At 38.7% G+C, this 72,089-nt stretch overlaps 2 protein-coding genes across 3 annotated transcripts; both read left to right on the top strand.

The window, feature by feature from the left end:
* The first annotated feature begins 22,899 nt into the window (after positions 1 to 22,899).
* LOC117410781 (calpain-8-like) lies at positions 22,900 to 48,218 on the top strand. Its single transcript, XM_034017602.3, has 12 exons — positions 22,900 to 23,088; positions 29,475 to 29,708; positions 36,055 to 36,124; positions 37,411 to 37,529; positions 38,508 to 38,641; positions 41,527 to 41,707; positions 42,717 to 42,791; positions 42,898 to 42,983; positions 43,489 to 43,563; positions 44,448 to 44,605; positions 46,828 to 46,991; positions 48,162 to 48,218. Exons 2-12 carry the CDS (start codon positions 29,487 to 29,489, stop codon positions 48,216 to 48,218), a joined length of 1,341 nt encoding a protein of 446 aa, XP_033873493.3. The 5' UTR covers positions 22,900 to 23,088; positions 29,475 to 29,486.
* LOC131737271 (calpain small subunit 1-like) lies at positions 47,108 to 63,773 on the top strand. 2 transcript variants are annotated; one of them, XM_059025333.1, is made up of 11 exons: positions 47,118 to 48,173; positions 48,366 to 48,565; positions 49,621 to 49,657; positions 50,084 to 50,140; positions 52,304 to 52,358; positions 53,747 to 53,811; positions 54,928 to 54,996; positions 55,236 to 55,314; positions 58,873 to 58,989; positions 60,132 to 60,187; positions 60,308 to 63,773. In XM_059025333.1, the coding sequence occupies exons 2-11, from the start codon at positions 48,540 to 48,542 to the stop codon at positions 60,332 to 60,334; spliced, it is 588 nt and encodes a 195-aa protein (XP_058881316.1). In that variant the 5' UTR covers positions 47,118 to 48,173; positions 48,366 to 48,539; the 3' UTR covers positions 60,335 to 63,773. The 2 variants fall into 2 exon arrangements, with proteins under 2 accessions (XP_058881317.1, XP_058881316.1); XM_059025334.1 differs by lacking the exon at positions 58,873 to 58,989 and having other exon boundaries at positions 47,108 to 48,173.
* The last annotated feature ends 8,316 nt before the right edge of the window (positions 63,774 to 72,089 follow it).

Genomic DNA, 72,089 nt, shown 5'->3' with positions numbered 1-72,089 from the left:
CTCAACTCTTTTTTAGAATAGAAATGTTATCACATGAGACAATGAAAAATATTATTTATTATGCCATTACTGAAGTTTTTAGTAGGAATGCAAGTAACTCAAGACTCTTCAGTCATACAAGTTCTGCAAAGGGTGCATGTTAAATTCCTAAAATTACAGTTCCGACTTGAGTGTTCAACATGTTTTTAATGCTTTTCCCTTGGAAGAATGAATAATGTCATAAAACAGGGGGATAATGTTGGTTGTAAAGCAACAGTGCATTTCCTTGGATTTGCAGTATATTCTGGCAAATACAGTATATTTTTAAAACCTGTCCATAAACTTTACTTTGTAAATATGGACACAAAATGCAAGTATTCTGCAAAACATAATTTTTCCTCACCTGGCAGGGTTGGATACACATCCTGTTGGCAGCTCCACACTTCAGAAAACATGTCACATGGGAAATGTTCCCAGCCTCGCCTTGAAGTCAAATAAAGTACTTATCTTTCAAAACAGTAATCAAATAAAATTAATAAACAGGGGAGTGGAGACTGCAATAAATCAGTGACATTCATCCCCATCCACATGCACATACACGTTCATCCTTAAGTGACTTTTATCCATGTTGTAATACAAACTCTATGAGGTCAGGTCAGAATTACAGAAAACACTAGCTGATCCTGCAGAGCAAGGGTTTTCAACCGGGGGTACTTCTAAGGGTCATAGGGGCTGCACAGGATGGGTCAGAAATGCAAAAATAAAAATTAAAGTAAATGATAAAAATGATCTGTGCATAAATATTTCATTTTTGTTTAGCAGAATTTACAGTGCAGACTGTTTTAGATTATTTATAATAATTTTGCCGAATACAAAGTGAATGTTTCAGAAGAGATTCCCAAATACTGTTTTTTGATTCTGTGCATCCAGTGGCAAGGAGAGAATTAATCTGAACTGTAAATCTCCTTCCCGACCAGAGAAGGCGCTGCGTAAGGGGAATAATACACTCTTCACAAGTGTGCTGAACTTCAATCCTGGAGCGAACCGGAAGTCAGCCATCTTGGTGAGGAGCATAAATTATATATTAAAAAATGAATTTATTAAATCAGATTGTAGTCTGCTTTTTATTGCAACTATGGTTCAATTCAGTAGAGCAAACATTGTAAAGGGGTGCTTGAGCTGAAACCTCCTGACAGAAGGGGTACATTAAAAAAAGGTTGAAAACTACTGCTGGGGTATAATAAAGCATGTTATGTAGATTACTTATATGTAAAACCAGTTATATAGGGTGGCCCTGAAGTGCAAAACACAAGGAATTAAAAAGTTAGTGATATACAAAAAGTTAGCTGCTTACAAACAAATTGCAAAGCGAAAATAACTTAGTAGTGGTAGTGGAGGGAAACTGATCACAGATCTGCGATTGGAGGAACATTCACTCAATTACTGTAATCCTGGACAGGGAAGTGCATTGTCTTTGCACAGTTCTATGTTTTTTTGGGAGGAATAATATATTCAACACGTTATTTATCCATGTATCACTGATTGGTAGTATTATTTATTATTGACGACATGACTAACCTGCAATTCAGTGCTAAATCTCAAGATGTCCATGTAGCCACTCCAGCTAAACTGATAAAAACAATAATTAAGTAACACCGTGTAACAATTATTATTTTTTTTTTTGGTTCTTGGGTAGTAAGTGTTATTTCCTAATTGCTTATGCCTCAAAAGTATAGAAAATGGCTATTATTCCACACAAACTTTGCTTTTGTGACCAGGACAGTGATATTTTGAAATTTACCTATTTTCCAGAACATTCCAGATAGATTCAGTGCTGAGTAAACTTGGAGTAACTTCTAGAACTTTCCAGTAATATAAATAGTAGTATAAATACAGGGGCCTTAAGCCCACCAGTTCAGTTTAGTTCCAGCTGCCTAAGTGGATACATATCTTCATTTTTCTGAGATGGCATCAAGGTCATAGGAGACTTCAAAATGGTGGCATTCCTGATGGGTCTCCAAGGCGGTTTTACCAAGTTTCCCTGCTGTCTTTGCCTTTGGGACAGCAGGGACACCAAGGCGCACTACCACAGGCGGGACTGGCCACAGCGGACCGAGTTCTCTGTGGGGAGGAACAACGTCAAGTGGGAGCCACTGGTGGACCCCCGGAAGGTGCTGATGCCACCACTGCACATCAAATTGGGCCTTATGAAACAATTTGTCAGAGCTCTAGATAAGGAGTCGGCAGCCTTCAAGTACCTTCAAGACTTCTTCCCTAAGCTGTCTGAGGCAAAGGTCAAAGCCGGTGTCTTCGTCGGACCACAGATAAAGAAGATCCTGGAGTGCAATGAATTCCCCAAGAAGCTCACTAGTAAGGAGAAAGCGGCTTGCAACAGCTTTGTCGCAGTGGTTTGGGGCTTCCTGGGCAATTACAAGGTCGAAAACTATGTGGAGCTGGTTGAGACTCTGGTGAAGAACTACGGCACAATGGGCTGTAGGATGTCCCTCAAAGTCCATATCCTTGATGCTCATCTTGAAAAATTCAAGGAGAACATGGGAGCGTACTCGGAGGAGCAAGGCGAGCGCTTCCACCAGGATATACTGGACTTTGAACGCCGCTACCAAGGACAGTATAACGAGAACATGATGGGGGACTACATTTGGGGGCTGATTCGTGAAAGTGATTTACAGTATAATCGTAAATCTCGAAAAATTACTCACTTCTAAATCTTTTGTAGTCATTTTTGTATTACTTTAGTATAAATACATGTTAATTTGGATTCATATGTTGTTTTTTTCTGACTTTATGTGAACGAAAAGACACAAATTCGCCCGTTTTCTCATTGGAAATAGGTAAATTTCAAAATATCACTGTCCTGGTCACAAAAGCAAAGTTTGTGGGGAATAATAGCCATTTTCTATACTTTTGAGGCATAAGCAATTAGGAAATAACACTTGATGTTTTAGAACAAATAGATGCACCAACAAACTCAAAAAGCTTTTATTTAAGAGATCACACGCAGCAATATCCACCTGGTGTGCTGCACACTGATGGGTCTAACTTTTTTTTAAAGCCGTAACAATAGAATGAATGAAAAGTATAATAAAGTTGCAAAATTAATAAATACATACCGATCACTGGCATAAGGATTGCACAGCACAGAAGGCAGAATAAACAAACAGTGTGTTGTTAAAACTGTCCATGATGTTTTTGAAAAATTGACGAGTTACTACAGCCGTGATCAAGGCAGAATAAAACCATGTTTTATTTAATCAGCTCACAAGTTTCTGAAGGCAGTAAGGATTTTAGACCTGGTACAACATGTTTGTAGTTTGGATAAATAACCCCTCCCATTAGATTTGATGATTACTGTAAATGAGAAATGGAGGGATATCAACTATATGCAAAAGAAAACAGTAGTGGAATTTCTTTGACCACATTTTGGAGAAATGCAGAAGAACTATTTCCCAATTTAGCAAGAAAGTTTAAAATATATTTGTCAGTTGTTATCGATTATGTGGATGCTGAAAGAAGTGTTTCTTCATATGGACACATTTTCACAGAGCAACATCAGTCCATTAAAGAAGACCGATGTATTTTTCAGGTATGCTGTAAAAAGTGGTACTCAGCGCACTTCGCTTGCTCGCGCATGCCTAAACGACTTCCGATAAGGAAGCAGGGAAGTGCCCATTCAAAATGATACATTATGCTGTTTGCTGTCTTTTACGTCGTTTTTAATTGAATTTTACATATTTTCCAGTCTTTTACATCATTGTTAATATAATTTATCATATTTTTCCACAATTAAGAAAATAGCATGCAAATATTTATCATATTCAATACACTGGGTCTTGTGCAACTTTGCAGTGGCTTCTCATTTTGTCTTGTTCGTTCTGATTTTTTTTTTTCTTTTTAGAGAAATTAATTGTCTGTTTCCAGACAATTAATAATGTATAATTAATGGTAAATGTACCTCTGTTTGACTATAGGAAAAAAAACATCAGATCACAATTGATTGCACCTGTACCAAAATCTGACAGCTTACCACTTTCAATGTGACAATGTATTGCTTTCTGACATTACACAGGTCAAGTTTTGGTATGTGTACCACATTCTGACGATGTACCACTTTCTAACACTACACCGGGTTAACCAACTGATGATACTTAAGTTTAATAGCAACATAATAATGCACAAAACTGAGAAATTATTCTTTTTTGTCGTTCATGCAAACTTTAGTGGCTTCTTATGAACCTTTTTTCTTTACATTATATTCAAACAACAAAACAAAGAAAAAATAAATAAACACAGCTTAACATATGTTACAGAACCTATCAAATGCCCAGATTCCAATAAATGGAAATAATGTCTATACTGTTCATGGATCGGAAAAGGGAAATACATTTTAAAAAACGATATCTTCTCTTCTGTTGACAAAATATATATTTGTGCCCGGTGAGATCCAAATATCAAGAACATTTTTTTTTTTTTTTTTTTTTTTTTAAGTGTACAGGTAAATTGAAACCTATAAATAATGTATTTACTCATACATTAGCAAAGACATGGAGCTCCAGGTTTGTGTCTGTGGCTGGAGCAGGGACAACGGTCAGGGGTTTGAAGATTCATCAAGGGAGAATGAAATGCTTGGGGGAGAAGGGACAAGGGCCTTGCATTGATCAATACTTTTTACAAAGTCAGACAAGTCAGTCGAATGAAATCCAGCGAACCACTGTTCACAGGATACCAGCACCCCTGTCATAGATGAGAGGAGGGCTTGTATAAACAGTGATGAACCTAATGATCCTTGTGAACCCGGTCAGATGAACCAGCATAAGAGAGAAAATAACCTCAATGGGCACAAGCCTGGAGTTAAATGGCCAAGAGCTTCTGAGAAAACAGCATGGGACACAGTAAACACAGATCTCTGTTTTACATTGGAAAGGTTATGTGGAGCAGTCAAAAAAGAATCTGGATACATTTGGGGATACCATCTACACATATAGAAGCGAGTTGTAAAAAGGAGAAAGTACAAACTATTCCTGTAAAGTCTAGACGGCAGCAGGAGATTGAGCACTTAGAGAAAGGAGGCAGCTGAGAAAGCAATGGAGGAGAGCAGAACAAAGTCAGATGAGGCACTCAATGTATTACAAAGGGTCATAAAAGATAAGCTTGTAACGTTAGGCAGAGCTGAGCGCCTATGGAAATGCTGCAAAAAGAAGGAGCGTGCGAGAACTAACTTTTATAAAGACCCATTCAGATTTGAAAATAAGTTATTCACTAGGAAGAAAAATGGCACACTAAAAGCAACTAAGTCTGAGCTGGAGAGCTATCTCGAGGAAACTCACACAGATTAAAAAAGACAGGAGCCTATCTCGATTCCTTCAGGCATCCCAGCTATCAATCTACCAGTATACCAAATGGAGAACTGTGCACCTAAGTGGAAAGAAGTAGAGCAAGCTGTGAAAAAGGCAAGGGCGTCATTATCTCCTGGGCCTAATGGAGTTCCATACAGAGTGTACAAGAGTTCCCCTGGTGTTCTACGAATCCTGTGGAAACTGATGAAAGTAGTATGGGAAAAACAGGTTGTATCAAGAGCATGGTGCCGAGCAGGTGGGGTCTTTATACCCAAAGAAAAAGATTCTACGAGTATTGGTAGATAAGGTAGGCAAGGTTAAGCCGTTTGTAATCACCGGATATCTATATGATAGGTTTTCTTCGTACATTAAATTAGTAATAAAAATTGAAAGAAATATGATATTTTGTATATTGGTTATGACACATCAGAAGCCATTAGCATTGGTTGTGTGATTTATTTTTATGTGCAATTATATTTGTGTTAAATCATTATAATAACACTTTTTAATATCACATATTATCTATTATTTAATATTAGGTGTTAACTTTAATTCCCAGTTGAGAAAGACATGGTTAACCAGAGTTTGTAATCGCCGGATATTAGGGCATCAAAATGGGTAGTAGGAGGAGAGCGCTTGGCTTCTGGAATGCGACTACCACCAATTCGAGCATACATGGATGACATGACAACCATGACTACAACAGTAGCCTGCACTAATCGATTATTGGGCAAATTAACCAATAACATTGAATGGGCACGAATGCAATTCAAGCCCACTAAATCAAGGAGCATCTCTATAATTAAAGGCAAAGTAGTAGATAAAACATTCTTCATTAATGGTGAGGCAATACCAACAGTGTCTGAGAAGCCAGTGAAGAGTCTTGGGAGATGGTACGACGGGGATCTAAAGGACACAGTTCGTGTGGGAGAAGTTAGACAACAAGCAGTGGAAGGGTTGAAGAGCATAGACAGCTGCGCTCTACCAGGTAAACTAAAACTCTGGTGCTTTCAGTTTGGTCTACTGCCGAGGTTGCTGTGGCCACTGACTGTGTACGAGGTTTCTTTGACAACAGTAGAGAAGCTGGAAGCTTTAATCAGTTCATACATCAGGAAATGGTTGGGAGTTCCACGCTGCCTCAGCAGAGTGGGACTTTATGGTAAAGGAATACTGCAGCTACCAGTCTCTGCTCTAACCGAGGAGTTTAAGTGCGCCAAGGTCAGACTGGAAATGACATTAGTAGAGTCACGCGATAAATGCGTAAGGGAGGCAGCACCTGTGTTGAAAACTGGAAGAAAGTGGGCGGCAAAGAAAGCTGTGGAAGATGCAAAGGCTGCCCTTCGAATTGGTGATATCATGGGGCAAGTTCAGCATGGAAGAGGGGGTCTTGGTTTCAGTTCAACTCCTCCTACATGGCACAAGGCGGCCCCAGCTCAAAGAAGGAAGCTGGTAGTCAACGAGGTGCAAAAGCAGGAGGAGAGGATGAGGTGTATAAAGGCCATTTCCCAGGCCAAACAGGGAGAATGGATGAGATGGGAGAATGTGGAACAACGCAAGATTGGCTGGCAAGACCTATGGTCAATGGAACAGAGCAGGATCAGTTTCCTCATCAGGTCAACATATGATGTTCTCCCATCACCACAGAACCTAAAACTATGGGTAGGAGAGGATCCCTCATGTCCTTTGTGTTCATCACCTGCAACATTAAGGCACATTTTGACAGGATGTAAGGTGGCTCTTAGCCAAGGACGGTTTACTTGGCGCCATGACCAGGTGCTGCGATGTTTGGCCTTAGCATTGGAAGACAAGCGTAACATGACCAATAAGTTGCCACCTGTTCCATCAAAACATTACACACAAAAGACAACATTCCTCCGCCCAGGAGAGCAACCACCAAGAAAAGGTGTTAAAACCAATCCTCGCCCAGGACAACTGGAAGCTGCTAGAGACTGGAATATGCTGGCAGATGTTGGTCAACGGCTTATTTTTCCACCTGAGATTGCCACCACTAACCTTCGACCAGATATTGTCTTGTGGTCTGGATCAGCACGCCTTGTTCACCTGGTAGAGTTAACAGTGCCATGGGAGGACGCTGTAGATGAGGCGTATGAGAGGAAGAAACTGCGGTATGCTCAACTAGCCACTGAAGCGGAACAGCGAGGATGGAGAGTTCGGGTTTACCCAGTGGAAGTGGGTTGTCGAGGATTTGTGGCACATTCTACAACCCGGTTTCTCAGAGACGTCGGATTCAGTGGCCAAGAGTTGCGTCGCACAGTGAAGAACTTATCTGAAGCAGCAGAGAGGAGCAGCAACTGGCTGTGGTTGAGACGGAAAGATTCTGGCTGGGGACAGGTAAGTAAGCTGGGCTGAGTTGAGTGGGGGACGGAGGGGGGTGATGCTGGGACGCCAGAATCACCGTCGAGCCCTCTTGAGGTGTCGTGGGCTAGTCGACGAAACACTGAGGATGGAAGGTGCCCACTTGAAAACCCCAGAGATGTACCCTACTTAGCTCAATCCAGACGGTTGTCATGCTGATGCGCTGGGGAGGCCGCACTTTGGTTGATCCCCGGAGCCAGCATCGCAGCCGTTGTGTGTGCTGATGCGCCAGGGAGGCAAAATAAGCTGATCCCTGGAGCCAGCATTACACTTCAGCCATTAACACCAGACAGAAGGATATCTACATCATCATATGGAAGGAAACGTAAATGGATGGAGACGCATATGGATCACATTAGTTTACTGTAAAGCTACGTCTTAGTTGGTGCTTATCTTGGCGAGAGCCGAGTTCAAATCAGCATGAAGTTTTAACATCTACTCTCGTGTAATGGAAATCATTATATGTTCTTTTGTACAAATATTAGCGAAAAAGACATATCAGAAGCCATTAAGCATTAAGATTTATTTTAGTGTGCAATTAGATTATTACAGCTGTCAGTCACAACCCCCCCCCCCCCCCCCCCGATAATGTATACTGCCCAAGCCCACCCCCAAAAAATCTAAAACAATTTTTTTTTAAATAAAATTGAACAGGGTCTTCCCCTCCGCCCCTGTGCAATGTATTGTTTTGTTATTTATGGTTCATTGTTTTGTAAATATGACGACGTAGCCGCGTTATTTTTGTATTGTTTAATAGCGTGGAAGGGAAGCGCCATCCACAGTAATTAAAAACTTCGTGCAAAAGGTGACCATCTCCCGAGTTTAATTAGTTGTGTAATTGTTGCTAATCGGGAGATGGTCACCTGAATAAAAGCCTGCAGCTCTCTGCACTCAGGGTGGGTGTTCAGAGGAGGAACCAGAGCGAGAGCGGAGAAGAGAGAGACATTTAAAACAGCAGATAAATACAGGATCAGTGAAGGCTACTGCCCAGCCTGACCTGTATTGTTTAGTGTTTTGTGTTAGTGATTTGTTTTTTTTTAAATATTTATTTTCGCTCTGTGAGCAAATAGTCTTTTTATTTAAATATTTATTTTATTTTTGTTGTCTGAAAATAAACGGTGCATGCCACATTCCTTTTGAAACTGCAGTACTACCTGGTGTCAGTGTTTTGGTTCCTGCTTCTGGCCTGACGTCACCCCACGCCATCCCTGCCACAAAAATATACAAAAAAAAGAAAACCAGACCGCATCACAAGCATCGATCTCTAAGTACTGAACCTCTAATTTATCATGCATAACACAGGTGTGTGTATGTATGTATATTATATACACATCCATAAATATGAAATCTGCGTGTGTTTCTTTGTATGATCGTATGACTTTTTTTGTAAATGGGCAAAAGACAAGGCGCTACCATTTTCATGTCCTTACAAAAAAAGTGATACTCAGTGAAATGTTGAAGAACGTATTGATCTGTTCCATAAAACTACCCAGTATAAACTAACTTGTCTTCATTTTTTTTAGTAATGATTATTCCTTCTTTGAATTTTTTCACTCAAATCAGTCAAAGTGTCCTATGGTGTGACTGTCCCCAAAGGCGTGTAGTAATAAAAATAATAATAACAATATTTTTATATAGCACCTTACATAGTGGACCACCATCACAAAGCACTTTACAGAGGTAGGCTGTGAACTGCATTATATGCAGAGTCACTTACAATAGGTTTAACATCTCATCCGCAGGATGGAGCACAAGGAGGTTAAGTGGCTTACTCACTTAGTCAGTCAGTGGTAGAGGTAGGAGTTGAACCAGTGACCTTGTGGTTACAAGCCCTGGACTTTAACCACTGGACCACACTTCCTCCTGCATTGTGGGCTCAATAAGTTAATCTTTAATGCTTCAAAAATGCTAGATAAAGTTCCTATACTAATTCTACATGGATATCCTGTGCTACTATCAGATAGTGTTCCAAAATTCATATTTCCAAAAGTATTTATTTAATAGAATGTTGTCACCAAAATCAACATCCAATGGTGTGACGACTACTTTGCTATGAAATTCAGGCATTTCGGGAGACCACTACACTTCATATTTGACATCAGGAAGTCAGCAAACCTTAGGAGGACCCCCTGCATGTGCACCAAGGTACGTTAGTCTCTTACAAATATAATTTAAATCACTGTCTATGCCTCCCTGTAGGACATGTACATTTTTTGTGTCCTTTGGTGTGACACGTAGAAAAGGAATTTATTAAAAAAAATAATAATTAATGGCTTATCTTACATTGAAAATAAATGAATATCAATAGGTTCAAGGGCATGAGATAATGTATAGGTGGCTTCATAAATGCCTGTTTAGAATCAGAAATAGAAAAAGTGCTATGGTGTGACGAAAATGTCCTATGGTGTGACTGGTATTTGAGCGTCACACCATAGAACTGTGGAAGGGTGGTGGGCAATTCACTGACTCAGAGGAGACAGAACTTTATTTGTAATGCCTCTCAGGTGCACTGATTTATTTTTACCCACAGAGGGTGCTGTTGTCTGTGGCCTGAATACTGACAACAGTAAACAGGAACACAGGGTTACCAATACCGGTATACAGTCCAGTGCACATACAAGTGCTCAAAATAATAATGAAAACAAAAGGCGAAAGAAAAAGGGAAAATAAAACACAGTAATAAAACTACAAAATAAAGGTGCTGCACTCGGCAGCGTTACCCCGATCGTCGCTATCCACACAGCCCGGGTGTCCGTCCTATGCTCACCCGTTCCCTCGACCTGCTCGTACTGTTCGGGGTTCTGCCCAAGTTTTTCCCTGCTCCTAAAAATTCCTTTTCTTTTTTATTTTTAATTAATTAGTTGTTGTGCTCATTCTTCTCCTGCCATGCTCGGTCCGGCAGCAGAGCTTCCGCCAGCTGGCTCGTTTCGTCTTAGAGGGGCAGGCTGAGGGAATGTTATCTTATAGGGTCAGCAAAGGCCCGCCTCTCAGCCACTCAGAGAGAGGGAAAGCCAACACACCCTCTTCCCCACCTCTCCGTGTCATTGCCATGACTGACAGGCAGATCTACGAGGCTGCTGCCCACTTCCTGCAGTACCACACATGCACCAGACAGTCAGCACAGATCTCCCCTGTTACAGACACTAACGTTTTACCTATGGGTTTGTTGGCCTCCTAAGAGGTACTATGCCCTTGTATAATCTCTAAAGGCAGTAACACATGGTTTACCAAGAATTCCTGTAGGATTTTAAGTAATAAATGTGTCATATTTTCAAATATAGCTTATGCTTTGCTGGAAAATGTTTTATGAATAGAACATACACCAACATCTGTGAACCTTTATTTATTCTATTTGCTTCCGGGTGGCCACTAGCAAAGAGAGAACAGCAATGTACTGAGCAAGGATCAATAATGATCCTGCTAAGAGAGCCCTTACTGGCAAAAAGACGAATGAGGTAATTATGGAAGATTTATCATAGACATAGCCAGAGCCAAATAAGTATTCTGATTTTTTAAATGGTATTTATGTATCATAGGCCTAATTGTTATTAACCATAATTCATTATAATTAATTAGGCTTCCAAGCCAAAATGGCTGGGAAAGCCTATTGTTATCTATTCATTTTTCTCCCCAAAACTTCAAACTGCTCCTGCTCGAACGTCGTTTAACCAATCAACGTCAAACTTGACATTTATTATCCCAGGTAGAATACAATTCAGATACTAAAAAAATTGCGCTCCCTCATCAACCAAGATGGCAACTTGATGCATCTTTTTGAAAAACCTTTCAAAGTCTTCTTGGGAACTGGTGAAGCGATTGATCTGAAACTTGGCATATGTCATCAACAACCAAACCCGGTTTAAGTTTGCAAAGCAGAAGTTGCTGCGATAGATTTTAATATCAAGATGGCCATTACCAAATTTGCCAAAACGCGCCCCAAACATCAAACTGCTTCTGTTCAAAAACCATGTAGCCAACTAACTGCAAACTTGTTATTAATGTCAATTGTGATTGGGATATTTATTTATTGTGATTATGGACCACACAATCATTACTTACACTGGGGAGGGATTGAATTATGGGTACAAAAATGACAAAAATGAGACCCCCCCCCCCTAGCCATACCAAAAATGAAAGCAGATTTTGTATCCATATAATTTATAATGATAAGTTTTAGGAGGGTGCTAGTAAAATAGAAATGATTAATGACCATCCACTCAGTATCAAAATTAATGTCTTATTTCCTCAGCTACCAGGCAAAGAAGGCTAGGGGAGAAGTAGAGATATTCTCCATCAAGGACCTCTCTGTAGCGAGACAGAAACAGATGACAGTTGGATTAAAACGAAAAGAAATATCAGGCAGAATGAGAAAGAGTTGAGTGCTGTTGTCGATTTATCTCCCCCTTCACTGGATGAAATAGTGATAGTACCCCTAGCGGCAGATCCTCCAGTGCCAGGTCCACCAGCAGACCCAGCCAGTGTATTCTGAGTCTAATCAGGTCTCACTGCTCAGTTCTAGTTCAGCACAGGCCCAAGGATTACAGCCAGTGGCATCATCCACACCACAATGACCGCTGTAGAATAAGAACTCTGAGTTAATGCAGAATATGAGGGCAATGACAAACAAAAATCAGAAACTCAGGGATGACATTAAATAATAAAAGAAAAGAGCTGAGAAGTACAAAAAAAGATGGCTTCACATTAAGAAAAGTGAGAAGGAAAACACAAATAGGAAGAGTGTCAGCCAAAATTTGAAACCAAGGTCAGCAAAGAATAATTCGAAACACAGTAGAATAATTGTAAAATAATTTCTATCAAGAGACGAAAACAGTCGTCTTTTACCTGGCAAAAAGGATGTAATCAGGAAGGGTAAACACAGTCATCAGAGGAGAGTTCTGTCAAAGTCTGTAATTGATTTGCATGATTTGAGTTCTGCAGAGAGTTCCATAAGCCATTGTCCATGTTTTACCAACAGTTTTTCAGGCTCCGTCCCTTTTATATCACTGAACCCAAAAACAGCGACCATAACACTTGTACATGTTCACACCATGAAAATGTTGGTCTACTCATGCAGAGATTGTATCAGAAAGGTGTCCTAAACACAACTACTTCCACACTATTATCAATACTCACCTATAACTGACAACAAGTGTATGTACAGAATGTGTGAACATTGTTGTTACAATGAGGTAGACCTAGGGCACTATGATCCAGAAGAAAAGGTCACCTGGTATCAGTGGGTGAAAGAAGATGTCATTGTTGGTGAGAATACTTACAAAAACCGGATAAAAAGGTACAGGAAGGAAGCATGTACAGGAAGGAAGCTTAATGGCATGCTTGATGATCTGGCACAGCACCAGTTCAACTGGACCCACCAGGTAAAATAATTCAGGATTCTCAAGGGAAATCTGAGAAATAATGAATTAGCTCTCCATGTAGATTTTTCTGAAAATGATGCTTGTAAGCTGAATTCAGAAATACAGGCCTTCCACTTTGGGGGCAGTCGACAGCAAGCCACTATCCATATGGTAGTAGCTTACACGTCAGATGGATGTCAGTCTGTTGCAACAATCTCAAACTGCACCCGCCATGAAGAGAGAGCTGTGTGGGCTCACACTGAGCCTGTACTCAAAGACATGAGAGACAGCCATGGAAGAAACTTCGATGCTCTACATGAGATGAGTGATGGTCCACGCAATCAGTACAAAAATGAAGCTAATTGCCTCAGCACTCTTCCATCCTCATCTGGCTTTGTCGGTCACCTGGAACTTCTCTGAAAAATTGAACCGCAAATCCCAACCTGTGATGAAAAACTACCAGACACATTGATGAAAGTACCTGGCATAATTAAATCACATCAGGTCATCGTGACAAGTCCTGGAGTGATTTATCACAGAGACATAAGTTGCTTTTGTGAAAGACCTAACATTTGCCGTTGCCATAGTCCAAAAAAAGTACAGGTGAACAATTTGACAGAGGTGACCGAGTTGTCGGAAAGAGAGCAATCTGAAAGTATCAGCTCTACTGCAGTGTTAAGGATGAAGTCAATGTGGCATCAGAAAGCTCAAATTCAGAAGCTAGGAAGGTGGACATTGGAAGGTTTGTTTTAGTTAAATATGACTACGTCAGTCAAATTATGAAGAGCTCTGAAGATGAAATGGAAGTGAGCTGCATGAAGCAACTTGGTGTCAGCAATGCGTTTGCATGGCCACAGAAACTTGACTGCACTTGCTACTACTTGTCAGATGTTGTCAGTCACATCTCAGAGCCAGAACCTTCACCTTCATCATGCTTTGTGAAGCTGTCATGTGATGACTGGGAAACATTCAAAAATCAGCTAGCATGACCAATTGAGGGATAATTTTCAACCCTCTACCTGTAGCACATAAAACGTGTCTTTAACTTACACCTATTTCCTTACAGGAAGTTTCTGATTTTTGAATCAAAAATGAAAAAAAAATGTTTTGGGCAAGGTAAGAACAGTTATACATATAGATTTGATAGCTACAGTTTTTAGTTTCCCAAAAAAAAGATATTTTCTTCTTTTTCAAGATAATAAGATATTTTCAATCGCTGGTGCGAGTTTTTTTTTTTTTTTTTCTCAAGCATGGATTAAAAGGAACATTGCAGCTCTATTAAGAAGTTTCATCACCGTGGACCTGAACAGTAGAATTGGGTGAGATCAATCCTTTTTGGGTTTTGTTTTTTTCTTGTTTCTGCTGCTATTGGATTACAATTTTGAATGGCCATTTTTTGTTTTGTTTTGTTTTTTGGGACATTGTTCTTTTTTTCTTGTTTGAGTTTTATGGATTTTTGGATTAAGACTGTTTGTTTGTTTTTTGTTTTTGAACATTATTTTTTTTTTCTGTGCTATCCCTTGAGTGGATTATATTATTGGGTCTCTAACCTGTTATTGTTAGTTACTCTTATTGCTGGGTGAAGGGATATAAATCTCTAAAATCTGTATAAGTGATTGTTGTTCTTCTCTCGGTGGTGTTAATATCTAAAGGGTGCATATAATTGTTAAACTCTGCCAATTTAGTCAGTATACTCCTGGGTTGTGACATTATTGTCTTGAGTAGTATATCCCTATACAAATAGTATTTTCTGAGTTACTTTTATTTATATAGCTAACTCAGAAAAATATGAGTTACCTTTTTTTGTAGTGGATTTTGTTTATCTTTTGTCAGGAGTTGCCAGACTTATTAATTACTATTTACATAAGACCTGAGGGTTAATTGTATATTGTTTCGCTATTGGCTGGATAAGTAATAAATCTTATATTTTGCTTCTATCTGTTACTTGCCCTGGATTCCCTTTTTTTTTGTGCTGTGGCTGATTTCTGACTGAGTTGTTTTATCTTTTTTGTAAAGAGATATTTTTAACTTCTGTTAATTCTTTGGAACAAAATGTTTTAGCAATTCAGCTTAAGAAATCTGTTACAACCTGTATTTTGACATTTGATCTTTTCTGAAATACAACAACTGGGGACTTTTATTGTACATTAAATTGGATATATATATATATATATATATATATATATATATATATATATAAAACACCATCTTTCGCTAAAAACGTGTAGGTTTTCACACTTAGACTTGATTAAAACATCAAAACCAATATTCTCTGTAGCAATAAAAGTGTTTGTACCCACTTCCCCATAACATTTATTTAAAAAAAAATACAAAATAACCAAGCATTTTTACCATGAAAATAATAACTTAGTTAAACTACATAGAATAAACACTTATATTTACTTACGGCATAGTATGATATGACACGACATTTTTGAAAGGAAATAAACATTTGGCAAGTAGTGATTTTAACTCTGCATGAACATAAATTATACTGACAAAATAATGTTTTTAAAATATTTATTTTTGCTAAAAACCACACTGCACATCCAAACACAGAGAGCAATTTACTTTAGATAAAATGTATTTATAAAAAACTTAAATGTACATTTACACTTTGATAAATAAGACGACAATTGTTACCTTTTTAAACAGAAAAATGTAGTCTGTAATACACTACGATAAATATGATGTCAAACGTCACATTTTTAAAATCTTGGATAAATCTCTACAGAACATTGCATTTAAGTTATAAAATTTACGTGTGCGCAGAAAGGCTCAAAAAGGCAAACGCTAACTTATTTCACGACTAACTTATTTCCTTAGGTTTCCCAGGATGCTTAGAGAACATCAGTGTGATCTGGCAGCAAATTCAAACAGCTAAAAAGGAGAGGAAGGAGCTCCATGTGACATTCCTGGGTTTAGCTAATGCATATGGTTCAGTACCACGTGAGTTTTTTTGGGCAGCATTTGATTTTTTCAGTGTACCGAGGACAATAACAAACTTAGTGAAAGTCTACTTAGGAGATTTGCAGTTTTGTTTTTCAACTTCAGAATTCACCACTACATGGCAATGTCTAGAAATTGGAATAATGGCAGGATGCACCACTTCTCCACTGGCTTTTACCATGGCAATGGAAGTAATTATTAGGGCATCAAAATGGGTAGTGGGAGGAGAAAGCTTGGCTTCTGGAATGCGACTGCCACCAATTAGAGCATACATGGATGACATGACAATCATGACTACAACAGTAGCCTGCACTAATCGGTTATTGGGCAAACTAATCAATAACATTGAATGGGTACGAATGAAATTCAAGCCCACACAGTCAAGGAGCATCTCTATAATTAAAGGTAAAGTAGTGGATAAGAGGTTCTACATTAATGGTGAGGCAATACCAACAGTGTCTGAGAAGCCTGTGAAAAGTCTTAGGAGATGGTATGATGGGGGCCTAAAAGACACAGTTCGTGTGGGAGAAATGAGACAACAAGAAGTGCAAGGGTTGAAGAGCATAGACAGCAGAGCTTTACCGGGCAAACTGAAACTCTGGTGCTTTCAGTTTGGTCTACTGCCAAGACTTCTTTGGCCACTCACTGTGTATGAGGTTTCCTTGACAACAGTAGAGAAGCTGGATGCATTAATCAGTTCATACGTCAGGAAATGTTTAGGAGTTCCACACTGCGTCAGCAGAGTGGGACTGTATGGTAAAGGGATACTACAGCTGCCAGTCTCAGCTCTAACTGAGGAGTTCAAGTGCGCCAAGGTTCGATTGGAAATGACATTGGTAGAGTCACACAACAAATGTGTGAGGGAGGCAGCAGCTGTGTTGAAAACTGGAAGAAAGTGGGCGGCAAAGGAAGCTGTGGAAGATGCAAAGGCTGCCCTTCGTATCAGTGATATCATGGGGCAAGTACAGCATGGAAGAGGAGGGCTTGGTCTCAGTTCAGCTCCTCCTACATGGCACAAAGCAGCCCCAGCTCAACAGAGGAAACTGGTAGTAAACGAGGTGTAAAAGCAGGAGGAGAGGATGTGCATAAAGGCAGTTTCCCAGGCCAAGCAGGGAGGATGGGAGAGTGTGGAACAATGTAAGATTGGCTGGCAAGATCTATGGACAATGGAACACAGCAGGATCAGTTTCCTCATCAGGTCAACATATGATGTTCTCCCATCACCACAGAACCTTAATATATGGGTAGGAGACAATCCGTGGTGTTCTTTGAGTGCATCGCCAGCTACAAAAAGACACATTTTGACAGGATGTAAGGTGGGTCTTAGCCAAGGATGGTTTACTTGGGGGCATGACCAGGAGCTGCGATGTTTAGCTTTAGCATTGGAAGACAAGTGCAGCATGACCAACAGGTTGCCACTAATGCCAGCAATATATGACACACGAAGAACAACATTCCTCCGCCCAGGGGAGCAACAACCAAGAAAAGGTATTAAAACCAAAACTCGTCTAGGACAAGTGGAAGCTGCTTGAGACTGGAAAGTGCTGGCAGATGTTGGACAACGGCTTATTTTCCCACCTGAGATTGCCACCACTAACCTTTGACCTGATATTGTCTTGTGGTCTGGATCCGCACGCCTTGTTTACCTGGTAGAGTTAATAGTGCAATGGGAGAATGCTGTGGATGAGGCGTATGAAAGGAAGAAACTTCTGTACGCTCAACTAGCTGTTGGCACAGCGAGGATGGAGAGTCCAGGTTTACCCAGTGGAGGTGGGTTGTCGAGGATTTGTGGCACACTCCACAACCCGGTTTCTTAGAGACATCGGATTCAGTGGTCAAGAGTTGCGACACATAGTGAAGAACTTATGTGAAGCAGCAGAGACGAAAAGATTCTGGTCGGGGACCTCAAGCACAGTAGATATAAAAAACTTTGATGTAAAGGAAGGGAAGTAAGCTGGGCTTAGCTGAGTGGGGGACGGAGGGGGGTGATGCTGAGACGCCTGAATCACTGTCAAGCTCTCTCAAGGTGTCGTGGGCTAGTCGACGAAACACCAAGGATGGAAGGTGTCCACTTGAAGACCCCAGAGAAGTACCCTACTCAGCTTAGTCCAGTCAGTTGTCATGCTGATGTGCTAGGGAGGCCACACTGTGGTTGATCCCTGGAGCCAGCATCGCAGCCGTTGTGTGTGCTGATGTGCCAGGGAGGCAAAATAGGCTGATCCCTGGAGTCAGCATTACACTTAAACCATCAACACCAGGCAGAAGGATATCTACATCATCAGATGGAAGGAAACGAAGATGGATCACATTAGTTTACAGTAAAATAAGCTATGTCTTAGTTGGTGCTTATCTTGGTGAGAGCTGATTCCAATGTCAGCATGACGTTTTAACATCGACTCTCATGTAATGGAAATCATGAGTTCTCTGAAATAATATTGAAAAAAAAAATTGTTTTAAAATCCTGTTACATGTATTCACAGGGATGTGAGGGTTAAATAAATGTCAGTAGCCATCTATAACGTTCTGTTTATTAATCTGCTAATACGTACTTTGTAGTAATGGGATAACCAATTCAAATGGTTAAAGTAACATAATAAGATAATTGTTTAATGATTTCTAGTGTTCCCGGTTTATTCCGAATTTTACTGAAAAATTACAGAATTTTTTTTTTAACTGGACATTAGTTTTTACTGATTTATATCTGATCACAATATTTTGATTAAAATGCTGTTTTATTTTGACTCCAACATTGTAATAAGCAACCCTACACTGTATCCTAGGATACAGCAGGTACGTTTAGATGTAAGAGGATCAAATAATGTTCAGACATGGTTCTCTGTCACTTCACAAACACATTATCATCTGATGTTGGCCAATCAAAGTCTAATTATTATGGCAATTGCTGGGCATAGTAACTACTAGCTTGATCAAAAACTAAATTTAAATACTTACATGAAAATATAATTTTTAGTGGATGAGGAATGAGGAGAAAATGTAAATGAGTTTATGAATATTCAAAAGAAAACAAATGTTTGAAAGTATATAAAAATCTAAAATAGCAGAAGTGGGTCAGATGAGGCAGAGGATGCATAGCGCTGCAAATACTGCTGCATTGAGGTACATATTCACGCTGACAATAAAAGAGCATACTGAAAAATAAGAGGCACTTCAAACTAAAACAAGAAAGTGAACTGAGAGGCAAGCAATCCATTTATATGGCTTTTACACATGCTTTAATAAAAAGAGAGCACAGAATGACTGTGTTAATTAGTTTGTCAGAGCGCTGTGCTTTGCTGAACAGCCACTGTTTATTGCAGAGTTATGTTGGTGACTTTGTGCGACAGTACTGTCCATCAGCTAAAACACTGCCTAACGCCGACAATCTTAATAGTAAAGTTGCTTTAGTTGGTAAACTTATGGAACGCATTGATGGAAATGTCCAGTGTGATTTTTGACCTGTCTCCTGATGGCTTGCACCAACCAGTTCTGTCAATTTTCTTTTTTTTTTATGATTTCAAGGCAAGTAAACCTGGCTTGTTTTGTGCTGATGTCATGTTCATACCTTCTGTAAATACTGTTTCCATCAGCACAGCGATTGCCCAAACATTTGTAAAGTACCAGCTAACTTGGGAAAATGTGGCTTCGACTTGCACAGATTCTGCTTTATCATACATGCCAGGGACATTATTAATCAGAAACCAGAACTGCTACTACGCATCATATTCCACATGTAAAGTGTGTATACTGAGATTTTGTTCCCCCCAATTTGTGCCGATGTTTCAATTAAAAACTATTTATTACCGATTTTATCCCTATTTTAATATGTGTAAAATAAACGCCGAAAAAATCCTGGAAATTATTTTTAAAGATAAAAACCGAAAATGCGCAACCCTGATGATTTCTCATTATGTGGCTTACTGTGGAGACTATATTGACATCTTGTGGCTGTAGGACTAAATTACAGGTTAAAAGGCAAGTCGTGTAAAAACACAGGGCCCTACTTATGAAATATCTGTGCAGTTACTTCGGGGTGTGCTACGAGGGTGGAGGTGTTTTCACCATAATTCTGGAACCCAAGTGGTGTTGCATTGACTTTATAGCAGCAAATGACTCATCTTTCATATATGTCAAGACCAGAGTATTAGAAATTGAAAACTGTTATCACTGGATATTGCCTTGCTATGCTAAGGTAATATCAATATATTGCATTTTATTCACAAAAACTTGATATTTAAATGATATTTGTATGTATTAAATAAATATATTTATTGTTATGTAATTAATCAAAACAGACTTTAAAAAAATCTTGCGTTAAGGCTTTGTGAATGGGATTCGTTGGTACCTTTACGACACTGATTCAGTTTATTTTTACTATACCTTTTAAAGCATAAACTTAACCACATAACCATTCTTTCTTAATTAATATGATATCCTTTGAAGAAAACAATAAAACTAGTCAGTTCACAAATACAATATAATACAAAAAATATATAAAACTGTATCTTAGCAAGGTTATTATCTTGCCCTGTTAACAGATAAGTTTGAAACACAACCAATAAATATTGAAAACAATACACTGAGTAAATGTTTTCTTTAAATCTGTGTTGATATATTACTGTGAAATTAGTCTTTAATTCAACAGTACATCTTTTTTAAAATAATGTTTAAATAACTTAAGAGTTAAGCTTTGTGAAGATGATAACTGTAAAAAATATATGGAGTTTGTGTGAACATAATTTACAGTTTTGTAACTCTTTGGAGTAAAAGGCTTTAGAATTCAGCCCCATTGAAAGTCTACTAGTCAATGAATTAGAATTTATTAAGTTTCTTTAGAGGTAAGAAACTTGATTTCATATTGGTTAGTATTCCTTTAGAAGGACAAGCAGTGTCCAGCTGTGATGGGGTACTCCCTGCCCCTGAGCATATTTCATGTTTTGTGTTATTTTGTAGGTGTTGTGTTGTTATTCAACTGTACTGTTTTGTGTTTATTTAAAAACACACCATTTTTTTGTTGTTATTGTTTACAGCCTGGATGGGGTTAAAATGCCCCATCGAGATAAAATCGTTAGAATGCATGGTCAACAGCGAGTGATTATTGACAAACTGGCTGTTGACCACATGTATAAGAAAACATGTTCCAAACGTGGTTGATGGATAAACTAGGTAATTAATAGCCACAATATAGAAAATGCAGCTTTGGCTGAACATGGAGTGTGTTCAGAGGTGGAACGAGACATGAGTGGAAGAGAAACTAAAACTTAAACATAACAATTGTGGCACGTGCTGGTTATACACCAGCACGATACTTGTTGGTGTGTTCCATGTCTGTTTGTTGTGTTTGTCTGTTTTTGTGTTTGTCTGTTTTGTTTTGTATAAGTGTTTTGTTACTGTTTTGTTTAAACCTTTTATTTTACAATAACGCATTCATTCATTACTCCAGTGCTAGCTGTCGTCTGTCTATCTTTCGGGCCTGTGACATCACACCACACAGCCAACATGCCACACCAGCCTTTAGTTATATGTCTGTTACCTGCACTATGTACAACTGAAAAGTGAGTATTTGCTGAACTCATACTATGGCCTTTTTGCTTATTCCATTTAAACTACTTACACCTGTAATCTGTTTGCTTTAACGGTACGCCTTTTTGCTCATTGCTCTTAGTTGGTACCCCTACACGTTTTTTTGGACAGGCAATTATAATTTTTAAATTCTTATTAAATAAAGCTTTGTTAACAATATATACAGTAAATTATGCATTGCTCTTTTTAACTAAGGAATAATTCAGTAAGTTCATTAAAATAGAACAGAGGCCCTATTGCAAGGGCATATTTTCTGAGAGGAATACAAAGATAACTTGTAAGACATAACTTGGTTGCAGTTCAGAAAACCTTTGTTCACAATACAAGCTCAGACACATATAAACAGAGTCAACACTAAGTAGGAAATCCTGTTAAACCAGTTCGGCCTTTACCAATTTGCTTTTACCTCTACTAATATGAAACATAATAAATAACAACCTATTCTGTAGCTTACCAAAAAGACTTTGTATAACTATGGACACTTGAGAGACTGGTAGTTGTATCTGCCTGCAAATAGCTTCTACTGGAACATTAAATAAAGATTTGGAGCAACAATATGGAGCACTTCATGATGTGTAACAGTCTCTAGATTCGCAAACTCTGATTGGTTCTTATAATGCTGACTCACGGCTTGCATATCCTGTCATAAAGAAGCTCTAATTTTAAAAATGTCGGCGGTAAAATTAAACGGTTTCGTCCAGCTTTTACGTGGCTTTGTTTTTTTCTTTAGGGAATATGGCATTTAAAATAACAACAGCTGAAAAAATAATAACCAACTCTTCCTTGTTAATTACTGGACACATTACAATCTGACCAAAAAAAGCGTTACCTCAGTTGTCAAAAAATAAATTAAATAAATACAATTTTAAACTTGTAAAAACATAACTGTGACCTCAGTTATCATGTGACACTTGTAGATGCGGGAACTTTGTTGCACAAGTAATTGCTCAGATGTGGACACAGCAATTGCTCGCAACTAAGTTGCGCAATTTCGGGATCAATTGTGTTGCGCAACTGACCGCTCAGGTGTGGACCCGGCTTAAGAGACTTTCATACTACCATTGCAGAAATGACACACCTATGTTACCTATTACTTGGGCTCAATTGAATTAAATAATTAATAATGTGTTCATTTACAAACCTCATGAATATTGTTCCATTGTTCCCACCTAAAAGACATTTCAGGTTTGTCCTGGAATGCTTTGTTCGTTTTGTACCTGTCAAACATGTTAATTGCCCATTGTGGTGCAATGAGATCTTGAAAACAGCCTTGGGGGCTTACTTTGTATCAGATGGGAGGAAAAGTTTCCTCAGTATCAGTTGTGTTCTGTATCAGGAAACAAGCAGACTACAGTACATTATCTCTGTTAAAATCTCTCATTGTCATGATTCAGCTTTTATGATAATTCGTATCATTACTTGGAGAGTGTCTTTGGCATTTAAGGATCTGTAAGGAGAGAAAAAGGTGTTTCAGTTCATCCAGAATCAACAAGGTAACATTTCTATTCATTTGTTTACTGAAGTCTGCTTGCTTGTAGGTTTAGCAGTGTCAGTATTACTTTAAACAAAAGCTATTTAACAGTCAAAGCAGTTTTAACAATAAACGTATAGTTTAGATTTGAAAATGATTAATTTCTGGAAACAACTTAATATGTATGTTTTGGTTTTCTTTCATTATGTTTTATTATCTCTTCCTATAAATACTTTATGTACTATTCACAAATCGTCAGGTTTTTAACATTTCTTTAACATGTACGTTTTTATTTTCTCGCTACAGTGAAGGGAATATCAGGGCCAGAATTAAAATGCTTTGTTAAACTGTGAAGTTCTTCCTATTAGAGGTTGATAACATATTAGAAAATGGATCGTAGATTTCCTTCAGCCTGATTGGTCAATGTGAGGTCCCGAATCTCTGGCAAAGCCCCCTTGAATGTTATCATTCAAACTATGTTTAATCTCTGTTCCAAATCAATCAGCCAGAGAATACATAAATACAGTACAGTATTAATGTAAGTGTGTTACCTTTTTCCTGCTTGAGGAAAGAAAATCTCTGTTCTAATACACAGCCTCTGAATGTTGTGTAGACTATGCAGGGGCATAGGCAGCACTTGTTCATGCACCCTCTGCCCACACCTACTTAGAGAAGTTTTTAGAATGGAAGAAAAAAAGATATGAGGAGATTATTATAAATACAAAAGTTTAGGTAACATGTTTTTTTTCTGAATACAGGTACTTTAATAGAATTTTGAGTACATGAGGTTCTAAATTTGCAGGACCTGTGTGGTTTTGTACAGTGCCCACCCACTTCACTTCCAGTGAGTATCAGTGAGTATTGGTTTCCGAGTACAAATACTGCACGTCCCTAGTAGATAGTCTTCTAGCTTTTAAGGGATGTGTACATTTTTGTATGAATTAAATGGTTAAGCAGGATATGTTCCTGCGCAAATATTTACAATAACTTTGTCACAAATTACTTTTCACACATAACTGAAAGAACTGAACTATAGAAAATATAAATAAACCAAAAATATACTTATACACTTGAAATTACTAATATATTTGACACAGAACACAACATATTTCCCCCTAAATTAAAACAAATCCCAGGGTGTTTTAATGTCTTTATGATTCAATATCAGTAATGAATTGAGTTTTAATGAATTAACTTAGCACCACAAAATTAATCTTAAAGGCTAATTCGCTGAGAAGCATCCTGTTCCAGTTCTCTTTATTTCTGTTCTAAATCTTCCAGCTCTCGTACACAGGATCCCAATTATAGTACTAAGAACGGACAGGTTTTGTTTTATTGACATGATTTAGTATCTGCTCTTTAGGCATATTCCCAGTCTGTTGGCTGGTAGTATTTAAATGAATAGTAGCCTATCCAGGATGCTGTGTCAGAAGAAAGAATTCCAATTGTTTGTAAACATCTGCATATTCTGGATGCTCAGCATCTAGTAATATTCAAGTATAATGTAGTCAACTGGAACAAACTTGCAAATTTAGTCCTTAGTTTTGTACTAAATTAAGTACTAGCTAGGGCTGTACTATCTGCGGATCACCTCCAGCTATGTACTATCTTAGCACCAATTAGAACATAAAACACTTCAGTACAGACCTCAGGGTTAAACTAATCATTTCATCATGCTGGGAAATGCCAATGCCTGGAGCAGGAGACAGGAGAATAAGAGGAGTGCTGCATTCTTGTACTTCATATTTCACCTAAAGTTCTAAAGCTGTATTATTATTTTTTGTACTTTTTTGTCTTCTTCATTCTATAAACCCCCAAAATCATATTTGTGAATATATGTTTTAAAATAAAATATGTTTTATAAGATATTACATTACCCTTTCAGCATTGAAGAGAGTGCGATATATAACAAGGCGTCAGTTAAATGTATCTATAAAACTAGATAGTGTAGTTGAAAAGAAAATTAAAGAATAGTTCCCTTTCAATCTCAAAATGTCAACCATTACGAGTTGGGAAATGACCCTCGTGTCACATGACCTGAGCACATATTTAAAAAACTGCCTGATAGGCCCGGTGTGACCACGTGTCTGTTGCATTCTGGATCAAGACTCTACATCACACAGCAACCTTTGCCATTTGATTCCTCACTCCAACCTGAGCAGACGTGTATTTACTTCCTCCGTTTTCGTAAGACTCCCGTGCATAGTACCCCGTACATCCATCGGTACTACATACCCCGTGCATTACCCGGTGCATAGCCCCGGTACACTCAGCAACCCCCGTGCATTGTACTGCTGTGCATAGCACACAGCCCAACAGGCTCAGCAAAAGCAGCAGCAACCCTGACAGGCTCCGGCCTCAGGCCCTACACCCATTCAGCCAGCACCACCAAAACGTGGGTGCTTGCAGCTGTCCACTCCGGCTACTCACTCCAGTTTCGAGCCGGACCTCCTCTCTTCCAGGGGCTCGTGAACACTTTGATGTCCGACCCCGCACAGGCCTCTGTCCTCACGCAAGAATTGGATGCTTTACTCACAAAGCGTGCAATTCACCTTGTAGAACCCCCATGTCAACAGGAGGGTTTTTACTCAGGGTACTTAATGGTACCAAAGCGGGACGACGGGCTCCGTCCCATTTTGGATCTCAGAGGCCTGAACATATTCCTGAAGGAGAGAAAGTTCAAGATGCTAACTACCCTCACATTCTCCAGTCCGTCCAGCCAGGCGACTGGTTTACGACCGTGGACCTCCGGGACGCATACTTCCACCTGCCGATACGTCCTGGCCACAGAAAGTACCTCCGCCTCGCCTTACGGGGCAGCGTGTATGAGTTGTGTGTTCTGCCATTCAGTCTGTCTCTTGCTCCCAGGACTTTCTCCAAGTGCATGGACGCAGTTCTGGCACCCCTGCGGCTGCAGGGGGTCAGGGTCATCAGTTACTTGGACGACTGGCTCATCTGTGGCCAGTCGCGGGAGCAAGCTGTGTCTCACACGGCTCTAGTGATGGAGCATCTTACCCGGCTGGGGCTCACACTCAATCTGGAGAAGAGCTCCCTGCAGCCAGCGCAACTGGCGGTTTTCCTGGGGATCCGGCTGGATTCCCGCTCCATGCGCATTGCAAGCCTGGCTGTCCCTTTTTCATCTCAGATAGTCAGTGCAGGTGGTGCTGTGCCAATGATTGCTTGGTCTGCTGGCCGCAGCCTCCTCTGTCCTCCCTCTCAGTCTCCTCCATATGCGCCCCTTGCAGGCATGACTCAATGCCCAAGTAGTTCACCCAGCCCGAGACAGACACCGCCGGCTGACGGTGTCTCGGTCTTGCTGGCGTGCCCTGAGCTGGTGGAAGATTCCTCGCCACCTCAGCGAAGGAGAAACTATGGGTGTAATATACCGGAGAGAGGTGCTGATGTGGGGTCTGGACTGGCAGGTGGCAGTCCGCCCACATCAATGCGCTGGCACTGAGGGCAGTAAACTTGGCCCTGCACCACTGTCGTGGCATATGTCAATCGCCAGGGGGGACTACGGTCCCCAGGGTTGCACCAAGCGGCGTTCCAGTTGCTCACCTGGGCACAACCGCTTTTTCTGTCCCTCAGGGCAGTCCACCTGCCAGGGGTTATGAACCAGGCAGCAGACCTGCTGTTGAGGGGGGCTCGACGAGTGGTGCCTGCATCCCCAGGTGGTAGCCATGATTTGGCACAGGTTCGGCAGTGTGACAGTTGACCTGTTTGCCTCAAAGGAGTCCACACATTGCCCTCTGTGGTTCTCGATTTAGAGAGGCGGGGGCCCTCTGGGAATCGATGCCCTAGCCCACAGCTGGCCTCAGGACTTGCTGTATGCCTTCCCCCCTCTAGCGTTGATCCTGTCCTTCTTGGAGAAGTTACGGAACGAGGGCGCGAGGCTCCTCCTTGTTGCACGGCACTGGCCCAGGAGGATATGGTTTGCCGCTCTGAGCCAGCTCATTCAGGGACAGCCGTGGCGGATCCCGCTACGCAGGGACCTTCTCAGTCAGGCTCAGGGCCATCTGTGGCACCCGGGCCCCAGGTCAGTCCAGCTGTAGGTCTGGCCCCTGAACGGAAGCGTCTGAGTGCCCTTGGACTCTCAGACTCCATTATAGCCACACTACAGAATGCAAGAGCCTCTTCAATGAGATCTCAGTACTCTTATAAATGAAAGATTTTCCAGGAGTGGTGCTTGGCGAGAGACCATGACCCCACCTCCTGCCCCATGTCGGTTGTTTTGCAGTTTCTACAGGACCTCCTAGAGGAGGGAAAATCCCCCTCTATGTTGAAGGTGTACCTGGCTGCTATATCTGTGTGCCATGTCAAAATTGACTCTGTGTCTCCCAGAGCTCATTTTTTGGCATTGCAGTTTTTAAAAGGGGCCCTTCCCTTAAACCAATGTTTCCTTCCTGATGTCTGGACTTAGTTATAGAGTCTCTTACGAAGGCTCCCTTCGAGCCTCTACATTCAGTGGACCCTAAATACTTGTCTTTTAAGACAACCTTTCTCCTTGCCATCACATCAGCCAAAGTGTCAGTGAGTTACAGGCCCTTTCCTTAGAGGGTTCCTGTTTGCAGTTTGCCAGCAGCGGTAATAATGTTACTTTACGCGCTAACCCAGCTTTTCTGCCTAAAGTTGTTTCACAGTTTCACTTGAACTGGGCGTTCCACCCACCCCTCTTCCCCTCTGAAGCAGATCAGAGACTTAACACACTCTGCCCTGTCAGGGTGCTGAGGTGTTACATTGATAGGTCTCAATCATGGCCGCAACCCAGTTATTGGTGTGTTATGGGTTGCGCACTCAAGGTCAGGCACATTCCAAGCAGCATTTGTCGCATTGGATAGTGGATATGATCCGGCTGGCTTATGAGCTGGCTAACCTACCCTCTCCAAGTGATGTTACAGCTCACTCCACTAGAGGTACTATGACGTCTTGGGCTGTGTTTCATGGGGCCTGACATACGTAATGCAGTGTTTCATCCCTACCTGACATACGTAATGCAGTGTTTCATCCCTACCTGACATACGTAATGCAGTGTTTCATCCCTACCTGACATACGTAATGCAGTGTTTCATCCCTACCTGACATACGTAATGCAGTGTTTCATCCCTACCTGACATACGTAATGCAGTGTTTCATCCCTACCTGACATACGTAATGCAGTGTTTCATCCCTACCTGACATACGTAATGCAGTGTTTCATCCCTACCTGACATACGTAATGCAGTGTTTCATCCCTACCTGACATACGTAATGCAGTGTTTCATCCCTACCTGACATACGTAATGCAGTGTTTCATCCCTACCTGACATACGTAATGCAGTGTTTCATCCCTACCTGACATACGTAATGCAGTGTTTCATCCCTACCTGACATACGTAATGCAGTGTTTCATCCCTACCTGACATACGTAATGCTGCGGCATGAACCACACCGCACACGTTTATAAGGTTTTACCGACTGAATGTGGCTTCTTCAGCGGCACCTTCTGTGGGGTCCAGAGTCCTTGATGTAGCTTGCCCTCTTGCGCAGCAGCTTTCCGGTTAGGCTCGCGCCAGGGCAAGGCTTGTGGCTGCTTTGGCTCACTGCGACAGCTTAGGTATACATTTCCCAACTTGTAATGGTTGACATTTCGAGATTGAAAGGGAATGTTAAGTTACTTACCGTAACCCTGGTTCCCTGAAAAAGAAATGTCAACCATTAAATTTGCGAGGTCGCTAGTTCATCTTCATTGCCATACGGAATCAAATGGCAAAGGTTGCTGTGTGATGTAGCGTCTTGTTCCAGAATGCGTGGTCACACCGGGCCTATCAGGCAGCTTTTTAAATATGTGCTCAGGTCAAGTGACACGAGGGGCATTTCCCAACTCGTAATGGTTGACATTTCTTTTAAAGGGAACCAGTGTTACGGTAAGTAACCTAACATTATCAGAAATTATAGAAACGGTTCTACAAGATTTTATAGCTATGTTTCTTTTTAATCCTAGTCCATGAAATCCAGCAGACTCCTTTTTGCAAAATTCATTTAAATTAAGTGTAACCTTTAATATCATTTTGGGTGCTTTTTAATTACAAATACGCATCAAAGGGTTCTATCCATATAAATAACAAGTCAGTACAGCACGTCGTCTAAAAAATCACTAGACTAAGTTAATTCCTTGTTTTACAGTTCTCTAGGGGCGGACGACTGATACATTGCGTTTGTTGCAATGGAGAACATCTTAAAACCTACTTGCAGGATATCTGGGGCTGCTTGATTTGTTGCAATTGAAACTATCATTAGCACTGTCCTCCGTACTAACCACAGGATCATCCACAGTTAGTAAGCTACTTTTAGTTTGTTGGAATTGACCAATGGATGGATACTAAACCCATATGATGTTTACCAACACACCGTTTTTGTTTTTCTATATAGAAATAAGGACCAATGTCTGTCTCCAATGAGAGTGCTCATCCTAGTGCAGACAAACAGGGCACCTTAGGCAACCCAATGAAGTTTAAAGGTCAGGATTTTGAATTGCTGCGCAACCTCTGTCTGATCAGTGGATACAGGTTTCGGGATGGTATTTTCCCATCAAACATGGACTCCATTGGCCCAGACTTACTTACAGCAGAAGAGTTGAGCAGAGTAGAATGGGTGAGACCAGGGGTAAGTAAGCCAGTCCAAAACCAAAATCAGGCATGTACCCATATGTTATTTTACATATTTTTCTATGTATTATGGTGTTTCTTAGCCAGGTGTCTGTTTACCCCAATACATTGTATTTTCATTTTTTTAAAAACAAATCTTTGAATTATGCTGTCATTGAATGTACTGATTAAATGGTAACTTTGAAGTTGAACATTCCTTGCTGATTATTTTCTAAGGAACGTTTGGTGTATAAATGTGCATCAAAGTCTGTAATCCAAAATAACCCATAGATTTATCACTTTTGAGACTGTTCCTTGTGAACATCAGTAATTTTTGGATAGACACATCTGTTCAATGAGTAGCTACGGGCCCTTTATCAGAGTGTCACATATGCCATCTTGCCCATTCTGAAATTACTTATGTGCAACAAGTTGTTTCAGCCTTTATACAGTATATTAAAGAATATATGTCAAGGCTTCTGTTTAATTAATAAATTATTTGATCATGTGAAAGGCAGTTTCCACAAAAGGTGTTTCCACTTTTTGTCCAACCCTTGTGTACTGTTTGCGTTTCCTATTTGATAGGGTGTTTATGGATCCTAATTTAGTTGCTATGGTTTTTATGTTTAGTGGAATAACACTGTACAATGTGTTTTCTTATAGATTGTATAATTAACCCTCACGTATTCCAATTTTATTTTGTTACATAAATGATCACATTATATTTCTTAATATATGTATTTTTTCTTTTGGATTAGTTGCAACTTAGTACCTGTCCCTTCTCTGTTTAGAAGTAAAAACTTGTTTGGGTGGTACAATTGACACTTTTTTTATTTTACTATGGAAATAAAATAAAATCTAAATGCATGTTTTGCATTGAGAACCAAATGCTAACCCGAAACCAAAAACCAACCCCTGAAATCACAATTAATTGTAGTACAATAGATAGTAAAATGTGCAGTTTTTTGACAAAGACCAAGACAAATAGGTTGCAAGCCAACTAATATAATGTATTTAAAAATACATATTTATACTTTATTATGCTCTGTATGTTGTGTTATAGGCATTTTGTGACTACAGTTTTGGAAAAAAAAAAAAAACCTTTGCTCAGTTTCCATTGATCTAGGCTACAAGTTTTATTAAGTTAGAAATATGAGATTAAAATAAAAATAAATAAAAATGTACTGAGAAGGTTTCAGTGTAAAATGTAAACAAATTGAAAGTTAACCAGTTGGAAAACTGAATCATCAGGCTACTTATCCATTGACAACACATAGGCTACTTAACATATTGTTCCCTTTCAATTCAAAGATGACCACCAACAATACTTTTGGGAAATGCCTGCCACTGGTAAGTATTCGCTGAGCATTTTATATCAGAGCTGCCAATAGGACCCTCCGTGGAGTGACATCCTTGGTCCCGCCTTCCGAGGGAACAATTGATTGTATGAAAGAGCTGGAAGTCGGCTTGCCACTTCCCTGGAATCAGCAACTCAGCTTCTGAACTGAGCTATTATCGTTGCGCTCTGCGCTTCGATAAACCTTTCTTATCTTTTCACCAGCCTGCATTGCTTGCGGGCGCAGTCTGTTTTCTAACCACAGCATCTGCTGTTATGTGTTTCTTTTCCTGTTTTTTGCAGTTAAAAAAAAGGGTTCCTCCACCGGGACTCGATGCGAATAGAGCTCTGAATTGTTCAGTCTTCCCACCTGGCGTAGTGACTGCCCCCTTTTCGAACAATTAAGCTGTGGTGTGAGTGTGTATCTTTTCTTACTGCGCTTGCAGTGTTGAGAAAAAAAAAACAGAAAAAATAACAAACAACGTGTGCCTCCTCCACTGGGGCCTGGTTCTACCTTGCCCCACTGTTGAGTAGAGTTCACCGTCTGTCTTGGCCCACACACCTCGGTGCGCTGGGCCTTCAAAAAAAAAAACAACAACAACAAAAACATCATCAACAACAACAGAGAGTACTGTTTTATTACTGTTTTAAAAAAAATTGTCTACCGCAGCTCTTGAAGCCTGTGCTCCACTCCGGTGTATGCTACGTGCACTTAAAGACTACTCTCTCATTGCCTACTGTGGCCATCGATCCTGTGTATCCACCTCAGCAGTCTGGGAGCAGTCTGGGCAGGCAGAGGAGTCAACAGCACCTGGTCGGGCGCTGGACATCCATGCACTTAAAAACGCTGAAACTGCAAACAGTTCACCTCGCTCTCCAGCACTTTCTTCCAGCACACCAGGGGAGACATGTGCTGGTTCGGACAGACAACATGTCGGTAGTGGCGTATGTCAACCGCCAGGGAGGACTTCGGTCCCAGAGGTTACATTGCATAACCTTCCGGCTATAGAATTTGTCGAAAATGAACCTTCTATCCCTCCGGGCTGTTCACCTTCCTGGGTAGTGAATTGAGAGAGGATCATCACCCGTAAGAATGGTAGCTCCACCCTCAAGTGGTGGAACACATTTGGGAGCGGTTTGGCAAAGCCTGAGTCGATCTCTTTGCTACGGTGGAGACGACTCACTGCCCCCTATGGTTCTCCCTCCACCGCTGCGGTGGTCCACTAGGCATCAATGCCCTAGCCCACGAGTGGCCCAGGACGCTCTTGTACGCCTTCCTGCCAATACCGTTGTTTCCAGCTGTCCTACAGAAGGTCCGGAGAGAGAGAGACAGTTCCCTTTCAATTTGAAGATGACCACCAACATACTTATGGGATATGCCTGCCATAGATAGGTATTCCTTGAGCATTTTATTGCAGAGCTGCCGATAGGATGTCCTCAGTCCCACCTACCGAGGCATTAAACAGTCAACCTGCGGAGATAATTTTCTCTTTTGCTTCTCACCTAAGGTAAGGTAAACTTCTGTGTTTTTGAAAGAGCTTTTCTGAGTTGACTGCTGTTCCCTTGCATTCGTGCTGAGAGCTGGCTTGCCGCTTTCATAGAATCAGCGGCACTAATTCTTAGCTTCTTTCTTGCTCCTTTCTTTCACAGCCTGCATCACTTGCGTTGCAGACTGTCTGTGTTGTCTTTTCAGCCTGCACTCTCAGGGAGAACACCGTTCCTTCACCGGGGCTAGGCTTTGCTGTATCCCCACCGTTGAGTGATTCCACCGGCTGCTGTTCGCGCAGATTGGGCAAAATAAAAATAAAAACAAATATTATTTGTGTAACTGTTGTTATTGTGTGTTGACCCTGTCGCACAACCCTGCTTTGGCTGTCTTTGTGCTATGAATTTTGGCTGCGTGAAGTAAAAAAAAAAACAACAGCCAGTCAGCCATGTAATTCCTCCACCGGGGCTGTTGAGTAGACCTCACCAGCTGGTGTGTCGGGCCTTAAAAAAAAAAAAAAAAAAAAAAAAATAAGTGTGTTCTCCCCCTTTTGTTTTCTTCACTCGCCCGCCGTGGCTTCCTTCAGCCTGTGTGTCTCCCTGTGTATGCTGCGCACTGACCAGGTGTGTGACTACACGCGGTTAGGGTAGGCACCGTTGCATTAGCTGCCCCCCGGTGCTTCGGTACTTCAGTGCATGCTCAGCCCTTGGTACTTCGGTGCCTCAGTGCACAAGCCACTCGGTGCATACGGTGCCTGGTGCATTTGGTGCTCTGTGCACATGGTACATGGTGCACGAGGTGCTCGGTGCACATGGTACATGGTGCACTCAGTACTCGGTGCACATGGTACATGGTGCACGAGGTGCTCGGTGCACATGGTACATGGTGCACAAGGTGCTCGGTGCACTCGGTGTGCATGGTGTCTAATACCTCTGTGTGCATAGCGCCCTTGGTGCTCAGTACACTCAGTGCTAGGTGCACAAGGTACTCGGTGCACTCAGCGAGCTCGGTGTGCATAGCGCCCACAGTGTTTGGTGCATATAGCCCCCGCAGTGCTCGGTGCACACGGTGCGCACGGTGCCCGGTGCACTTGGTGCAAGGTTTTTGGGGTCGGGTCCCCCAGGATATTCCAAATTACACCTTCTTTCAGGCGCACTGCTCCATATCTCTGGCCTTCAAGGGCAAGCTCTAGGCCGAAGCCTGGCAAGCCTGGTGGTGGCTCGCAAACAACTATGGCTGTCACAGACGAGAGTCCCTGATGCGGATAAGGTGGCATGGTTAGATGCGCCGACATTCCCAGGGCATATCAAAAGGCAGTTCCAGGGCCGTTGCCCTAGGCAGCCGCCTCTGCGTGCTCCGCCCCAACCTCAGCAGCCCCAGCAGGGGCCCTGAAGGCTTGCGGCCTCAGACCCATCCCTTCATGACACACCAGCTGCAATATTGGCGCACTTGCACCTCAGACACCTGGGTGCTCGCCACCGTGTACACCGGTTACACGCTACAATTCCGTATGGGGCCTCCTCCCTTCCGAGGGGTCAAAAAATACATCTGTGACAGACCCTCTCCAGGTCTCAGTACTTCAGCAGGAAGTGGCTGCCTTGCTGCGCAAGCAAGCCATTAGTCTCGTAGACCCCACCTCCAACAGAGTGGTTCTACTCGAGATACTTCCTGGTACCCAAGAAGGACGCTGGCTTTCGCTCCATCCTAGACCTGAAACTCCGCAACAAGTTTTTCAAGGAGAGGAAGTTCCAAATGCAGACTCACTGACACATTCTTCAGTCGGTCCAGCTGGGCCACCTCTGCTTCGCCTTTCAGGGGAGAGTTTTCCATGCTGCCGTTTGGCCTTTTCCTCCTTTTCAAAGTGTGTGGATGCTATCCTGGCCCCCTTGTGGTTGCAGGGGATCAGAGTATTGAAATAACTTTATGGTTGATTTGTTCCCAGTCGCGAGAGGGAGCAGTGGCGCACACGGCGATTGTGACAGAGCATCTGGCGAGGCTGGGTCTCACTCTCAATGATGCGAAGAGTCGGCTTACAGTGCACGACATACTTGGGGCTCCGGCTGGACTCCAGTACGATGCGCTATTCAGGGTTACCTTGGTGTTGTGCCAGAAATGATTGGGTCTGATGGCCGCAGCTGTATCAGCCATCGAGCTGGGCTTACTTCGCATGCGCCCGCTACAAGTATGGCTCAATGCGTTCCACTTGCATCCAAAGCACGACAAACACCGTCGGCTGACAGAGTCTTGCTCGTGTTCGGCAGCCCTGCGCTGGTTCAGGCTGGTTGAGCAGTGGTGAACCCTCAGGTGGTGACGAAGGATGCCTCCAACTTGGGTTGGGAGGCAGAGGAGTCCGCGGCACCTGGTCAGGCTGTTGGACATCCCTGCACATAAACATGCTGGAGTTGCATGCGGTTTACCAGCACTTTCTTCTGGTGCTCCAAGGGGCACATGTGTTGGTCCGGACGGACAACACATCAGTGGTGACATATGTCAACCACCAGGGTGGCCTTTGGTCCCTGGGGTTGCATCACATTGCCTCCATAGAGTTGAAGTATCTTTCTATGAAGGCAGCCTCCCTCCTGGCTACCACCTCCGCAAAGCGGGTCAGTGAGCTACAGGCGCTGTCGGTGCACAGCTCCTGTATGCATATTTGGGATGATGGCAGCAGGGTGTCGCTATGAACAAACCATGCTTTCCTCCCTAAGGTGATCACAGCCTTCCATGTGAACCAGTCTGTGGAACTGGAGTCCTTCCTTCCACCTTCGTTTTCTTCAGAAGAGGATAGGAAATTGAATTCCTTCTGCCCGGTGATGCATTGAGGTGGTACGAGGATAGGACAAGAGCTCTGCATCATTCTGACCAGCTCTGACATAAAATACTCAGCGAATACCTACCTATGGCAGGCATATCCCATAAGTATGTTGGTGGTTGTCTTCTCTTTCAGGGAACCAGGGTTACATCTCTAACCTAACATTTAAAAGTTTTCCACTATAAGGCATGTTTGTATTGTAAACCAGTAGAGTTGAATAGCTGACGATGACTAACTATGGTAAGAAGTATTAAAGCATGAATGACTAACTACTTTGATTTTATTAACCCATCAATGACTTACATACCATGGACTAGATCTAAGAACATAATCAAATTATTTGCCAATGGGTTACATATTTAAGAATTACAGTGCCTTATAAACACATTTCCAAGTAGGTTGTGTGACATAGGTAGACATCCCCTTCAGGAAAAGTAGCTGAAGTAATTGTAGCTAACAAAATAGTTCCATACATTTTCTCCACCACACACATCATCCATTCACTATATAGGCACTGTTGGGGTTAAATGACCAAGTGAAGGAAAGCAGTAACAGACTTCCTGGAAAGCAAGGCAAGCAAACTGAGAACTTTCCTTAGCTACTGTAATACCAAATGTCATGTTTTAAAATGAAAATGCATGTTTGCTATTGCATGTATTTCTTTTAAACCTGCACATTTGAAGACAACTATGTGTGTGAAACTGAACTTAAATAAATGTGTTGTCATATTTCAGAGCCAACATAAAAAGCCACATTTATTTGTGCATGGAGTCAGCAGATTCGACATTCACCAAGGGAAAGTGGGTAAGCAAACCTTTTTTTTTTAGCACTGCAGTTTAAATAGCAAAGTGATACTGCAAGCTGTTTGTGTGGTGCATTGAGTGCTCCAGGTTTAGGTCATTGAGTAATTTACTCTCTAATTTAGAGACGATGTGAGTAAAATGTATTTTTGGGTGAGTAAAATGCAACATTACCTTCTGAGTAGTCCTGAGTACTTTCAATAAATACTGTACATACTTTAATGCTAACTTACAGGGTATGCATAACTATAGCCTTTCATTTTAACTGTAATGTTACTTTGAATTACTGTAAAAAAAATTAAAATTAAAAAAAACTTGGTTTTGCAATAAAAACAAAAACAACAATTATTCTTATTTGCTTTATTGACCACAAACAATATGGCTGTGAATAAATAAACACAGAAACAGATTTTTTTTTATTATTCCAACGGTGCAGATGGAATATACTTAACAAAAGGCCTGCATGCACATACTATATATTTCTAATGCATAGAAATCAATTATAATATTGTATTCCTTATTGACCATCTTGCTATAGCAATATAATGCATCCCGACTCTCTCCAAACACATAATATTGTATTTATTATATAGATTTACCTTCCAAAAATGTGGTTGACAGATAGGTAAATTGGTAATTTAGGATGAGGGGAACTAAGACGGTGCAGAGAAATCCTAAGGATCAATTATTCATCAGTCACAAACATGCATTGCAAGTGAGTGGATTTAACCAAACTTGAGGATTCACACCAAACCTATTGGTCACGTGTTTCTGGCAATTCCCAGGCAGGCTACAATTTGCATGTCTGTGATCCATTCTCTAGCTACTGCTTGCAATATATTCACAATTTACCATTGAGATGATGGGAACCAGCGAAGTACAAGAAGCTTGAACATGCAAATTCAAGCTATGCAGAAAAATTGCTATGCCTATTCTTTACGCATTTAATTTAGATATCATGTGTAATTCATATTGTTTCAATTGGTGCATCCATAACAATAAATCTAAAACATTTCTGTATAGTTGTGTTATTCAACCAGTGGTGGGGACATGCATTCTGTTGTAAATATTAGTCACACAACACCTACCCACACCTACTCTACATTACAATAAGTCACATTTGTAAAGGATAGTCACACATAATAAAACTTTACCCTGTAAAACATCTAAATTCCATATTTGTATTGATTAATAAAAAATATGTGCACTAAAATTGCCTATTCATGACTAAAACAACTTCCATCCAAATTTTGTGATAAATATCTTTTTTTCTTTTCTTCTACTTTACAGGTAACTGTTGGTTCCTGGCTGCACTGGGTTCGTTGACATTTGCGCCTCGCATAATGAACAATGTTATACCAAGTGGCCAAGGCTTCACGCAGAAGTATGTTGGTATTTTTCATTTTAGGGTAAGTAACACTGATAGGAATATGAAATAAAAAAAATTGGTGAACACATCATGATTTTTATAATATTCTCCCTACTTACTGTTGCTGCCAAATTCAGTGTGTGTAAACTAGTTGCATCACTCCCTGCTCCACAAATAATGAAACTGACTAGCTTGTTTTTGTCTGTCAGCTAATCAAAAATCACTATTTCTAAAGTTATATCTTAGAGATAAAATGTACATATAAATTAACCAAGTAGTCGCTCTTAAGTTTAGAAACTATAAATGTTTTATAACATCTGTGGCATCTGGTGTTCTATGTATTAAAAACCTGATATAATACTTACCTGTTATTATTATTTATTTCTTAGCAGACGCCCTTATCCAGGGCAACTTACAATTGTTACAAGATATCACATTATACATTATTTCACATTATACAGATATCACATTATTTTTTTTATTTTTTTTACATACAATTACCCATTTATACAGTTGGGTTTTTACTGGAGCAATCTAGGTAAAGTACCTTGCTCAAGGGTACAACAGCAGTGTCCCCCACTGGGGATTGAACCCACAACCCTCCGGTCAAGAGTCCAGAGCCCTAACCACTACTCCACCATACTGTGCTTATCTAATGCCATATGCAGGTAAAATATGTTTTTAACTTTGAAAATGTGAGAGATCACAGTGCAAGAGTATGAGGATACCATATGTGAGTGCACTGGTTTAGTTCATACAATTGTGAAAAGTTAAAATATTTCCATTGTGTGATACCATTCTACTAAGGGCTCCTACCTTTAAAGACAATCTTGTCCTACCTCTGTGTACAGAACCTTTGGATTGCAGTGTCAACCGCAAAAAAACTTGTGTATGGTGGTGAAATGGCTGGCTAGGTTTATCTCTTTCTCTCAGTGCTGATGGAATCTTTCTTGGGTTTAGGAGGTCAGATCCTACCATGACTAGAGATTACTGCATGTTGTTCTTGTCTTGTTTCTAGTTTTGGCGGTTTGGAAAATGGATGGATGTAGTTATAGATGACAAGCTGCCAACCCTCGATGGGAGATATTTGTTTGTTGGCCCAGCAAAGGGAAATGAATTCTGGCCAGCCTTGCTTGAAAAAGCCTATGCCAAGTAAGTATTGAAGGGTACTGTAAATAAGCCATATTTATGCAACAGAAATAGTATAGCAAACTTTTTTCAAAGATATACTGTACTAGCTCTAACTCAACATTTTCCTTATTTGGAGCTGTAAATACTGTAGCATCTTTAGGGTTCCCCTAATACATTTCTAGCTGGGCTGAGACTAAAACACTACCCAGAAAGTACTGTAGCTAGAGTACAATAGAAAGCTCTATATAATCACATTTGTACTAAATGTTCATCACATAAAAATGCTAATTCAAGAAAGTGTCAATTATGCGGTTTTCATTCTCTGGTTGATTCAGCTCCCATGAAATAACAGATGTAACACCTGCAAAGTCACAGAAGCATAAAAACGCACCACAAGCCTGCCTTTAATTCCAAAATATCACAAGATGTAGCAAGTGTTGAATGTAAAAGTACTAATGTAGCCTGACTACACCAGTTCAGTGCAATAAGGCACCGAACAAATTACAGAAGATCCTTTAGATTCTTTTTATTCAGATAACAGATCTAAAAATGTAGGAACAAGGTCACCAAGAAAATCACAGATACATTTTAACAAGCATTTGTTTATTGTAAACTTCCAATAGCAACACCAAGTCTGAAACGTTACTGATATAATAAAACAATTCCATTCACCTATTAACAGGTACCAAGATTTCAAGCAGTTAAACAAGGTTCACATTAATGAGGTCAAGTATTAAAGTGCAAATGCAACAATGCTGCTACCCAGCAATAAAGTGGAGATACACATTAAACGACACGGTAAAACTGTCATAATACAAACAATAATACCACGGTACAAAAGTACAAATACCCACACCACACACACACACACACACACACACACACACACACACACACACAATGTCTGTGCAGGGGAGGGAACACACACAGAGAGAGCGAGAGAGAAACCAGCATCGCAATATAGCCTATTCTGTGCACTTCTTAAACTCCAATCGACTACCAAATAGGCTAAAAACACTCGGGTCGTTCGCACTTATTATTCCACACCGGCATACCATCAGCCCAATACTTATTGTCGGTATGCTCCATTTACTGGTCCATTTCCATCTCTCTCACTCGTCGTTCCCCGCTCCAAACACTGCATTCCCACTCCTGCACAGACATACAAACCCCAGGATGGCCATCCCGTTTGTGAAAACATGTGCTATTTATATTCAGGTGCGTAAATTGATCAATAAGTCAATTACTAGGTGCTCAACAGGGCAAACATAGGGAAGCGGGTGGAGAAGCCAACATAACGTGATACAAATCAATTATCAAAGAGTGTCAGACAACATAAAGCGCGCACTAATCAAATCATAAAATAATTTTATAAAAATAATAACATACACGTGTAAAATAAATTTGAACAGGGCATTCTTGACCCTGTTACAACAGACATGAATTAAATACATGCTTGGATAGTGGCTTTCTGTCTGGTATAGGTAAGATAGCAGCTCTACCTGGGTAAAATCAGTATAGAATCCATGTAAAATCCACCAGATAAGTACTATTTACTATTTTGCTACAGCTGAATCTTGCTAAAATCATGGGAAACCTGACTGCATCAGTGGCAGCTTGTCAGAGGAGTCAGAGAAGGCACTGCCTACCTTGAGAATTTTTAAATAAATACGCTTTTTTACTTATTTATATGTAATATACAACAATAAATATATTGTTTTTACACGGAGGCAGCCATCCAATCCAAATTCTCCACTCAGCCACTGCTGTATGTTCGGAGGAGGCAGACGCGCTCTTATCGCCTCTGTAGTTATGATTAGCACCTCTATTAGCCAATCATATTCTTCTATTTCTTCAGTTGGCTTACATGGAACACTGAGTAAAGCCATCTAAAAAATAAATAACCAAGGGTGGCATGGCATGCCTCCCCTACCCTTTTGCCTGTTTTAGTCAATCTCTGTACGTGAGCCCTTACACATTAATGACCGATAAAAGTGAAAGGAACATACGCTGGCAGTGCGGAACAGTTAAGTTTATTAGAATAAACTATGATTCTTTTCTGTGCTGGCTAGTAGCGAAAATGAATTAACAGCCTTGAACTGGGATAAAATGTTAAGAAGATATGAAAGGTGTTGTCAGTCAGAATACAATAATAACATTATTCTGCTATAATAACATTAATTTACTATTCACTATTCTTTTTTGGCCACTAGCTGCAAATGGCAGTGATGTAAAATATTTCCAGTGTGAGCATGACTAGGCAAAACAATAAATAAATACTGCTTCCTCCAAGTGAGTGACTGAATTGTATTAGCATTATTCACACTCACTATCAGGTGACACTTTAAGTCATACACCCTTGTTCCCACAGCATGTTTAAACTAAAATGGGTGTCCAAATGTTACTGTTTTTTTGTTTTGTTTTGTTCCTATCCTTTGCATTTCAATGACATGACAGGAATCAATCTCTGTCATCTATTGCCTCTATAGTTTACAGTATTGTTTAACTGTAATAACAAGCTATATTTAATACTGAACTTCAAACTATAGGTACAGGAAGCTTGTTTCTGTGATCTTATGGAATAAAATATGCTTCTAGACTATTTTTTGGTGGGCCACTAAATCAGAATTTGTAGGGGACCATCTGACCCCTAAATAAATATCATGCATTTCAACCCCTGTAAACACTAGATACAGTCAGGTAAATGGCTGAGGAAAATCCTTGATTCAAGCCATGAGAAAATCAACCACAAATATGGTATCTGCTTTTAGTTTGTCAGATGATCGTGTTTGCTAGACTAACACCATAAAAAAAAGGCTGAAACACATTTTGGCAGTATAACGGTATATATGGTCAGTTGGCTGTTTTTGAAATGTATTTTATGTATCTCACTTTTCTCTGTGCAGGGTGTGTGGCTCCTATTCAGATTTGCATTTTGGCTTGATATCTGAAGCGTTAGTGGACTTCACAGGAGGGGTGCATATTAGCTTCAATCTGACTAAACCCCGAGAGGACTTGTGGGAGATAATGCAAAGAGCTGCAGCTCATGAATCCCTAATGGGAAGCGGAAGCCATTCAGAACCAGGGGTATGATAATTAAAAAGGATGTGTACTAGTGTTTATATATTATAAAACAGGTAGTATTGACAGTGCTCATTATTTGCCAATTTTTAAATTTGTTCAGTCTTTCCAGAGGTTGTCTCCACTTTTATAAATCTGCATTCCAAATTTAAAATGTGCAAATTGCATTGCAGTATAGCACACAGCTATCAGAAATGATATGCAGTAGCTACTGGTACATACTGTAAGTATGTGCTGCAACACATTTCACAAACATAACAGAAATAGCTTTCTTCTCAAGAGCTTTATGTATACCAATATAATAATAATAATAATAATAATAATAATAATAATAATAATAATAATAATAATCAATCTTTATTTATATAGCGCAATTCATGTGCAATACAGCTCAAAGCGCTTTACAAGCAGAATAAGACACAAAAAAAAAAGTACAATTATTAAAAGCAGAAGTAACAACAAAACTCAAACTAAAACATATTAATATTAAGAAAAAGCAAGATTATAAAAATAAATTTTTAATCGAGATTTAAAAATATATACTGTAAAGTGCACTTAAAACTCTAAAAGATACCTTGCAGGCTATACCATACTGTAGGTACGTAAGCCTATTTATTATTTCAACATTGAAAGTCTGAAAAAATGTGGCTGATGAACTATATACAATTAATTAAATAAGTACAGTAACAGCAAGAACGTTTAACAACTATTTGAATGAATGTAGTGGATCGGAGATTGAATGAGTGGGGTCTGAGGTCTTGATAAATCCACATTTTATGCTTAGATTTTTTCGCATTTTGTAACTTAAATTGAGTAAATCTCTATTTAATAAACTTATGAAACTAGAAAGCTAATCACATTTTTGCATATTATTTGCATATTTACCGCAAAAAACATTTAACTGAGCAGAGCATTTATTTTGAGTCGAAAAGCAAAAGCAAAGTAGATTTTTACTTTTTAAAGACATTTACAAGGTTTTACAAATCACACTAAACATGACTTCTTTTTTTTTTAGGTAAAGCCAGTAAACACAGTGTTAAAAAATGGATTAGTGCAAGCACATGCGTATGCAGTTACTGGCGTTAATATGGTAAGACCTTTTAAATACTTCTTCTGGGTGCGCAATAGCCAGGACAACATAATGCAGAAAGAGATCCTTAAGCTGCTAAAACCCTTCATGTTTTTTTTTTCTATAGGTGCATTGCGGTAACAAAAATGTAAAGTTAGTTCGTTTGTGGAATCCGTGGGGCAATACTGAGTGGAATGGCAGCTGGAGTGATAAGTAAGATTGCTTCTTGTTGCTATGCTGTCTTAAAAGTAGACAGTATGACATTATATTACCCCAGAAAAATAGCATAAATAGTACCATTATGAGCAATGGCAATGGATTTAGAAGAAGGTGGTTTTAATGTTGTAGCACACTGGTACTGATATGGTATCATTTGAGCACAATGGATTACCAATGTGTATTGCTTCATGTCATTGTGATAAAATGATATATGATACTATAAAATGTTATCAAAAGTAACTGCCACTGCATTACCAGCAAAGTAACCCAAATTTTTATGTTTTTATGTCACATCTTTTTATGGTTGACTTTTTTATACCAGGTTTTCATCATATGAATTTTCATTAGCCATTGTGTATAAGCTTTTTTGAAATCAATGTGTTCTCTGTAATTAAGTTTCTTTCTGCCATAGAAGTTTTAACATGGAATAGAATTACAACAACGTTTAAAACTAAGATATCCTTCGTCAGTAACACAGATACTTGAATCTTTTTGACAGATCACCAGAATGGAACAATGTGGATCCAGAAACAAGAAAATTGTTGTTGAGAGACTGTGACAATGGAGAATTCTGGTAGGCAATATTTTCAGATGATATTTGTTTTTTGTGGTTAAAGTGTTTCAATTTTCATTTAGCGGTTGACCTGGCTCACAATTTGACTTTCGTTAAACCCCATGGTAAAAGTAGCAGTGCCACTGGGATATAATTGTACCTTATATCATTATTGCTAATTCTCTAGATATCAACATGAATACCCAAACTATTAATAATAAAGAGACGAACAAGAATACATTTATTATAATAGTGTCTTGACATCAACCAATTGGACAATGTCCAAGAGAATAAATAAATAGTTTTAGAATGATGGGGCACGATGTGAAAATGTTATCACAAACATGGATTAGTGCAAACTGAATGTAAATGTGAAAAATTCCGATGGTTGACTAAAATTAGGATTTCTGATAAACAATTCCAGGTCTCAGGATGTCTCAACATATCAAAACTCCAGAACTGTACTTATGCAAAACCTGAAAGAATCGGTTTGCTTTTCAGATTAAAAAAAAAAGCCCCGATAACCCTGAGAAATTTCAAAAAATAAACACAGAACTCCACAGTACTGGATAAAGGTTACGTAAAGCAGGAGGACACTTTATTTGTCTCGTACAGACAAATAAAGGGACAGTAAGTTCAATGTGATGTAGAGGGCACGATACCTTCATACATGATGGAGTGAGCACTTTCCACAGCTCTGTAAGACCTCAACATTCAGTCCTGGACCTCTGTCTAACAGAGACTACCCAATATGTTGATTTGTCTGATTTTGTGATGTTGATTTATGTCCACTGAAACTCAAAACTCATTTTATTTCAGACCAGCACCAACAAAACCAAAAAAGTATGTGAATTGGTTGTTATATTTATATATAGAAAGATTAATAAATAAAATGTCATTTACAGGATGGCCATGGAGGACTTTACAGCAAACTTCACACATATAGATATTTGCAATGTATATCCTCATTTTCTGGATTCAGAGAATGACTGCATCTGGGCCATGTCAGAGCACAATGGCAGTTGGATTAAAGGAACCTCAGCTGGTGGCTCCTTAAAAGAAGGTACCATTGAAGAAAGCTCCAGTGCCTGTAGTTTAGAAGGATACTTTATGTCATATGTTTTCCTAGTATTTAATTTACAACCTGTTTAATGTCATGTTGTGTGTTCTGTATGCTTCTCTGTAGCTGTTTTGTTTACATTATTATTTTACACAAGCAATTATAATTTGAGCAATAAATGCTTCATCTATGAGCTTCAGTAAATAGCACACTCATATTAGACTGAACGTGGTACCCTGGTGAACTCCACGCAAATCCTCCATCTTTATTGAACTATTTATTTTTTGGCAAGGGGCCCAAATACGTTAAATTGTTTAACAAAGTATGTTATTAGTATTAGTATGTTATTAGATTTATGTCTACAGTTCATATAACATTGCAAGCTTCCAAATGGTTACAAATGGTATTACTGGAGTGTACAAAAAAAGATTTCTTAACTTAACCTAAAACGAAAACTGTAAATAACTTTGAGAATAATTAGGCTATCCCACTGCAGTTCCTTGTCTCTGCTCATAAACTGAAACTTGTGTTCTATGTTGTCGTCAGTTTACTCCAAAACAATTATCAAAATACAGTAATCAGTTCACGCTAGATTCAAATAAACTGACTTCCGGTATATTACAATTAGTAGAGCTTCATAAGATGATACAACATTGTATTTTAGCTTTTATTAGGCAGAAATGATGTCTCCCTGACAGTGAAGATAATAGCTTTAATATAAGTTATGGTGCTAAACCTGTGCATCTTTACTTTCTTCTGCTCTTTGCAGTGTTTTTTTATTTTTTCTTGACTTGTCTGGTGAGTTGTATTAGATTTATGTTTCAGCGGCAAGAATCCACCTGCATATGTGTCACACATCCCCACACAGCCTTAAGGAGTCCAGTAATGAGAGATTTCATGACCATTTCCACAATTCTTGGAAAAACTAAGTGGTTAATCACCTACTAATATGCAGAGCTTTTTTCTAAAATGTTTTGAAGTTGTTTCTCCCCATCTTCCCCACCCATAACAGTGCAGTTGTGCTGCTTTGCACAGAAACAGACATGATAAACTGATGTCAAAATATGTGATTGTGGCAAAGTGGGTTGCAGTGCGCACGTGCAGGAGTGATGCGGTGATCAATGAAAGACAGACAACGATAATCCAAAGTGCAACAATGTATATTTATAATCCTGGTCTGGTGACCACAAATAACAATCCCAGGCAATACATAGCAATGTGTACTGCACTGTTCTAAATAATGGGTTGCAGTCCCAAATAATAACATAGTCAATTTACACACATGATCACAAGTCCTGAGTGAGTGGTTTCAGTTCAAGTGGTGAAATACAATTTAATACATGAACAATGGTGCAGTGTTGTCCAGGTTTGTGCTGGCCTTAAGCGACATCTCCTGGATCGTGTTTAGCCGTCTAATAATCACAAATGTTAGCAACGACAAAACAAGCACTCACTCGCGATATTATCACGCTCCTTCCCGGTTTGTCCGTAACCATAACAAAGGAACAAATCGCCTCGCTACGTCCCCTTATGTACCGTCAATCATGCGCCCTTGGTTAATGATTGCAACCGCTCCTCCAATCCGCGGCTGCCACATCGCTTCTCTTCCGGGTCGATGACTTGGTGTACCGTAGCTCCACCCGCTTTCTAGATGGCCAACTTCCACCTAACCCTGGGAATTAATTGTCTGGCCATCCAGTCCAGGGCACTCTGTTCCCTTTACACAGTGCCCTCAGGGGTCGGGAGGGAGATTTATCACCAAGAATCATTCTGTCTCTGTCACGGTGATAAATACCTAAAGTAAGGTAATTGATAATGCAAATGAACTGTATCTCTGTGGACACCCCAGAGATGAGCACTAAGACATTCCTACATGCAGATCCACTCACCAATCAGTGCATTGTCCCCACTCAGAACAACATTGGCATTCAGGTTTGTTAAACTGTTACATTCTGCAATTTGTTTATGGTTACTCTTATAAAAGTTTCTCATTATAAAAGCATAGCAAAGTGTAATAAAGCATACTAAAAGCATGGTAAAACATTGGTAAGCATTTTAAAGACTGTAAAGGGAAAATTGTAAATAGAGGTATGATAAAGTATATTGAAAAACAGCAAACCATTGTAAACTATGGGAAAACTGCAAAATTGCCATGCAATAAGGATATATTTAAAGTATTGTACACATACCACATCCTGACAAAGATCTACTATTTATCTTTTTAGACACATTTTGGAAGAATCCTCAGTACCGTGTGAATTTGAAAACTGCTCATTTGGACTGCAGTTCTTCAACATCCTGCAATTTTGTGGTGTACCTAATGCAAAAGCTTGCAAACAAACACAGGAAGCAGTCTCTTCGACTGCATATAGGGTTATCCATTTTTAAGGTAGGTAGGCTGTTTTTCAGTATAAGTCATACCTATGATAACTTGTGCTTGTATACCTCAATCTACAGCGAAGCAGATTCAAACTGCTAACTGTTGATGTCCAGGAGGCTAGTGTGGTCCAGTGGTTAAAGAAAAGAGCTTGTAACCAGGAGGTCCCCGGTTCAAATCCCACCTCAGCCACTGACTCATTGTGTGACCCTGAGCAAGTCATTTAACCTCCTTGTGCTCTGTTTTTCGGGTGAGATGTAATTGTAAGTGACTCTGCAGCTGATGCATAGTTCCCACACCCTAGTCTCTGTAAGTCGCCTTGGATAAAGGCGTCTGCTAAATAAACAAATAATAATAATGTCCAACTGACACTTAGAACTAGCAGATGTTGAGAAAAGTTGTAATGGTTTAAAACAGGTTTAAAACAGCTTCAAAGGGGCTCCCAAGTGGCTCCGACGCTGTAGCTCTTGGGTGGCTGGATGGTGAGTCAGAGGACAGCGTGTGTTCGTCTTCACCCTCCCGAGTCAATGCTGGGGTGGTAGCGGTGAGCTGAGCCTAAAAATAATTGGCCATTTCCAAATTGGGGAGAAAATAATAAAAATAATTGGCAATGACTAAATTTAAAAAAAAAAAAAACCTTCAAATAATTGCATTTCATTTTTTTCCCTCCCCCTTATCTTTTATGGTGATTTTCTGAGTGGTTCTGAGTTTTCTAATTCCAAATCAATCACACCAGGCAGTTACCTTTTTACTCTGCTGGCTTCATACTATTGGTATTAAGGAGGTGGGGCCAGTAGAGCTGAAAGTTCATTTAAGTTATTGGAAAACAGCAAGTACTCAGCATTAATATTTATTGTTAGGTTCCAGATTTGATAAAGATATGTGCTTAAACATGACAAGCCCAATGTAAACAGGCTGAATTTGCATTAAAAAAAACAAAACAAATATAAATTAGCCTACTCATGCTCATGAAACTAAAACAAAGATGCTGAACAAGGGGAAAGGAATGTCTAACAAGATTGTGTGCATAACCTTTGCCAAATATTTAGATATGTATAACCACTAATTCCCTTCGACATTTTAATGTAAACCTAACCTTTTGAGTTGTGTATATACATTGCATTTTTTTTATCAGCACATCAGAATAAACTGACTAAATTATTTGTTTGTTTTTCTTTTTAGGTGCCTCCTTCAGTAAGTATTTGTATGAGTTATTTTCCGCTACACATTCCAATTTAGCCTTTCACATTAAAATGTCTCTCTCTCTCTCTCTCTCTCTCTCTCTCTCTCTCTCTCTCTCTCTCTCTCTCTCTCTCTCTCTATATATATATATATATATATATTTATTTATTTATTTATTTATTACTTTATTTACTTCTCACCTAGCACTGTGACCAGAAAGAAAAGTTCTCCGCTGAATTCTTCAGTAGCCACCAGCCCATCCCTAGCTATAATGTAGGAAGCCTTGGAGTGATTGAGTTCTTTCAGCTGGAGCCTGGGGAGTATTTAATTGTGCCATCTTCTTACAACAAAGACCAGGAATGTGACTTTTTTCTATCCATGTACTCCAAGACCAGCCATAAAGAGTGAGCATTGACTTTCTCTTTTAGGTCTGCCTGGTCAGAGGCAGCTGCTAATTATTATCACTGAGCTGTTGTTGCTAAACAGAACCAAGGTTTCTAATTGGTGGGGGTTTGGTCATGGTCCTGGACTTCCTGTATCTGCAACTTCCTGTCTGCTAACCAGGGAACATGAGGCAGATAATTAAAACATTTTATTTTAACTGAGCCACAGATGCAGATGCTACTGTATCAGATAAACAGGTTATAATTAGGGCTTCTTTTTTATTAATTATATTTTTTGGTGCTTATCTGTCTTTTATATACTATATGAAATTATTGTTTTCGGTTACTTTCCAAAATGCTTGGGCATTTTTTTCTGTCACAATATGTATAGTAACTCGACAGTACTTGCACACTTAAGTTGTACCTTCTTTGCTGTCTTCCTCAACTAAATCCTTATGGTCACAGGCACATTCTTCTGGGGTTTTTGTGTGTCTAGGCATTTTTGCATTTGCCACAATCCACAATTTAGTTTTAAATCATCCCTATCTAACTGTAATATAGCTTTAAATCACATGAACAAGTCTCCATTTTAAATCTTGCAAGCAGAGTCTCCAATAACAATGTACGAATTTGCTGCCACTCAGTAGTTGTGGTGGGTTTTAAGTATTCAGTTTGAATCAATGATCGATACAAGTCAGGATGGAGGGACATTGCTCAACTGCATTGAGAAATGTAGGGTTTTTTTTGTAGTAATAGTAGGTTTTTGTTTTTTAAATGGGAAAGGGGTGAAGTCAACATGAATTGAGAAACCATTTCCAGTGTTTTTCCGGTATTTATTGGCTATACACCGATTTCAAGGATACTGAGTAGGTAAGAAATGCAAATTATTAATATGTACAGTGTGAAGAACCCCTTGAACAGTCACATGACCTGCTGTATAGAGCCTGGTATCACACTTCTGTACACAGAAAATGTACCTGTGATGACAATATAAAAGTCATAATAATGTTAGGCGTATTTTCTGTTTAGAGGTTTATGAAAATAAACGTGATTTGTCTTTTTTGCTTGTGTTTTAGAAAAATGGATTCTGATCTTAATTTACAATTCTCTCAGGTAAAAGCACAATAATATCTTAATAATATCTTAATTGTTATTTACAGGATCATAGAACACTGCAGTGTTTACATAAAAAAAATCCCTTTGATGTATCTTTTTGACACTCCTAAATGTTTTGTGATTTGGAAAAAAAATAAATAACATTTCTCAACTTAGATTCAGGAGTGTTCTCCAGGAGAAAGATGTTATCTTATGAAAACACTCGAGTGTTCAGTTAAAAAAATAGCATCACTTTTATTCCCCATCTGATTTAAGAACCATGAAAAATATAACAAATATTGACATTATGTTGAACAATATATGGGATACAGCAAAAGGTAGAGTGATATGTTTCATGTAAAGATTGTAGCATGTTCTGTAACTCTTTAATACTCTAATCATTTTCAAATGATGTACTTGCAATGTATCATGCTTTTTCAACAGCTAAGTGTTTCACATGTGAACTCTCACAAGAAGGTTTTTGCCAAATATTCTAGTCAGGTAAGATGATTTTTATTGTAATTACAAAAATAAAAAAATAGTGTATGCATGTTATCTTAAAATTAGCCTGGAGTGTTGGATAAAGTACTAAATTGCGGACCAACTAAATGTGACTTTAACCATCTTCTTCAGGTTAAAGTCCGGAGGCATTAAAAATGAACATAAAAGTTTTTCCCAAGATATACTCCCTAAAGTCCAAACTATTTTCCTTCTGTTTCACTCTTTAAATGCTAGACAGTCTATCTACCAAGTGACAGTGCTTGCTACTTTTAGACCAGCAGCAGGTAATCAGGTGCTAACCTATGCTGATGTGCGCTTCAACAAGAGATAGTTGAGTTTACAGTGGGCACTCACAGGTTAACGAAATTGGAAATCAAAAATGAAAAAAAACAAACCTCGGCTGATTGATTTCAATCGCAGCTGATGCATTACAATGGACATACAGTGCCTATAGAAAGTCTACACCCCCTTGAACCTTTTTCACATTTTGTTGTGTCAGTGCCTCAGAGTTTCATGCATTTAAATTAAGATTTTTTCCATTTATCTACACACCATACTACACACTGTTTTTTAAAAAAAAAGTTTTTATTTAGAAAAAATATATATATTAAAAATACAAAACTGAAAGATCATAACTGGATAAGTCTCCATCGCCCTGAGTTAATACTTGGTGGAAGCACCTTTGGCAGCAATTACTGCTGTGAGTCTGTTGGGATAGGTCTCTATCAACTTTGCACACCTAGATTTGGCAATATTTGGCCATTCTTCTTTACAAAACTGTTCAAGCTCTGTCAAGTTCCTTGGGGAGCATTGATAGACAGCAATCTTCAAGTCATGACACAAATTTGATTGGATTTAGGTTGGGGCTCTGACTGGACCACTCAAGGACATTTACCTTTTTGTTCCTTAGCCACTCCAGTGTAGCTTTGGCTGTGCGCTTTGGGTCGTTGTCATGCTGAAAGGTGAACTTCCGTCCCAGTTTCAGCTTTCTTGCAGAGGGCAGCAGGTTTTCCTCAAGGACTTCTCTGTACTTTGCTCCATTCATTTTCCCTTCTATCCTGACAAGTACCCCAGTCCCTGCCGATGAGAAACATCCCCATAACATGATGCTGCCATCACCATGCTTCACAGTAGGGATGGTGTTCTTTGGGTGATGCGCTGTGTTGGGTTTGCGCCAAACATAACACTTTGCATTTAGGCCAAAAAGTTCCATTTTAGTTTCGTCAGACCACAAAACTTGCCACATGGCTACAGAATCTCCTGAGTGTTTTTTGCATACTTCAAAAGGGATTAAAGGTGGTCTTTCTTGAGTAATGGCTTCCTTCTTGCCACCCTACCATATAGGCCAGATTTGTGGAGTGCTTGGGATATTGTTGTCACATGCACACTTTGACCAGTCTTGGCCATAAAAGCCTGTAGCTCTTGCAAAGTTGCCATTGGCCTCTTGGTAGCCTCTGATCAGTCTCCTTCTTGCTTGGTCATCCAGTTTGGAGGGACGGTCTGATCTAGGCAGGACCTTGGTGGTGCCATACACCTTCCACTTCCTAATAATCGTCTTGACCATGCTCCAAGAGATATTCAAGGCTTTTGATATTTTTTATACCCATCCCTTAACAACTTTGTGCCTTAACAACTTTGTCCCGGAGTTCTTTTGAAAGCGCCTTTGTGCTTGAGTCTTTGCTTTGAAATGCACTACCAGCAGAGGGAACCTACAGGAACTGCTGAATTTATACTGAAATCATGTGAATCACAACAATTTAACACAGGTGGAGGCCACGTAACTTGGTGTGTGATTTTGAAGGCGATTGGTTACACCTGAGCTAATTTAGGATTGCTATTACAAGGGGGGTGGACACTTATCCAACCAACAACCTACAAATTTCTAGAATATTTTTTTCACTTGGAAGTTGTGGGGTAGGATGTGTAGATAAATGAAAACAAACAATTTTAATGCATTTTAATTCCAGGCTATAACACAACAAAAGGTGAAAATTTTGAAAGGGGGTGTAGACTTTCTATAGGCAACTGTATACTGTCTGTCCACTAGAGCTATAAGTAAATGTATTTTATCAGACACCATTTATACAAGTTCTTGATAGTACTGAACATATATCATATATGTATTTTTGTTTTTAATAAAATCATTTTTTCTTATTCAACAAGGGCCAAGAAATCAATGCTAATGATTTGCAAAGACTCCTTAACGACAGTCTGAAGGGTAAGGCTATGTGGTGGTTTTTTAGAACTCAAAGACTTAAGCTGGACGTTTTGCATTTGGTTACGCAGCAGGTCTTACGGTACTTGGGTAATGATTCATTGTATACAAAGCTTGAAATAAAATGATTATTCCCCAGGTCATTATACCTGACTTCAACATGTCTTTAATATTACACCTTTGGATTTTGGGTTGCATTCAGACCATTTATACAAGTTCTTGAAAGTGTTTTTTTATGTTTAATAATGATAAATGATGATGTTAAAAACAAGCATACAGTGCTACCCCTTTATAATGTGGCATGTTATAGTGCGGAATTGGTTATAACACGGTAAGGTCGTGGCTCCCATTTGCCCCATAGACTCGCAAACATTGGGTGAATGTTCCAGATATACAGTATGAAGCACAGCAGACAGCAAAAAACAAAAATCTTAATCTGTTAAAATGAAACTTGATGCAGTGGACAGAGTAACAAAAGGAGAAACTCAAGCAGCAGTTTCAAAATATATAAATGTTACGGAATCTACACTGCGTGGATGGCTAAAAGACGAAGAAAAACTTCTTGATAAGATTGACTCCAAAGAGGTTCGCGCTACGAAAAAAAATGTGCTGTGCTAAAGAGTGAGACAAGCTACTGTGTAAATGTGCTGCTGTGAGAGTGCAAGGCTGTTTGTTGTTTTTGGTGTGGCCCAGGCTAATGGACCGGGAATAATCGTCCCAATAAACCGTGGATTTGAGTATCTGCAAATTGTGCGTGTTTCCTTCCTTCATTTTCCACCATATGCTACAATATTAAGTAAAAACAATTGGCCATTGTAAATCATTTCGGGAACAAAAATGCCAATATTCATTATAAGGTCAAACACAAATAACGCAGTCTCCTAACTATGGACCCCGACAATCGCATTATAGTGAGGTAGCAGTGTATTTGTTAAGTATTGATGGGTTTTACAGGTTTATTTTAAAACCATATAAGAATATAATGATTTTAACCAGTTAAATTTTTCATTTCCACTTGCTTCAAAATAGGTCTCTCCATGTTGAAAATTACATTTGATGCTAATTATGGCTTATATATCTATATATCTATATATCTATATCTATATCTATATCTATATATATATATTTGTTTAAAACATGGAAATTACTACAGCATTAATATTGTTAATAAACACCTGGATCCAAAAACATTTTATCCAACTACTTTTTCAGTAATGTCAAATGTATGTGCATAAACATGTAGATAGGTCTTCTATTGGTTAAGAAATGGTTGGATAAAGGGTTACTGTTGCTAAACATGTCTAAGCTTTAGACACATTTAGCAACACTTCAGAATTTCCATTTTGCTCTAGGCCTTTTCTATAATTCTAAAATAATTTATTTTTCTGCAGGAAATATCTCTACAACAGGGGGATTCAGCTTTGATGCTTGCAAAGGAATTCTAGCTGTCATGGATGTATCCTTTTAAACAGACATTTTGGGGTTAAATACTAGCTGATTCAAACTATTTTATTAAAATGATCAAAATAAATGCAACATCTGCAACATACAATTTTAAATTATTTAGTCATTTAGCAAATGCTTTTATCCAACACAACTTACAGAGACTTGGGAGTGAGCTATGCATCAACAACTGCTGCAGAGTCACTTACAATAGGACCTCGGTTTTACATCTCACCCGAAGGTCGTGATAGATACTGTCGATTAAATCGACAACACTAAACAGTAAAACACTGGTTAAATTTCTCTTAAGCACTAAAGGTCTTGACTTTTTCCCCCTTTCAAAACATAGAAGTTAATTAAAGAATGGAAGAAATGCTTTGAAACTATAGACCCACATATATTGTTACATCCCTGCATGTCAATCCTATCTCTTGTATTGTTATCAGATGATTTGTAATGGCAATGACGTGACAGAGAAATTCTGTGCTGCTTTTATGACTCATTACTTTCCCAGTTTCATGGAGCTTTGGATTAAAACGTTCAGTAATACAGTAGGAGGACATACACAAGTTCCTAGTTTAATATAAATATAACACAGGTGCTATCATTAAAGCATTCTCATTCATCAGACACTGATGTACTTTTGTATCATGCAATATCTGGTACAAATCCGTTGCCATCGCAGGTATGGCTGTGGTCTGCTAATGGTTCTGTTAGGATCTCTGCAGTGTTACACACTAGTTTTAAAATAGTATTTCAATAAACCTTTCTACAAGGTCTATTGTATTGACATTTACACTTATCTGTATAAAAATTGTGGTCTTTAAAAATGCTGCTTAGTACATTATGGGCATTCAATACAGTACACATTGTAGAAATTATGTGTTCAAGATACTGTCTATTTAACTCACAACGCTAAATAATCGGTCACTGAGGACATAGATTAAAAAATAAATGATAATAATGCAACCAAACTGAAATATTGAGATCCTGAAATCTTGTGATCTTATCACAACAATTTATTTCTTTATTTTTCCATGTCTCAAGAAGCTAAAAAGTCAAATACATGTTATACACTTTACAGGGTGCTTCTGTTGAAATACAATACCTTAACTACCACACCATGCAGCTCAATGCCAATGGAAAACTGAATACTAGTGAATTTGAAGAATTGTGGAAAAAGATTACTGACTACCAGGTCTGGATTCCTTTTTTATTCTGCATTTAATTACATTTTATATGACCCTGTTTTTAAAGCGCAAAAGCACTTTGTCTGAAAGGTATAAAAACGAGATAGAAAACTACACAGAAAAAATGAAATGCTCTTACCTGAAAATAACTTGCTTTTTGCTAAACAAAATATTCCTTTAAAAAAAAATGCACATGCTTCAAAATAGGACCCATAGTATTCAGTCAATAGTTGTATTATTTCCTTAGGAAATCTTCAACCAATGTGATGAGAAAAGTTCTGGATTGCTCAATTTACATGAGATGAAGAATGCAATACTGGCAAGCGGTAATAATTTTTTTTCAATTATTTTCTTTGTTGTTTATAGCACTTTTTATTTTGCAGAATTATCTTAAATAACATTATATAATGCCAATGTTCAGTGCTCCCTCATTATGTCGTTATTTACAGTTAGGCCATGTTGACAGGAAGTTGTACATATAATATATTTCCTCGATAATTAGGGAACTCCCTTGTTGAAGCCCTCGACCTGCTGAGTTCCATTAGTACCTTGTAACATGCCACAGTAGTGCCATTATCATTATTATTAAACAGAAAAAAACTTTTACTTGACGGTAAGAGCTGATAATTCCGAAAAAGATGGGAAATTGTCACGTAAGGGCACCACTGGAGTGAGACAAGTTATTTATCTGGAGTAACACATCTGGAGTGAGACAAGTTATTTATTGCGTACTTTTCTAAGTATACAAATATTTACAACTGTTATGACCATTCCAGCTTTTTTCTTTCTTTTTTGGGGATTTTGGTTTTGTTTATGAAGGACACAAGAAGTGTTTGATATGCTGGAAAAGAAATTTGATGTATGGAACACGTAAAGGTACATGGTGTAAAAATTAAAACGGGGGGCTACTATCTATATAATATCTTGTGCTCACAATTTACTATAATATCTCATGCTCATGAGATAGTAGCCTCCCTTTTTAATTTACACCATGTCCCTTTAGGGGTTCAGTAGTAATGAGATCATTGAAAGGAGACAAATAATATGTTACACAAGCATTTTCCAACCAATCAATCCATGAACTTTATATCATTTATATCAATGACTAAAGCTGTAAGAAAATCGCGGGCCTTGAATTTGTTGCGGAAACCGCAACTTTTAACACAGACCACAACTTTTTTATACTTTTAACATGACTACAATGTTTCTATTATTTATATGTAATTTTGTTGCAAAATAATGCTGGAAAATAAACTGAAACAGAAAAGGAAACGTCACTCTCACATTGTCTTTTGCTAGTGGGGGATTGATATGCATTGTCATCCTCTCTAGCCAATCAGTGAGCTTCTTTCCCGTTGCTATGGTTAGCAACGGAAAAGACGACGGTGGGCCGTAATGCAAGTACTGTACTTAATTACTGTTCAATTTTGTGACTGAAGGTTTATTGCCGCTTTGCAAATACTGTAGTGGCTGTTCAATTTTGTGAGAGCTTGTTATGTAGGTACTGTATGTTACGCGTTATTATTGTTAGCTGCAACTCTTCAGTTGTAGTGAAACACAGCGTAAAATGTTTTATTTCAAATGGTGATAAAGAGGGAGTCTTAAGAACTTATGTTCTGGTTATCTATTTGTATGTTTGGTTTTTTTCTTATTGTTGTTTTTGAACAAGTGAATACAAATCCATCTTGAAAGCAAGTATAGAACGCGCCAAAACCGCAACTTTAATACATAGTGGCCACAACTTCTTGATAAAAAAAAAAAAAAATCTACAGCCTTAAACAATGACTCTTCTAAAGGATATGTATTAGGCTGGTTAAGAGAACCTTAATCCTTTTGAATCCTCAGCAACCCACTGAGTACACATGTTGTCTGAAGTGAACCCACCTACTGTACCAGTTAAGCAGTGAGTGTTGGAAAGCCTTGACATGGGTCAGGTAAGGGCGCTGTAGCAGCCTTACCTGACAATTTCCCGTCTTTTTCAGAATTGCCATCTTTTACTGTCAACTAAAACCGTAGTTTTTTTGTGTTTAATGTCCATTCTTTTTTCACTGGAAGGCTGATTTTAAAACATGATATTTATATGCAATGGAAAGTAGATCCCTCCATTTAGATTGTAGTCCTGTCCTCTGTATATCATAAAGGATTTTTCTGGCTTGCTATTTATTATTTGTAGTGCAAATCTTAGTTTTTGTATAAGAAAAAATATCTACTATTATAAAAAACATTCCCAAGTGGGACCACATTTTAGATACCTTATACACATATACTTCTCATGCATACAACAAGCGCTTATTAGGCTATTATATTTAACAATTTTTAAAAACATTAATACTTTAGTTATTTATATTAGGCTAGCTATCTGATTGAATATTAATAAAAACATAAATGTATTTAGACTGTAACACAGCCTTATGGCTGAGGTTTGTTTTGCCTTTTTAAAACACAAAGACACCAGAATTGTACTTTAGCACTTGCATGCACTTTTACTTACACAAACACAGGTGAACAAACAAAAACCTAACTCCTACATGGAGTACTAATTAAACTTTGAACAGTCAGACTTTAAGCTAATACACTGGACAGCTAAGCTGTTTGCCAGTCACAAAACATTTCTTTTTCAGATTACACACTCCCTTCTATTTTTATTAACTTTTAGAGGAAGGTGTACCTCACCCTGGCTCTTTCCCGTGGCATTTTGGGGAATGTAGCCCCTCTTGGACACATTTTTTTTCTCTCTTCCTCCCCCTAGTCTGCCACAATATTTATACGTTGTTTAAAAATGTACATTGATTCAAATGGCGCCATCAGGAGAATGGAACATTTCCGTACAATCGATTCAAAATTTCATCGCTTAATATAAACAAGATAATAGCCTAATAAACATGAACAACAGGATCTCCCATATATTTGTAACTGTTAACTAATAAAACTAAAAATTGACAAACAGTTTTAAGCGCTGCCTTTACTTTTGTTTTTGTTCAAATGCAGCTACCCTAGTGTATTCACAACTATACTGTATTTATAGTGTCTTACACAGCTCACACGGAAGGAGGGTTCTGAACGTAAATGATCAGTCAAATGCTGCAAGTCCATAATTGTTTGTGTGCAATTTTATTACGTGATTTTTGTGTTCAGAAACAAACCTTCAAACATTTGGTAATATTAATTATCATGCTCATTATATTGTTTGTAATACATTATCATACACAGTTTATTAGTATTACGAATATAGATGTTTATGCTTATGTTTTAAAGTGATGAGTACTATCCGCATGCTAAATATGGTGTTTAAAGACGCAGCCGTTTGAGTTATTTTAGCAAATAATAATAATAATAATAATAATAATAATAATAATAATAATAATTTCTGTAATTTAAAGTACCGCACAGTTTTTTACGAAACATGGACAATTCTCTGTCACACGAACACAGAGCACAAGAAATGCCATCCCGAGCTGTTTTGAAAAGGACGATAAAACATACCTCTCAAAATCGAGTTTATATAACACTCTGCCAGCCGCTCTTAGTACGGCGCTAGTACTACTTTTTAAAGTTATTTATTTATTTCCCTTTTTTGTCTGAAAAAATCTTGCACTCCACTGAAATAAGTTACTTTTAGAGTGCAGGGCTAGAGCGTCCATGTGAAACGTTTCACCAGTAAGCAGCTCAATAAATAACAATGAGAGAGCAGTGTCCCGTTGTCGTATAACCTACTGCCCAGTGGCCTTTTACCAATTCATAAAGGTATTTCATGATTGTAAATGAGAAATAGTGAGGGAGCACTATATTCAGTTTTGTATAGCATTAACATATTTTAGCACATTAACTGTTTTTTTTTTTTTTTAATTTTGTTTATTACACTTACTGTCTTCAAATTATTTTAGGTATTAAACTAAGTGACCATCTTTTGGATATTGTGATTCAGAGACACACAGACCCATCAGACAAAATTAATTTGGAGAGCTTTCTGTGTCTAATGCTACGCCTAAGGTCTATGACTAGTAAGTCAGTATTTTGAAACATTTACATATGTACTGGCAATGTATTTCTTCTACAAAACACATTTTCATGAGTAATTATGCAATTGACATAATAACAATGCCATATTTTGAATTGACATTTTATTGCTGGCCAGAAATGCAAATCACTTCTTGATTTTTCTTTTCGTTTTATATCCTTAGCGGATATTCTTAATATACCTACATCTATTGAATGTATCCTGAATTGATATTAACATACTATGAATTCAATAGGAAATATTGAGTTATATTTAAATTTCATTCACAAGTGAAACTCCATCTAAAATAAAACCCCTTTGGTTCATGGCTTCCTGCAGTCATTCTAGACGTTAATAGGATTTAAAGTTCTCAATGAATGAAATATACTGTAGAGCAGCAACCAGACAAACCATTAAATGATATGCTTATGGGGGGGGTGGTTGAGACTGCACATGGTGGTCTGATTTGACACCCTTATTATAAACCTGTACCTGACACCCCCCGAATGGAAGAGAAATATTTTATCAATATATAAGCATATATTTATTTTGCTCTGAAGTGTTAGCTTGCCAACTTTTAGTATGTTTTACATACTTTTTGAAGGGAACATGGGTTTTCAAACTCTGTTTCTGTCAATATGAATATTTGTTTACAATTTAATGATAGTTCTAAAGCTTTTCATTTCATCAACTAACATAGTGTGCCTTTTACTAATGGCACTGGTCTAATAACTATATAAGAGGTTTGACACTACTAACATACTGTACTATACATGTAGTTCGTGTCAAATGTAACCTTTTTGTTATATTGTCAGACTAAGTTTAACATTTACTGCAAAGAGCACTAAAAGGACACTTCATTCTACTGACTAGCTGTCTCTATTACATTGAATACTGCACTCCCATTTTGATAATGGCACTATACCAATTCCCCTTCAACATCAGTCAGTTTCCATGGCAACACTGTCTACATCTATAATCATGTTTTGTCAAAGTCCTGAAGTAAAGGTTCAAAAGATTTTTCGGTTTCATTCTCCATATAGCCAAAAGCCATTACTATTGATACTTACACAATAAAATAAAATAAATTGTTAGGAGCAACCTGGGTTTAATTAAGGGAATTTCAGTGTTATTTTTATTTTACAGAAAGATTTAGACAAAGGTCACATGACGGAATAGGCATTTATCTTCAGGAGGAAGAGGTAATGCTCAGAATTATACCTGTGAGATTATGTTTTTATAAATATTATAATTTATGAAGTCACTATATGTTCTCAGGAAACATGACATGCTTCTATTTTGTTTTGTTTTTTTCTTTACAGTGGATGTTTTACACCATGTATTCATGAAGATACTGGAATAATACTACTGCGTTTAATAGGACTGGACGAAAATATGTAATTGGTTAGGCTGCCACCTTTAAACATTTGAACACCTCTGTTAAGTTTACTACCAATAAACGTTTATAAAATTAATAAACTGTAAACTAACAGCTGACAGGTCTGTATCACTTATCGGCTATACATTTTTGTATTATGTTGCAATCTCATGCTGCATACTTTTTCTCGCAAAGGCTGTAGATATATTTTTTTACATACTTACATGTCAGCACTAGTATGCAAGAAACTGTTAAGAAACTACACACAACGCACCTGACCACACTAAACTTATAGCCAAATAAGTACTCAGAGGTTGCATGTGGAATATAAAATTACCTTGCTGTATATCATGATGCAGTGTCAACATTTTAAAATAATCACATTTTCTTCTCCTTTTGGAAAAGGAGACGGTATAGGAAAGTGGTACATGAATTTCAATTAAGAATTGCTGTTTCAAATAACTATATATAACCAACCTCTGATACGATCACTTATATGTTTAGTGAGGTAAATCTAAAGCAGTTTTACTGCCAAAATAATTAATTGTATTCTTAGCTTGACATCTTGCTTCATATTAATTAGCCATGAGGTTTTCTGAATGCTCTGTACTCCAACACAGAAGCACATGTGAGCAAATAACTTTTCCTTATGTATCTAATTAATTTTTCTACCTTAATAAAAAAAGTGTATAATGCACTAGTACTTCAGTAAATGTGAAGTGGTGTTTAATGACAAATTGAACGCAAGCTTTTTTATATATCTTAATATACCTGTATTTTGAAAAGGCCCATCCATGGTTTAAACAGTGCTATTAATTTTACTACAGGTATATTACACGTTTACAAAAAATATATAAATGTGGCAGGCTTAGCAATCGATTGTAAATATACTTTCTTTTTGATGATCTGATTAAAAAGATGTGCTCATTTAAAAAAAAAAAGTTTGACTTTCACCATTGGAGGCTCAAGACATCAATAACTTCCTGACTTTAGCCTTTGAAATGTAAGTTCATTCACTGGTAAATCTTAAATATTAAAATATATATTTCAAGAATGAAGAATACGATCCACGTTGTTTTGCTTCTTTTTGGATTATGAAAGGTTACAACTGAATTCAGACCGTATATGGATGTGCCTCACATAAGATTATATACTGTACAATTCCAAACATTTCTGCATTAAGTTATTTAGGGCTAATGTTAACCCTTTGTTTAAGAAGAGATATCTTAAAAACGGGAATCTCCCTTCTTTTAATCTGTCCCTGTGATTTATAAACTGCACATAATATACTCCTCAAGTAAAACACATGTAAGATAAAATAAAAACTCGACCAATTATTTTCATATGCGCTTCTGTGATGGAGTAGGGAGCATTGATCAACTGAAATTTGCACACTACCGGATGTTAAGTGCACACAAACAGCAGCTTTTATTTTCATCAATATTTCCACAATGCAAACTGAGACTGATCAACTTGTACAAGTAACTTCCACTAGAAAAATAACAATAAAGCCAAAAAACTAACAATAAAACAACTTTGATTTAAAATAAGCTTAAAGTAACTGTTTATTAGTATTTTATTTAACAGAGGAGTAAGGTGGCAGCCTTATATAACGGTATAAATATAAGTACTATTCAGGGGTTTATACATAGGCCACTGGCAGAATGTCTGAGTTTTTGAAATACTTGATAGCTGTAATTACACCTCAAGCCATGCCTTGTAAATGAATGCTTTATTTAAAATATAAATCTTTGTACCAGGTTGTTTAGAGAAATAGTGCATTGGTCATTCCTGGTATGGAAGTGGTGTAGGGTAAAAAAAATCATGTTTAGTAGTAAGGAAAAAAAATACAATTCAATTAAATAGAAAATCTCACATTATGTTATGTCAATTTGAAGATCACTTGCCTGTCAAGCGGGACACAGTTTGAGTACATCTGAATCATGTGACCAACCTGGATGGCATAAGGCTTTCTGTTCAAACAAGTAGCTCATGTTAAATAAAGTTTGAACAGTCAGTTACATGCCACTAAAAGTCTATCAGTTCCTATTGATTCATATTGGAAATGTAATTGGAGACTGAAGTTGTTTGCAGCAGAAAAGAATTTGGGAAGGATTTAGGGGAAGATCTTTGTGCTGCCACAGCAGGCTAGCTTCTGGAGACCAGTCAGTTCAAAAGTGAAAAGCGTTTGGTGGTTTTGTGATTGGGAAATTAAGTCCACCAAACTTATTCAACACATTTGGAGGTCTTTGCATGAGAGAGACCCATGTTAGATTTTCAGGAGGTGTCAGATATAGTTGTGGCAGGCCCCGTGGAGGGAAGTTCTCCTGGGTTTTGCCAGGACCATGTCTAACTGTAGCCAGTGTCATCCACCCTGATGTTTCCTGAGCACTGCTACTTCAAGCCCACATTTATTTTATGGCCTTATTTAACAATAGTTAACAGATCTCCACATTAACTTTATTAACTAATAAAACAAGGCCCACATCTGGAGATGTTAATCTGCAGTCCACTCAAACAAATGGCACTTTCCCAGCAAGACAATCAAAGCAATTGAACATCAAAAAGACACCAGGCTTCGAACAACTAATCAAACGAACAAGCAAAAATACTTTTTTAAATTTGACAAAGAGAACTAAAATTTAAGGATATTTTCACATCATCTTGATTTTAAAATCTTTATGAGCACGATGTATGAATAGTGCTCTCATGCCCCCAACAAAAAAAAATATCAGTCAGCAAATCTCCTAGATAAACTGAAACTATTTACAACTTTAACTAAGGATGCATCCTGACGTGTTTAATATCTAAAGAGAGACCATTTCTTTTGGGCATAGTAGCAGAAATTCAGAATAAAATATAAGACACGGCAAATATGATATACTTTTTTAAGTTTTTCCTCCTTCACCTTTATTATTGCCCTGCATTCTGAAAGACGGGGTGGGGTTAATGCCCCAAATCTTAAGACTGCTGTCTAACCAATAAGAATGCACCACAAGAAACTCAAATAATTTATTTGTTTGAAACAGTATAAAAACCACGACTCTAGAGTCATCGCTCAGCTCAGAAACTATCTACTAAGATTGCTGCAGCCTTGACATTGCCATGCTTCCAGACTCTATCATCATCAGAATTTAACTATGTATAATTCTTAACTTCTATCGACATTCAGGTATAGCTAGGTTATCGTGGGTTTGGTGTGATTTGTGCATTCTTTGTTAATCATCAGTATATACTAAGGTGAATTTAACAAACATTTAATTGATAAATTGTTTCCTAATGCCTTGGGTTTTATTGTAATGTTGTTTTAGTGTAATATTGACTGTGTAATTGTTTTGGTTGATTTTCTGAGTGTATTGTGAACATATTGTGTGAATGCATGTTTAATAAATTCCATTGTTTTGGTTAAATGCCTAGTAAGTATTCGCTTGTGTAACAAACACGATTTATGAAGTTTACTTTAGATGAAGTAGTTATGAGTTTATTATAACATGTAATTCTGGTGTCGTTTTCAGAGGGAGAGAGAGACATCGAGAAAAGGTTTACATATTATAATAAATGTGAATATTCCAATAATAATTGGAACTTTGAAATACTACAGATATCCATTTAAGAATAATAATATGTAATGGTACTACCCTACAGCACTAAATTAATAAATTTAAAAGAAAAATAAATAAAGGCAAGTCAAATTTGGTGAAATAGGGTCTTAAATGTATTATAATGATGGGAGACTCACTGAGGGTTAGTAGGACAGTGTTCTTGACTGCAATTTAAACTTGAGCACTGCTGATCACACTGTAATATTAGCTGCTTTCATGTTCACACAGGGCTGTGTGTGACAAGGCATGCCAACTCATGACTCTTTTCACTGGAACTTAATAATTCTATCCCCTCGGGAAGTAACTTAAGGCTCCTGTGACCTACAAGATCCTTAATAAATGTAGGGGGGTTGTCATATACCTACAGTGCCTTGCATAAGTATTCACCCCCCTTGGACTTTTCCACATTTTGTAGTGTTACAACCTGGAATTAAAATGGATTTAATTGGGATTTTTACCATTTGATTTACACAACATACTTAACACTTTGAAGGTGCAAAATATATTTTATTGTGACAGAAAAGTTAATTAAACAAAAAAAAAAAAGACGTGTTGGTTGCATAAGTATTCACCCCCCTGAGTCAATATTTGGTAGAAGCACCTTTGGCAGCAATTACAGCTGTGAGTCTTTTTGGGTAAGTCTCTACCAGCTTTGCACATCTGGATCCTGCAATGTTTGCCCATTCTTCTTGGCAAAATTGCTCAAGCTCTGTCAAGTTGGATGGGGACCGTTGGTGAACAGCAATTTTCAAGTCTTGCCACAGATTCTCAATCGGATTGAGGTCTGGTCTTTGACTGGGCCATTCTAAAACATTCAGGTTCTTGTTTTTAAACCACTCCAGTGTAGCTTTGGCTGTGTGTTTAGAGTCATTGTCCTGCTGGAAGGTGAACCTCCGCCCCAGTCCCAGGTCTCTTGCAGACAGAAACAGGTTTTCCTCTAGAATTTCCATGTATTTGGCTCCATCCATCTTGCCCTAAATCCTGACCAGTTTCTCAGTCCCTGCCGATGAAAAGCATCCCCATAACATGATGCTGCCACCACCATGCTTCACTGTGTGGATGGTGTTCTCAGGGTGATGAGCAGTGTTGGCTTTGCGCCACACATAGCGCTTTGCGCTAAGGCCAAAAAGTTCAATTTTGGTCTCATCAGACCAGAGAACCTTTTTCCACATGTTTGCTGTCTCTCCCACATGCCTTTTGGCAAAATCCAAACAGGATTTGATATGGGTTTTTTTCAGCAATGGCTTTCTTCTCGCCACTCTTCCATAAAGCCCAGCTTTGTGGAGCGTCCGGGTTATAGTTGTCCCATGGACGGTTTCTCCCATCTCAGCTGTGGATCTCTCCAGCTCCTTCAGAGTTACCATTGGCTGTGTGGTCCAGTGGTTAAAGAAAAGGGCTTGTAACCAGGAGGTGCCCGGTTCAAATCCCACCTCACTCACTGACTCGCTGTGTGACTCTCAGCAAGTCACTTAACCTACTTGTGCTCCGTCTTTTGGGTGAGATGTAATTGTAAGTGACTCTGCAGCTGATGCATAGTTCACACACCCTAGTCTCTGTAAGTCGCCTTGCATAAAGGCGTCTGCTAAATAAACAAATAATAATAATAATAATAATAATCACAGATTTAAAGTTATTGTAGCTGACAAAATAATTCAGTAAATCGTACTCATTCTGCACTTCCATGAGCTACATCGGTCTCAAACATGTATTTCATTTTTAAATCTTTACAAGCCTTCTAGGAAGACTGTTTCTGCTTTATTCTCTTGGTCATTTCACCCCTGCATTATCTTCTGGTTCAAAGCATGTTACTGGATGAAAGGAGAGGTAGCTGATTGGGGGTGGGGACATTTTACCCTCCACGTAAGACAGTACAAAAACAGTATAAATGCATGACCTGCAAACCGAGATTTCTTTAACCTAGTGTAGTTCCAAATATCATGTTTAATATAACGTGCTTCTTTCAAAACTGCACATTTGAGACCTGTATTATTGCATGGTGGAGAACATTTCTGAAACTATTTTGTTATCTACAATTGCTTTCAGGATAACAAGAGAGAATGTGGGTGGAGACCATCGTTAATATCCAGCTATACATTGCACTCTCAGCCAATCAGAGTGCGTGAGTTATCCCCACTGTGTTCTACTGTACCTGGGTTACTGACTAAATAATATATATACCAAAACCAGTAAAAAAAAAAAAATACTATTTGCAAAACAGTATTTACTATTTTCTATTTAAAATACATTTCTGTTAACTTATTTTCTATTTGCATTTTGAATAGATTTGGGGGCCACTGTTTTCTATTTAAATACTTTCCTTGGCTATTTTGCCCATCCCTGGTTTCACTCCACATTTACCAACATGCTCTGAAGTGAGCTAGTCCATATGAGCACATGCAGCTGCTAATGCCCTGTAAAAAACAACAGTATTTCTAAAAGGGATCACCACCACTGCATGCTACACATGGCTTTTCGTGACAGAGGAGAACATGTAAATCCAGATAAATGTAAATCAAGATTTTGGGCATGAAGTAGGGTTGCCAACTCTGGTTGGACCTATTCCGGGAGGTTTCATCATGGCTTTAAGGCATGACCTCCTCCGAAACTCATTTACGAAGGAGCGAGCCATTTACCCGCAGTTTTGGGTGCAGTTTGCCCCCAGTGGAAAATAAGGACCAGCATATGTATCTGTTGTTTTGTGCCCACAAAATAAACAACAACAAATAAACAATTTTGAAAAAACACCAATTGTATTGTTAATCTTATTTTTAAAAGGATGATGGGGTTTAGGTTAGTTTACTTTTTAATGCATGTTTACGTTTTTGTGTGTTAGCTAATACTGTTACAAATAAATAGCTAAAAGAAAATAGTACGCCATCACAAAATGACTGATACAGCAAAAACACAGTCATTAGACTTACATTTTTTTAAATTGTATTTACCTTATAGAAGTTGGGTCTGCTGAAGTTGAGTGTCTTTGCTCACGGTTTCTTTCTTCTTACACCTGTACTTAGGTTGGTTTCTTGCTGCTTCCAGACACTCTGGACACTTTTTGACATATTCATAAAAGTCAGCGCATGACATAGTTCAGCTGCACCTGTAATTCTGCTTTCACAACACTATCACATAGCCTAATTGGTTCCTTTCTTTGCTCCAAAGCTGAATCATTGAGCTGAAAACCCATTCTCAGTATGCATTAGAGACTTGAATTGTAAGCGTGAAAGATACAAGTTTAAAAATGTGTCTGTTTTCACTTTATGGTATTTGTTTGAAAACTTCTACCGATCTTTTTCAGTTCTTTACTCCTTTGAAATGATTTGGTGTAAAATGCAGTGATCATCATATAACTTGTTAAAATCAATCTCAAGGTGAAGAACTTTAGCCAACTTCTCAATATCAGACTATTTCACTTCATTGTCCAGTGAGAGGACTGACATTTGTTTTCAAACAAATGTCTTGAAATCATACTATTTCTCAAGGTATGCAATGCGTCTTAACAGTGACTTATCTGCTTCCTCCTCAGATGTTCTCCTATTAGACGGAGAGACATTGTGCAAAATAGCCTGAGCTGATTGTTTCCTTCTGTTTAGTTTAGAGGCCTTCCATGACACAATCCAGTACTGCACAGTTGATATTGTTGCATTCTAGCTTTTTGAGTGCGTCATTCAATATACTCCCATCAGATTAGGCTTCCCATATAATACTGGCACATTCTTCTCCCCCCTCCAAAATGAAATATGCCTTTAACACTAGAAGCCCCGCAGCAGTCATTTTGGCGTTTTTTGGTTTTAAAATGTAATTTTCACCAGTCGTGTAACACATATGGGGCTGTGCGTTGGTGTACCTTTCTGTCTGTATGTATTAAATATTCTCACAAAGCATGAAATGCGGGAGTGCAGAAATAAAGGAGATATATTACATTATACCTAAAAGCCCCGGGAGCAGTCACATTGATGGCCACACATAAAACAATTGTATTGTGATTATACAGAACGGTATTCTACTTTATTATTTTTATTTACCAGTCCGCAATGTGTTTAGCTGTAATCAGATTAGTCTCTACTCTCTGCCTGAGTGAATGACTAACAGTCTATTGTTTTCAATCTACCTTTTGAAGGCTGGTGCCTGCTTGCCAGCTGCGCTGCTTTGGTCATTCAATTAGCATCGGGACTAGTGAAAATAAATACCAGAGACTGTGGAGTTTTACAACCCAACAAAATATGGAGTTGATGTTATAAATATGGAGATGGCATGGAAGTATTCCGTGAAAGCTGGCTCCCGACGGTGGTCTGTTCAGGTGTTTTACAATGTATTGGACCTAGCAGCCATCAACTGCTGGGTACTTTACAAAGAATACACAGAGAAGAATTTACCAAGGGGAGAATATATTTTACAGTTAGCTCAGCAACTTCTCAAGCTGAAGCTGGCAACCCCGCTGAAAGCCGGAAGAGACGCCAGTGCCAGGTTAGCAAGTGCAATAAAAATAAAACTTCGGACAGCTGTGCCTTGTGCAGAAAGGCGGTGTGGAGAAGCGCATTATCTGTGTTGATTGTGAACAGACATAGACTCATGGTAAAGGAATACCCTTTTGTCGAAGAAAAATAAATTAGACTTTTTTAATAACTTCTTGTGCTGTGCGCTTCTGTAAAATGTTTATTTTTCTAAGTTTACTTATCTACGTTGATCAGTTGCTTTTGCTCATCTGATAATAAACCGATTGCTGTTGAAAAGTTAAGAATGTATTGCTATCGTTTCAGTTGTATAAATAGGTATATTGTAAACCGATGTCTGTTCAGATGTTTATTTATTTATATTTTCTTGTTTTGATTTGTAAAATAAATGTTCATATATATATATATATATATATATATATATATATATATATATATATATATATATATATATATATATTCGGTTGTTCAGATGTTTATAAAAAGTTGCATAAAAAGTCAGTGTTTCACGCATACAGGGTTGGGTGTTTGCAGTGGAGAACGAGAGAGAGAGAGGATAAGAATTAAAATCTCGGGAAAAACCTCAAACCCAGACACCTGCCCAAAAGAAGAAGGGGAGGAGCGGTGGTTCCCGGAAGAAGGCAAAGAAGCAGGTGCCAGCTCCAATGCCCAAAACTGGGGAGCCAGAGTGCCCAGCGCCCACAAAGGGGGAGCACGAGTGTCCAAGGTCCTCTATGGCGATGTGGGACTGGCTGACGGACCATGAGGGGTGGATGACAAGGGACCTCCCAAGGGCGATTGACCTGCTGTGGGCCCGAGATGGGGAGTGATGAAAAGCCAGGGAACATCAACGCCACCCAGCATCCATCCTAGACATCGCTGCAATGGTACTCGATTTCCTGGCTGCAGATATGGAAGGGGCCCTGCCATCTCCAGTCCCATCGGAAGGAGTCGCACCTACTCCACCGCTAGTGGTAGAAGCCTTCTGCCAGAGCCCAGAAGGGAGCCACACAAGTCCCCAGTTTTCTCAGTTGTGATTGATATACACAAATGGCTCAACAGGTATCAATTTAATTCTTAAAGAAGAATATAAAAATCAGAAGCCCTAATTATAGATTTCAAACACATATTATAATACAAGAGACAATACTTTTCAAACAATGTCATTGACTGTTATTCTGATAAATAAACTAGCTGATCCTGGGAATTATACAATTAGAATACTGTTATATGGAAAGGTATAATGCATTTAAACAAATACTCACCATCTCATCTTATTTCATTTTTAACCACGATAACTACAATTCTGTGGAGGGGGGGGGGGGGGGGGGGGTCTCCTTCAGATCCCCATCATATGCCGGCTTAAGTAGAAAACTTGTGGCGGGGGGGGGGGGGGGGGGGTTGGGGGATAATCTTTGGCTCCTGACCAAATCCTTCGGTGCACATTGTGCAGCTCTTGGGCTGAATTGCAGTTGCAGGCCTCGCATATTAACATTTGGGTTTCATAAAACTTTTGCAACATTGCCAATTTTGACTGAAACTTGCGACAGCCAGACAGCAACCGCAAGTAACAATTTTCTTCACAAATCCTGTTTTAGGACATACCTTGCCGCTCATACAACTGGCTGGCTATTGATATGGGAGCGAAATCAGAAAGGAAAGAGTATTTAGGGACTGGTCAACTCCTTTTGTTACATATACAGATGCTGAATGAATATCAAAGTACTGACTGCTGGGGGGCTCCTGAGTGGAGCATCCGGTAAAGGCACTCAGCATGGTGTGCAGGATGCGCCCTATGGCCTGGAGACTGCCCATTCGAGTCCAGGTTATTCCACTGCTGACTGTGGACGGGAGTTGGCCAAGCACTGCCCGGCTGAGGAGGTATCGCAAAGTCCATAGACAAAACAAAACGTTAAAATAAATTAGTTCTGCACCGTAAAACAGAGCTGATTTTGCAAGTGCTTGCTAGTCTATTAACCAGTTTGAAATTATTTTGAAACAAATAAAAGCATTTTCGTTTCGGCTTTGTTATTAAAGATTTCACATGTGGCAATACTGCCCTATAATTACTGCATAGTAGTACTCTGATCATTCCACTGTGTTATGTTGTGAACCATAGCTAAGTTTTAAAACTGAGAGATAGCAAATGCTTATCGTAAAAGTTTATTGGTACATCAAATGAAGAGCCATATAAGAACGATAAATACTGTAACTGAATAGAAGGAGTTTACCGGTACCTTAAAATGAAGAGCCATATAAGAACGATAAATACTGTAACTGAATAGAAGGAGTTTACCGGTACCTTAAAATGAAGAGCCATATAAGAACAATAAATTCTGTAACTGATTAGAAGGCCTTCTTTATTGTTCTCCAAGTTGCTGCAATTAATAATAATAATAATAATAATTTATTTCTTAGCAGACGCCCTTATCCAGGGCGACTTACAAGATATCACATTATTTTTACATACAATTACCCATTTATACAGGTGGGTTTTTACTGGAGCAATCTAGGTAAAGTACCTTGCTCAAGGGTACAGCAGCAGTGTCCCCACCGGGGATTGAACCCATGACCCTCCGGTCAAGAGTCCAGAGCCCTAACCACTACTCCACACTGCTGCCCTTACATTGCAATTACATTGTAGATGCAGTATTGAGTTACTGTAAATGAGAGCAGACATATTTAGCCGACATAGTCAACATTTATTTTGAATGTTTTTGGAATTAAATATGAATGCAAAACTGTGACTTTTTTTGGTGAACGCGCAAAGTGAAAAAATCCCCCAAGATAGCAAATCCGTCAAATTTAATGGCAGCCAAAATTTCCCATCATATGGTATATATTAACTTAAAACAAATCTTTCTGCTGATACCTCCAGGCATGTAAAAGTTTGTAGATGACACTGTGCATTTGACTAGTGCCTTTTAAGCTTGCATATATTTTTGATGAAGTCCGCAGCCATCTGGTAATGTATGTTGTTTATCAGCTTACAACGTGGTGTGCACATAAGTAAGCGTTGGTCACAATTGGTAAACTGTAACTTGCAGTGTTAAGTTTGCTCTTATTACGAAGGATCAGTAATTTTCTATTTAAAATACATTTCTGTTAACTTATTTTCTATTTGCATTTTGAATAGATTTGGGGGCCACTGTTTTCTATTTAAATACTTTCCTTGGCTATTTTGCCCATCCCTGGTTTCACTCCACATTTACCAACATGCTCTGAAGTGAGCTAGTCCATATGAGCACATGCAGCTGCTAATGCCCTGTAAAAAACAACAGTATTTCTAAAAGGGATCACCACCACTGCATGCTACACATGGCTTTTCGCGACAGAGTAGAAAATGTAAATCCAGATAAATGTAAATCAAGATTTTGGGCATGAAGTAGGGTTGCCAACTCTGGTTGGACCTATTCCGGGAGGTTTCATCATGGCTTTAAGGCATGACCTCCTCCGAAACTCATTTACGAAGGAGCGAGCCATTTACCCGCAGTTTTGGGTGCAGTTTGCCCCCAGTGGAAAATAAGGACCAGCATATGTATCTGTTGTTTTGTGCACACAAAATAAACAACAACAAATAAACAATATTGAAAAACCACCAATTGTATTGTTAATCTTATTTTTAAAAGGATGATGGGGTTTAGGTTAGTTTACTTTTTAAGGCATGTTTACG

Source organism: Acipenser ruthenus, chromosome 6 (genome assembly GCF_902713425.1).
Source record: "Acipenser ruthenus chromosome 6, fAciRut3.2 maternal haplotype, whole genome shotgun sequence".
NCBI lineage: Eukaryota > Metazoa > Chordata > Actinopteri > Acipenseriformes > Acipenseridae > Acipenser > Acipenser ruthenus.
Note: the sequence above shows the minus strand (reverse complement) of the source record. Positions and strands in the feature narration are given on the sequence as shown.

Bases quoted from the DNA above. Each gene is read 5' to 3' on its own strand.
- LOC117410781 (XM_034017602.3), top strand. From the start codon at position 29,487: ATGTCTGTCTCCAATGAGAGTGCTCATCCTAGTGCAGACAAACAGGGC. The intron at 29,709-36,054 runs GTAAGTAAGCCA...GTCATATTTCAG, and splicing joins TAGAATGGGTGAGACCAGGG to AGCCAACATAAAAAGCCACA. The intron at 46,992-48,161 runs GTAGGTAGGCTG...TTTTCTTTTTAG, and splicing joins TAGGGTTATCCATTTTTAAG to GTGCCTCCTTCAGTAAGTAT.
- LOC131737271 (XM_059025333.1), top strand. From the start codon at position 48,540: ATGTACTCCAAGACCAGCCATAAAGA. The intron at 49,658-50,083 runs GTAAAAGCACAA...CTTTTTCAACAG, and splicing joins TTAATTTACAATTCTCTCAG to CTAAGTGTTTCACATGTGAA. The intron at 58,990-60,131 runs GTAAGTCAGTAT...TTTATTTTACAG, and splicing joins ACGCCTAAGGTCTATGACTA to AAAGATTTAGACAAAGGTCA.